This window comes from Mesoplodon mirus (genome assembly GCF_964341445.2).
Source record: "Mesoplodon mirus genome assembly, chromosome: 2".
NCBI classification, from domain to species: Eukaryota; Metazoa; Chordata; class Mammalia; order Artiodactyla; family Ziphiidae; genus Mesoplodon; species Mesoplodon mirus.
In genome coordinates this window covers 47,011,462-47,083,550 of record NC_138977.1, presented here as the reverse complement: position 1 = coordinate 47,083,550, position 72,089 = coordinate 47,011,462, and the positions used below count along the sequence as shown (strand labels likewise).

At 39.1% G+C, this 72,089-nt stretch overlaps 3 protein-coding genes across 7 annotated transcripts; 2 read left to right on the top strand and 1 right to left on the bottom strand.

Annotated features, from left to right (window-relative positions):
• Positions 1–13,883: 13,883 nt before the first annotated feature.
• RCHY1 (ring finger and CHY zinc finger domain containing 1) lies at positions 13,884–29,707 on the bottom strand. 3 transcript variants are annotated; one of them, XM_082611436.1, is made up of 9 exons: positions 29,500–29,707; positions 24,706–24,825; positions 24,336–24,451; positions 19,256–19,334; positions 17,769–17,813; positions 17,600–17,658; positions 17,485–17,511; positions 16,400–16,520; positions 13,958–14,585 (listed from the first exon to the last, which is right to left on the bottom strand). In XM_082611436.1, exons 1-9 carry the CDS (start codon positions 29,587–29,589, stop codon positions 14,457–14,459), a joined length of 786 nt encoding a protein of 261 aa, XP_082467562.1. In that variant the 5' UTR covers positions 29,590–29,707; the 3' UTR covers positions 13,958–14,456. The 3 variants fall into 3 exon arrangements, with proteins under 3 accessions (XP_082467564.1, XP_082467562.1, XP_082467563.1); XM_082611437.1 differs by lacking the exon at positions 17,485–17,511 and having other exon boundaries at positions 13,959–14,585; XM_082611438.1 differs by lacking the exons at positions 24,336–24,451; positions 24,706–24,825; positions 29,500–29,707 and adding an exon at positions 20,828–21,406 and having other exon boundaries at positions 13,884–14,585.
• Positions 29,708–29,826: 119 nt separating this feature from the next.
• THAP6 (THAP domain containing 6) lies at positions 29,827–51,290 on the top strand. Of its 3 annotated transcripts, XM_082611440.1 has the most exons (6): positions 29,827–30,055; positions 30,746–30,848; positions 32,078–32,285; positions 35,669–35,794; positions 50,106–50,169; positions 51,112–51,290. In XM_082611440.1, exons 2-6 carry the CDS (start codon positions 30,769–30,771, stop codon positions 51,273–51,275), a joined length of 642 nt encoding a protein of 213 aa, XP_082467566.1. In that variant the 5' UTR covers positions 29,827–30,055; positions 30,746–30,768; the 3' UTR covers positions 51,276–51,290. The 3 variants fall into 3 exon arrangements, with proteins under 3 accessions (XP_082467566.1, XP_082467567.1, XP_082467565.1); XM_082611439.1 differs by lacking the exons at positions 50,106–50,169; positions 51,112–51,290 and adding an exon at positions 47,644–49,254 and having other exon boundaries at positions 29,848–30,055; XM_082611441.1 differs by lacking the exons at positions 35,669–35,794; positions 50,106–50,169; positions 51,112–51,290 and adding an exon at positions 47,644–49,254 and having other exon boundaries at positions 29,841–30,055.
• Positions 51,291–62,216: 10,926 nt separating this feature from the next.
• On the top strand, positions 62,217–70,385 carry ODAPH (odontogenesis associated phosphoprotein). The gene is made up of 2 exons (XM_082611444.1): positions 62,217–62,344; positions 68,387–70,385. The coding sequence occupies exons 1-2, from the start codon at positions 62,278–62,280 to the stop codon at positions 68,770–68,772; spliced, it is 453 nt and encodes a 150-aa protein (XP_082467570.1). The 5' UTR covers positions 62,217–62,277; the 3' UTR covers positions 68,773–70,385.
• The last annotated feature ends 1,704 nt before the right edge of the window (positions 70,386–72,089 follow it).

Sequence of the window (72,089 nt, the reverse complement as noted above, 5' to 3'; positions counted from 1 at the left end):
TTGGCAGTCAATGCTGGCTGCTGGTTGGGATGTCAGCTGAGGCTGTCAGCCAGAACACCTACCGGTGGGCTCTCCATGTGACCTGGGCTTCCACATAGCATGGTGGTGAGGTACCAAGAGATAGCATCCCAGTAATATCCCAGGTAGCAAATCTATCACCTTTATAACCTAGTTTAGGAAACATCACTTCAACCACAGTCACTACCCACACACATTCAATGGGAGAAAAGTAGGTCCCACGTCTTGATGAGAGGAGTGTCAATGTCACATTGAAAGATGAGCATGTGGAATGAAGATTTTGTTGCAGCCATCTTAGAATACTCAATCTGTCATACTTTGGGTCCCCCTTGGCATGCACATTAGTTTCTCTGGCTCTGACCAGTTCCCAATTATCAGCAAACCAAACAGCACTTTTCCGCTTAGAGCTATCATCCATCTGGCCCCTCTCAGCTTGCAGATTCTCCTTGGCACCAAATTTACATTCCAGCACTGGTGCTGCAGGCTACCCAGACTTCTACCTCCACCCCTGACTGCTCACCATTCCTCCTCCCTCCTCTCTTGCCCATTCCAAAATGTATAAGGACATAGCAGCAGATTACACTGGCCATATACTCTTGAAAATACTCTACCTTTACAAACCTGGCCCAAGGAATACAAATAGGCAGATATGAAATACTGTGGTAACAGACATGCTTAATTAAATTTTACAACTGTTCAAAGACTGTGCATTCTTGATGTTGGCTTGTGTCATTATTATACAATAGACAATAAAAGTTCTCAATGTCAGTATCCTGGGAAAGTTCTTACTTTTGTAAGTACCAGGTAGAAAAAAAAAAAAAATCATTCTGTACAGAACATTCATGTCACCAGAAATGTTGTGGCACCCTCTGCTGTCAGGAAACAAAGTTTAAGGTACTCTGGGTTCATTTTCCCTGCAGGATTCTAGAGCATCCTCATACCATATGCTGCCAATCATCTTATCCAGATGCAAAAGCATAAATCAGAAAGGGGAGGAAAATCATGGGGCTTAATTTGGGCAAGGTAGTAAAGGTAAAGAATGAAAATCCAATCAGCGTATGTAGCTGAATGGTAATAAGTAGGAAAGGGAAAAGGGATCCAGGTAGAAAATCTCAAGAGGTAGCAGATATCAAAGACATCATAATATAGCAATCTGTCTAAACTCTTTACGTAAGTAAGGTTAATCTCCACAAATAACCCATGAAACACAGAAAGGTTAAACAAGTTGCCCAGGGTCACAAAGCAAGTAAACGGCAGAGCCAGGATACAAATCCCAGCCATCTGTCTCCAGAGTCTGTGTCCTTAACCACTCTGCTCTACTGCCTAAGAAATAAATATGACTACTGGAGGTAGGGGGTACGGGGAGAGTTACTCCTTTAAATGTAACAACAATTATTATTAGATATTATTGCTCTTATCTAAAAGAAAACTGATTGTCAGGAAAATTACTTGCCCCAAGCTAAGCAGAGAAATTAGGAAGTAATCCAAGTCCCCTATCCACAATAAAACCATTCTGAAGTTTAGAAGATTCTTTCCCTCCTAAATTTAGCAACAATTTTGTTCTTTTGAGAAATCAAAATGTATTACAATGACCCCAAAAGTAATGTCTCTCATCACAACCTCACTAAAATCCATCAGCTGCTTTTACAAAGAGAATGGATTCCCCCTATGACAAGTTCAAGGTCTACACAACCAAACTGATTCATCCACCAACCAACCAATCAGCTGAGCAGAGTCACTCGGAGAGTTCCAAATCCAAAGACTGGTTCACTTGCCAAGGGAGAGAAGAAAAATACCTTTCCTCATAAAGGACAAGGCAACCAGTTCCTGTCCTCCTCAGTGGAAAAATGAGTCTAACGGGTCTGGGGCAGAGTCAGAGGGATGTCCAAGGGCTTAGAGAGCTCTGGGCTGCAGGCTGAATGGAAAGGAGCACATTCCTGGTGCTAGAAGAACCTCATGGCTGTGAGGCCCTCTAGGCAGAGCAAGGAGCAAGGCCCAACCCACTTGAGGCCATTTGTCCCTGGGCAGACTCCCAAGCCCTCCACAGCCAGAACTCAGGTGATAATGGTAGGGCCCAGACTCAGTTCCAGTCACTGGAGACTTGGGGATACTGCTACAGTTCCCTGGGAGCACATGCTAGAGATCACCTCAATACTGCAAACAAGAAGGATATGAGCCTTGATGTCTACTGAGGGCCCAGTACACACGGGCACTATTTTTAGTGCTTTAGACTTTATCTTATTTAAACCTCACCACACAAGCCCTATGAGGCTGTCACTACCACCCTTATTTCACAGAGAGTAATATGTCTGGGAAGTTAAGAACTGACCAAAGTCACCTGCCAGTATGTGTTAGATTAGATTGACAGAATTTGAACTTCTGTCTCTCTGCTTTCAAAGTCATTTCTATTATATCAGGCTGCTCACAACAACATACAATTCATGACATTGGGCAACTCAGAGTTGTTTCTGGCCCTTCCCCCAAAATTTTAGACTAGCCTAAGAGCCCAAATGTTTGGATATACAAATACACCTAGATTGCAATGCTCGCTATGACATTGGGAAGTACAGCTTAGAAGATACTTCTTCTATCTACTCCTCCATGTTTCCCATCTTTCTCCCATATTCCTCATGTCTCCCTTCTCCCAACCCAGATCATCTCTCTTGGTCTATATGTCTTGGGTTGGTGTTTATCAAAGGGGACAACACTATTTATTCCGGCCTCCAATGCATGTGCATTATACAGAGCCTCAGAGGAGATAATGGTGCAGAAAATAACAAGAAACTTTCCCTTTGCAGGGCTTCATAGAAAGCTGGGCAAGTAAATTGAAGTTTGCTGGGCTTCAGTTTGATCAAGCAAAACCAGAGTGGGCTGCACTATATGGTTTTCCAAGTCTAAAGTCTATGATTCCATTTTTTTTTTAATCTGTTAATCTTCACAATGAAATAGCCCCAAAGAAATACATCAACTCACAAAGAAAAACGTCAAAAGGAGATAGATTAATTCTAACAAATACTGCTCTTTGCCTAGAATATCAACATGATTTAATTTTTCAAAAAAGTGCCCAGACTTACTCCAGCCAGCACTGCTTCACCCTCAAGGTAACAGACTGGAAGGTAGGCTTTGCCTGGTGTCACAGCCCACGATCCCTGGAGGTCAGGCCAAATTTAGAGTCTATAACAGGAAGAGGTTATTTATCTTATCCTCTATAAGTTCCATTTGGCCCACAGGGTCTGACCAGATTCAGATAACCTTCCATCCAATGGATGCCAGGACAACAGGGCTTCTCCATATTCTTTCCTCAGGTAATCAATCCTGCCCCCTTTGGAAGTATTAAGAAAGCCTCCATACTTCTCCCCATGGCTTCCCCATTCACCCTACCCCATCAGAGGGAGTTACTTGATAGTGGTGAGATTTGGGAGTCACTGCACATGCATGGTGAGATTTGGGAAAAAGCCACTGCACATGGGTGGTCTAAGCCCTTTCTTGGCTCTAACCTTGCCCCCAGCAGCTGCAGTGTTTAGGACTCACTGGTCCCCTCCTCAGGGCAGAGACCCCCCCTGTAGAGTAAAGCCTGCCATCAGTGACTGTGTGGGTAAATTCAACTTAGAATAAGGAAGAGAAAACTCAATTTGGCCTTGGTTCCAAGCCTCAATCTCCTTTCCAGCTTTAGCAGCAATATCTCACTCCCATATTTACTTCCCAATTGATTCAGAACTTGATTCAGAACTCTGGAGGAATGTAACTCTCTAATACTTTAAGGGAATACTTTAAGAGAAGGCACAGATCATATTAAGTTCAATATCAGGCAATGTACAATTTGCTCTAAAGGAAATTAGAATTCAACAAGGAGATTAAAGTGTAAATAATCTAAGCAATGCAGACTGGAACAAATGCCAACCAGAGATTTCAAGTAAATGCTGTTCTGATGCCCAGTGGGAGGCGGTGAGAAGGAGGCAGGGGACAACAGTCCAGGGCAATTGTGGATGGGTCTCCAAAAGAAATCTTTTTGATATTATGACCAGAGCAGGGGAGAATGTCCAGAACTGTCTTTTCAAGGTTCTCCAGGCTCAGGCAGGCTCAGTTCCTCGGGGTCCCCAGCACGTAAGAGGATGAGAAGCAATGGCTGAAATTACAGCAGCCCCTAAAGAGGCTAAAGGAATGTTTATCCTACTTAGCTCATTCTGAATTCTGACTCTAGAAAAGTAGAATATGCAACATGGTAGTAAGGACAGAGTGAAAACTGGACAGAATAGTTGAAAGCAGGTGGGTGATTAAGGCAAGTTTTGACTCCAATTTGAGCATCACATTGTTTGCCTCTGCGGGGGGCGGGGAGTGCCACCAGCATGATGCTTTGATCCTGTTCAGAGGTTTACAAGAGTAGATGTTTGGCATGCCTAAGCAACAAAATCTGGACAAGGACAATCCTTAATGAACTGGGGAATGGCAAGCATTACACCAGGGACCCTGTGTGTCACCTATCACAGAGTGGGCCTGTTAGTTTCCATCCCTATGAATTTAAGCTTAACTGCTTATTCTAAAATAGAGAACACATAAGTCACAGGCTTACAAACCTCCCAAAGACTATAATTTTGTGGTCCCTGTGTGGCAGAACCAAGCCAAAAAACTGTCCTCAAGAGGCTATTTCTAAAGGGCTCACAACTTACCGAGCCACTTGAGTCTGTTAGAAATCAGCAAAAGCACTCCTGTAACACTACCAGCCACATACCCACCTCTCCTAGGCCAGAAACAACTTGAGGCCATTTACTGTGTTACTCATTTTTTTTTTTAATAATCCAGCTCTACATATTGTGCCTGGCACACACTTGATGCAAAGTAAATGCGTAGTACATGTGATAAATGAGTAGATGAACCTATCAATCAGATTCCAGCATGACTGGATTCCGGTCTTCTAGTTTGAGAAAGATATGATACCATCATACTTCAATCAATATATCCTAGTACTAACCACTTTTGTCTTCTCAAAGAATTTTTGCCCATACATGTACACACACAAACTTGTATCAAATTCTTATATGCAGTAACACTTGGAAACAGTTTTTTTTTAAATGTCAATAGAAATTCAACAAATTCTTATGAACAAGGTGTTTGAATAGATAAAAAGCTCCGTCACTATCCTCAGAAACCAATACAGGCTTTTCTCACCCCCAAGCCCACGGGGTTAGTGTCTGCCACAGCCCACCTTCCTTACCTCCACCTCGCTTGCCCTCTGCAATGCAGCTGGGCTTTCAGTAGCTTTAGCTGTACCGCTACCCCAGCTTTGTCCTTGAGAAGCTTTAATATCCATACCTTCTCATATACAACACTGAAATGAGAAGGGGAAAGACAAAAATTGAACGATAATAAAGGAAATGCTAAGTCCTTTTAAGGCTCATACAGTGTGCTATAGTTTAGAAAAAGGAGAAGTTAAAAAAAGAGTTTTGGGGGCTTCCCTGGTGGCGCAGTGGTTGAGAGTCAACCTGCCGATGCAGGGGACACGGGTTCGTGCCCGGTCCAGGAGGATCCCACATGCCGCGGAGCAGCTGGGCCCGTGAGCCATGGCCACTGAGCCTGTGCGTCTGGAGCCTGTGCTCCGCAACGGGAGAGGCCACAACAGTCAGAGGCCCGCGTACTGCAAAGAAAAAAAAAAAGAGCTTTGGATGCTAATCAGCAGTCATGGAGAAGGCAAACTTTGAGCTGGACTAGCAAGAGGCAGGCCTTTGACAACTACATTTTTCTGAGAATGATCATTCCTGAAGGAACCATGTGTGCAAAGGCAGACAGCAAAAATGCAAAGGTTTCTTTAAGAAATATATGTAAATGAAAATGAACAATAAAACTGAAAAGATAAAACTAGAAAAATAGAGAGGGCAGACAGCAGAAGCAAGAACTACAATCCTGCAGCCTGTGAAACAAAAACCACACAGAAAGATAGACAAGATGAAAAGGCAGAGGGCTATGTACCAGATGAAGGAACAAGATAAAACCCCAGAAAAACAAACACATGAAGGGGAGATAGGCAACATTCCAGAAAAAGAATTCAGAATGATAATGAAAAACAGAATAAAGAAAAAAGAATGAAAAGAAATGAAGACAGCCTAAGAGACCTCTGCTAAAACAATAAACGCAACAACATTCACATAATAGATGTCCCAGAAGAAGAGAGAAAGAAGGGCCAGAGAAAATATTTGAAGAGATTATAGACGAAAACTTCCCTAAAATGGGAAAGGAAATAGCCACAGGAAGCACATCGAGTCCCATACAGGATAAAACCAAGGAGAAACATGCCGAGCCACATAGTAATCAAATTGGCAAAAATTAAAGACAAAGAAAAATTATTGAAAGCAGCAAGGGAAAAAGGAAAAATAATATACAAGGGAGCTCCCATAAGGTTAACAGCTGATTTCTCAGCAGAAACTCTACAAGCCAGAAGGGAGTGGCATGATATACTTAAAGTGATGAAAAGGAAGAAACTACACCCAAGATTACTCTACCCGGCAAGGATCTCATTCAAATTCGATGGAGAAATCAAAAGCTTTACAGACAAGCAAAAGCTAAGAGAATTCAGCACCACCAAACCAGCTCTACAACAAATGCTAAAGGAACTTCTCTAAATGGGAAACGCAAGAGAAGAAAAGGACCTACAAAAACAAACCCAAAACAATTAAGAAAAGGGTCATAGGAACATACATATCGATAATTACCTTAGACGTAAATGGATTAAATGCTCCAACCAAAAGGCACAGGCTTGCTGAATGGATACAAAAACAACACCCATACATATGCTGTCTACAAGAGACCCACTTCAGACCTAGGGACACATACAGACTGAAAGTGCGGGGATGGAAAAAGATATTCCATGCAAATGGAAATCAAAAGAAAGCTGGAGTAGCAATAATCATATCAGATACAACACACTCTAAAATAAAGAATGTTACAAGAGACAAGAAACGACACTACATAATGATCAAGGGATCAATCCAAGAAGAAGATACAACAATTATAAATATATATGCACCCAACATAGGAGCACCTCAACACATAAGGCAAATGCTAACAGCTCTAAAAGAGGAAATTGACAGTAACACAATAATAGTGGGGGACTTTAACACCTCACTTACACCAATGGACAGATCATTCAAAAAGAAAATTAATAAGGAAACAGAAGCTTTAAATGACACAATAGACCAGATAGATTTAATTGATATTTAGAGGACATTCCATCCAAAAAACAGCAGAACAGCAGATTACACTTTCTTCTCAAGTGCGCACAGAACATTCTCCAGGATAGATCACATCTTGGGTCACAAATCGAGCCTCAGTAAATTTAAGAAAACTGAAATCATATCAAGCATCTTTTCTGACCACAACGCTAGGAGATTAGAAATGAATTACACAGAAAAAAACATAAAAAACACAAATACATGGAGGCTAAACAATACGTTACTAAATAACCAAGAGATCACTAAAGAAATAAAAGAGGAAATCAAAAAATACCTAGAGACAAATGACAATGCAAACATGACGATCCAAAATCTATGGGATGCAGCAAAACCAGTTCTAAGAGGGAAGTTTATAGTACATAAGCCTACCTCAAGAAACAAGAAAAATCTCAATTATACAATGTAACCTTATATCTAAAGGAACTAGAGAAAGAAGAACAAACAAAACCCAAAGTTAGCAGAAGGAAAGAAATTATAAAGATCAGAGAAGAAATAAGTGAAATAGAGACAAAGAAAACAATAGCAAAGATGAATAAAACTAAAAGCTGGTTCTTTGAGAAGATAAACAAAATTGATAAACCATTAGCCAGATCATCAAGAAAAAGAGGGAGAGGACTCAAATCAGTAATATTAGAAATGAAAAGGGAGAAATTAAAATAGACACTCAAGAAATACAAAGCATCCTATGAGACTACTACAAGCAACTCTATGACAATAAAATAGACAACCTGGAAGAAATGGACAAATTCTTAGAAAGGTATAACTTTCCAAGACTGAACCAGGAAGCAATAAAAAATATGAACAGACCAATCACAAGTAAAGAAATTGAAACTGTGATTTAAAATCTTCCAACAGGGTTTCCCTTGTGGCCCAGTGGTTGAGAGTCCACCTGCCGATGCAGGGGACACAGGCTGGTGCCCTGGTCTGGGAAGATCCCACATTCCGCGGAGCAGCTGGGCCTGTGAGCCATGACCACTGAGCCTGCGCATCCGGAGCCTGTGCTCTGCAATGGGAGAGGCCACAACACTGAGAGGCCCACGTACCGCAAAAAAAAAAAAAAGAAATCTTCCAACAAACCAAAGTCCAGGACCAGATGGCTTCACAGGTGAATTCTATCAAACATTTACAAAAGAGCAAACACCTGTCCTTCTCAAACTCTTCCAAAAAACTGTGGAGGAAGGAACACTGCCAAACTCATTCTATGAGGCCACCATCACCCTGATACCAAAACCAGACAAAGATACTACAAAAAAAGATAATTACAGACCAATATCACTGATGAATATAGATGCAGAAACCCTCAACAAAGTACTAGCAAAGAGAATCCAACAACACATTAAAAGGATCACACACCACGATCAAGTGGGACTTATCCCAGGGATGCAAGGATTCTTCAGTATACGTAAATCAATCAATGTGATACACCATATTAACAAACTGAAGAATAAAAACCATATGATCATCTCAATAGATGCAGGAAAAGCTTTTGACAAAATTCAACACCCATTTATGATAAAAACTCTCCAGAAAGTGGGCATAGAGGGAACCTACCTCAACATAATAAAGGGCATATATGGCAAACTCTCAGCAAACATCATTCTCAATGGTGAAAAACTGAAAGCATGTCCTCTAAGATCAGGAACAAGACAAGGATGTCCACTCTCACCACTATTATTCAACACAGTTTTGGAAGTCCTAGCCACGGCAATCAGAGAGGAAAAAGAAATAAAAGGAATACAAATTGGAAAAGAAGATGTAAAACCGTCACTGTTGCAGATGACATGATACTATACATAGAGAATCCTAAAGATGCCACCAGAAAACTACTAGAGCTACTCAATGAATCTGGTAAAGCTGCAGGACACAAAATTAATGCACAGAAATCTCTTGCATTCTTATACAATAATGATGAAAAATCTGAAAGAGAAATTAAGGAAACACTCCCATTTACCACTGCAACAAAAAGAATAAAATACCTAGGAATAAACCTGCCTAAGGACGCAAAAGACTTGTACTCAGAAAACTATAAAACACTGATGAAAGAAATAAAAGATGACATAAACAGATAGAGTAACAGTTCTTGAAATGGAAGAATCAATATTGTGAAAATGACTATACTGCCCAAAGCAATCTACAGATTCAATGCAATCCCTATCAAATTAGCCATGACATTTTTTACGGAACTAGCACAAAAAATCTTAAAATTTGTATGGAGACACAAAAGACCCCGAATAGCCAAAGCAGTCTTGAGGGAAAAAAACGGAGCTGGAGGAATCAGACTCCCTGACTTCAGACTATACTACAAAGCTACAGTAATCAAGACAATATGGTACTGGCACCAACATAGAAACACAGATCAATGGAACAAGATAGAAAGTCCAGAGATAAACCCACGCACCTATGGTCAACTAATCTATGACAAAGGAGGCAAGGTTATACAATGGAGAAAAGAAAGTCTCTTCAATAAGTGGTGCTGGGAAAACTGGACAGCTACATGTAAAAGACTGTAATTAGAACACTCCGTAACACCATACACAAAAATAAACTCAAAATGGATTTGAGACCTAAATGTAAGACCAGACACTATAAAAGTCTTAGAGGAAAACTTAGGAAGAACACTCTTGGACATAAATCACAGCAAGATCTTTTTTGATCCACCTCCTAGAGTAATGGAAATAAAAACAAAAATAAACAAACGGGACCTAATGAAACTTCAAAGCTTTTGCACAGCAAAGGAAACCATAAACAAGACGAAAAGACAACCCTCAGAATGGGAGAAAATATTTGCTAACGAATCAACAAAGGATTAATCTCCAAAATATATAAACAGCTCATGCAGCTCAATATTAAAAAAACAAACAACCCAATCCAAAAATGGGCAGGACCTAAATAGACATTTCTCCAAAGAAGACAGATGGCCAAGAAGCACATGAAAAGCTACTCAACAGCACTATTAGAAAAATGCAAATCAAATCTACAATGAGGTATCACCTCACACCAGTCAGAATGGGCATCATCCTAAAATCTACAAACAACAAATGCTCGAGAGGGGGTGGAGAAAAGGGGACCCTCTTGCACTGTTGGTGGGCATGTAAATTGATACAGCCACTACAGAGAACAGTATGGAGGTTCCTTAAAAAACTAAAAATAGAACTACCATACGACCCAGCAATCCCACTACTGGGCATATATCCAGAGAAAACCATAATTGAAGAGGACACATGCACCCCAATGATCATTGCAACACTATTTACAATGGCCAGGTCATGGAAGCAACCTAAATGCCCACTGACAGACGAATGGATAAAGATGTGGTACATATATACAATGGAATATTACTCAGCCATAAAAGCGAACGAAACTGGGTCATTTGTTGAGACGTGGATGGATCTAGAGACTGTCATACAGAGTGAGGTAAGTCAGAAAGAGGAAAACAAATATCATATTAACGCATATATGTGGAACCTAGAAAATGGTAGAGATGAACCAGTTTGCAGGGCAGAAATTGAGACACAGACATAGAGAACAAATGTATGGACACCGAGGCGGGGAAGCCACGGGGGGTGGGGATGGTGGTGTGAGGAATTGGGCGATTGGGATTGACATGTGTACACTGATGTGTATAAAATTGATTACTAATAAGAACCTGCTGTATAAAAAAATAAATAAAATAAATGAAAAAAATGCTAACTGAATTAATAAAGATTATCAAAAAAAAAACTGGAACAATACTATAAAGACATCAATGTGTGGAATCTGGGCTTAATCAAATATACGGTAGGGAACCTGTACATCATTTTGACTAAAATTATAACAAGTAAGTTTAGGAAAAGTAATCTGGCAAGATTAAGTAATCTGGACATGAGGGAGACAGAAAGTGAAATCAGATGGAAGACAACCAAGTAGGTATGAAACTATTATGGGAATGAAAACAGATGTGTAAGAACAAATTACAAAAGCAGACCTGCCTAAAGGTGGCATGTAATACAAAGGATTAACTGGACAAGCACAAGGGAAAAAAATCGACATGAAAATGACAAGAAATAAGTCCACTTAGTAAGAAATAAATTCAGTGAAATAATACAAATGGCAAAAACTGTAAGAGAACTTAGAGATGATTAAAGAAATGACACAGACTTTTGAGCATCCATTTCAAGTTAATTAATTCACTTCAAATTAATGTATTCACTACTGAACACCTATTAGGTGTCAAGCACGTATAAGATAGGATGTTGGCTCCTTACTACTCACATTTGTTGTGATTCATGACCAAAATGTTTTTAATTAAAAGAAAATTAAATATGGGTACAATATGAAAATAGGTTTTAATGGAAAAAAAACAAAAATGAGTTTAAAAATCTATGACACCATAAACATACTACTACTTCAAACATGAGCTAAAGTCAGTATCATACACAACTCCACAAACTGGTTAAGAAGACTCTAGAAACTACAAGAGGTAAAAAGTGAACTTGATATACACACTTCATTAATGATAAAAGGGACCAACAGGCTTCCATGCATCAAGAAATTCATAAACATACTGAGTTACTGGTTTTTACAGTAAGTATACTGTACATACAAATTCTATGGCAAGGCAATCTGACTTATTTTAGGGACAGACAATTCTGCTCTACCTTATTTCAGGGACAGACAATTCTACCATACCACCATACTAAAGATCAGACTAAGCATTTAACATTCCTAAGCTTTTTTTAAAGTCTCTATGAACAAGAAAAGAACGAAGTTATCCATTAAAAAATATTAACAGTAGTCATCTCTGAAAGGTAAGTTTTTTTTAACCTTCTTTTCCTATCTCTTTCCTACAATAAAGATATTTTTGAATTAGGACAAGCCAAAAAATTTTTTAAGATTTTCCATTTTAAGTATTATGTATTGAATGCTAAGGAACTTCTGACTGTGAATGAGAACTGTTAAAGGATTTTAAGCATTGAATTGACATGCCATGGACAAACCCTTGAAGGAACCCTTGGTACATAAACTTCAAGGGCATTTGAAAACTGCTTCAAGCACATGACTGGATATCATAAACAAGCTTTTACATTACCAAATCTGCATTATTTTGGACAGATTTGCATCCTGAGTTGAAGACATAACTAATCAGATTTAGAGTTAAAAGAAGACAACTAAAAATGGAAGGTCTATCAAATCACAAGCTCCTCCATGACAGATGATTTAGCTATCAAGGGTAGTTTAGCAAAGTGAAAGTTTGAGTTAAAGGCAGCATGGAATAGCGGGTTTGGGGTCATAGACCTGGATCTGATTCCCAGCTCCAATACTGAGTGTCTGTCACTAACTCAAGCATGTCATTTAACCTCTGAACTTCAGCCTTCTCATCTATGAAATGATAGCACCTACCCTACATAATTATGGTAGTGATTAATGCTAATCACTAAGCCTGGCAAACAGCAGATGCTCAAATCAGAACTTTGTTACTATTACAATACTCACTCCTACTCAAAGAGCCAATGATTCTATGATTAAAGCAACAGTATGATTTAGATCAGTTTAGCAGGATTAGATAACAGAAATAAAAAGTAATACAACTGGAAAACTAGTCTTCCTTATCTGTATACTGACTGGTGATACCTACCAAACTATCCCATACCTTCCCCAAATCAAGATCAGCACAGAGTGCTCCGCCCAGGCGGTGGAAACGGACAAAGGGAGAGAACACAAGAGCAGAACATGGAAGACAGCAAGACAGGATACAATAAAGAAGATCTGGGCCCCAAACCGGAAATCAATACTGCTGCCCTGACTTCCTTGCCAGCCCAGTGGTCAAGATTCTGTGCTTCCACTGCAGGGCATGCAGGTTCGATCCCTAGTCGGGAAACTAAGATTCCCGCAGGCCACACGGAGTGGCCAAAACAAACAAACAGACAAACAAATACTGCTACCTTTGTCCAGGTAGAGATTTCAACAAAGAAATAAATGTACCAGAAATGTTAGGATTTTTAGTTAAAAGGCTATCTTCCTTACTCACAGGAGATTCAACTAGCTCAAAGCTGGAAACATAATTGGTGTTTAATAAATACCTGTCGACTGATATGTACACATTTTACTTCCTAACCTAAAGCTTTTTATAAACAGACTAAGTTGGATACTGGGACACTGCTGTAAAAAAGTTCAGGTCATCAAACATTTTTGTGTACCATGTTCCTGAATTAAGAGGTATATTTAATTCCATCACGAGTCCCTGAAAAAGTTACATTTCATGTCCCTTCTACTCATCCATACCTACTTTCAAGCATTTAGAGAAGAAAGAATCCACCCCATTCACAACAAAGACAACCACTGCATACATAAAGAAAAACAAGGAAAAAGCTAGTCAAGTGTGAAGAACACTAGAATGTAACACCATGTAGGCAGGGACTTTGGTCTGTATTGTTCACTGTTATCTCTATAGCATCTAGAACCATAGCCAGCACATAGCAGTTGCTCACTAAATAACTGCTGACCGAATAAATTATTCTTTGAAAAAATAATTTCGGACAACCAAAACGATTATTTTCAATGTTGATGGCTTTCTAAAGGCTTAGAGTAGTTCTATTATTTTACCTTTTTCCCAATTACTCTTTTAGAAGAATACTTCAAGATAAAGAAAAGAGGATTGCTCTGAGCCAAAAATAGATAGCCTTGGGAAAAAAACTTTCTATAAAATACTGTTTCAATATAGTTTTATTAGCAGTTATTTCATCAAAATTCACATTTACAGGATCCAAAGGACCATCTCAGAAAATTCTAAAGTATATGTAATTAGATTTTAACAGTAAGATAGAACATATTCTCATAGCACACCCCTTAAAAAGTCAAGAATAATACTGAGAAGTAAGTACAGTTCTATCAAGAACTAGAAATGAATTCTGTGTGCATAGTGTCACTTAAAACAAAGTTCCATGTAAGTATAATACACCTATGGATGTGAATTTCAGTGGCAAACATTAACTTCCAAACAACTGACACCAAAGGAATTTCCAATTAAAACACAAGCATGGTGGCTTTCACTCAATGTAGAGCTGTGATAATTCTATAAAGAAACCCTGAATCCTTAAGTCCTGTAATAAGATTTTACCCTGTGACACTAATACAAAACACATCAACTCTAATGCACAGATTCTGACGCATCATGATAAAAAGATAACCTTTTTCTATACTAGAAAATGCTGAGTTGTCCAGTGCAGTATAGGCTGGTCATTGCTGATCTACTGAAATTCTACGGCCTCCAGACTGAGCAGTATTGTAGGACTCACAAATATTACATTTCATGCCTAATATATGGAACTGGACTGTAGATTTTCCATTGCAATCATTGCAGAGAATCTGAAAAGAGATGAATTAAAATTAAGTATACTAAACCTTATAGATAGAAAGTGGCACTGTCTGCTCAAAACAATTCCTCGAAAATCATACTGAAGATATGAAAACATACATATGTTAAGTCTAAAGTTTCCATAAATAGAAATACCTTTTATTTGTTCACTAAAAACTCTTAATAAGAGAGTAGCTTTGAATTTAGAAAATGAAAATGTTGATTTGGGCTAAGAAGTCTTATTTTAAAATAGTTCCCAAATAGTATAAATAGTAGTAGCACAAAAATTAACATAGGCATCATAATCAGATCAACACCTATACTAATTCAAAACAACACACAATTTCATTATTTTTTGTTGACACTTAGAATATTATCTTAGTTAACAAAACAAATTTTTACATACTTATAATATTTTTGCTTATTCTTTAATATACTAAGTTCCTAGCCTTCCATGCCTCAAAAATGAATTAAAGTCCAAAAGAATACTTTCTGAAGTTGAACAAATAAAAAGCTTTTGGCTCGTCCCTAAAATGACAACAAGATGCCACTTAGGAATTAATCTCTTCTAGTACTGAGATCCTGACAAATAAAAAAGGTGTTAACCTGAGAAAAGATCAATAAATTACTATGTGAGAAAATCATTAGCTTTAGAAGAGCCACACCATAATAAGTAGAAAACATCCAAATTTTCTCTAAATTGTAATTTGGAAAGTAATTCTTTTAAGAATATGATCTAAATGTAGAAAGTAGATTACTCATTGCCTAGAGCTAGAGGATTAAGGAATGACTGCTAATGGCTATGGGGTTTTCCTTTTGGGGTGATGAAAATATTCTAAAATTGATGGTGGGTATGTTTGCACAACTCCAAGAATACACTAAAAAGCACTGAACTGGATATTTTAAATGGATGAGTTGTATGATATGTGAATTATATCTCAATAAGGCTGTTATTTTAAAAAATGATCTAAATAGGACATAGCACACTACAGCCTCTATTAAAACATGACACAACTATCAGTATTACAAAAGTGATCTTTCATTGATGTTACTAACAATTCAATTATCCACATGAATTATGAAATGCACCAGTGTGAATAAAACCGAAAATAATTTTTATCTGGCTTTGTTAAGTGGTTTTTATCTTCTTGTGTAGAAGTATTTGAAATGAAGATGTTTTGAAAATTCATATGTCAAAAAATTATTAAAGCACCAGAAAGCTATCTACTTTCCAATTCTAACCTGTAACTGAATGTACTATGCTGAGACTAGATAGCAGCACATCTCAATTAATGGAGAAAAGATGATCATTCTCCACAAGGCAAAAGGCACAGAAATACCTCTTACATTTTAGATTACAGGCTAAGACCAAATAAAGTCTTAGACTAAAAAGGGTAATAAACATTAAAAACCAAGAAGTAATCTTTTAAAAAAAAATCAGTAAACATGTTTGCCTGAAATAAAATTTAAAATAATTAAAATTAAAACATAACTAAAATAAAACATCAAACCAGTAATCCACCTCTACTCAGTTACATTACCAACTGACTCTCTTAAGTAATATGTAAATTATTCAGAATAAAGTTTTTGCCTGCCATCTAGTGTTGGGAAGAATTTCACAAAGATATTCTTGGATTTTTTTTTCCTGGTCTTTTGAGTTCAGAGTAACTAAAATTTAAAGATTATTCTGTCCTTCCCATTAATCATCACATTGGCATCTACGCCCAAACAGTATTTTTTAGACAGATCTGAGCAAAAGGGCAAAAATAAACAAGAACATCAACAAGGAACCTGAAAAGTTTTTTTAAGCATTGATTCTACTCACATCCACAGTCATGTTCTGATATTCTGATGGCATAGGAGTCTGTGCTACCTCATCATCCAGCTGTCTCCAGTACCTAGTCATATCTAAAGCAGAGTGCATACATAATGGACATCTGTAGCCTCTAGGAGAGATAAAAGTTATTTCCCAAACATTAAATGGGGAGTATATCAACTCAGGTATACAAGAAGATGCATGCTAACTGGTACATAAACCATCCAAGATAGGTATTATTTTATATTTCAAGATCATCTTACAAATCTGGAAACTTTCATAATATAAAAGTTTTCAATTAAATCCTGTGTCATAGGGTATTTTTTAAACCTACTTCTTTTTCCTCAGTTCTCTAAAATGAAGAGGAATTACTCAATATTCTCTGTAGAATATACTCAATATATTTTAAAAACCAATTAAACTGCTTTTTAGCTAAACAGCCTCAATTTCTTAATCTATTCAAGCAAAGGAGATTGTATTCCTTAAAACTTATTCAGATCATATTATTTCCTTTCTAAAAATTCTGAAAAAGTTCCCTTCTATCTGGCTCTTAAAGTTTCTACTCATTAGTTTGCAAGACCAAAATACATTTACACAGTCTCCTCTTTCCTAACTATTTGCATCCCACTTTAGCATCCTTTCCCCACAACAAAATCAGCATTAGATAAATCTTGTTATCAGCTTTAGCTTTTTTTACTGAGCCAATAAAACAACTAAGAATTTTGAGCAACATGCCTCAGCATTTTTATTTTTTCCAACGCTATGACTGCCTCTGGCAGAGACTGAGCTCCCCAATAAGTATAGCCAGAAAATGAGAGTTATCTGTCTCAAGTTGCGGGATGAGATAAGGCATAGCAGAAACATGAGGACAAAGGTATAGTCCTATGCCCCCACCATGCTTTTTGCTCAATTTAACACTACCCATCTACCCAACCCATCTCGAGAGAAATATCTACCATGTCCAATATGGTGCAAGTAACTGCAAGGTTTGCCCATTTCCCCCTCCCCTCAAAAAAACAAAAAAAAAAGGAAAGAAAAGAAAAGAAAACAGAGGTCTTACAATTACAGTTTTTTAAATCCCATGAAACACTCACTCTTTCAACATTTCTTCATAACACGTTCTGAAAAATATAACATTATTTTAATAAAGCAAAAAGTACCTCCACTATTTCCAAACATTTTTTAGGAAAAAAAACAAAGTTACTTTACCTGTGTAAAAGGTGTCCACATGGCAAGACATGAGCAACAATACGGGATGTGTGAATGTCCTGTAAAAGAAAATAAATGTTAGTGCTTAATTACATGAAGACAGTATAAATACCCAGTATTTTAAATTCAAGAGGGGATATCTCCAAAACAAAAAATATTTTAAGCTTACCTCCAAACATATTGGACAATTCTGCCGGGAAACATTTTCAATACACTGTTTAAAAGCAAAACTAAAATTATCAAAGCTTAACTAGATGGAAATGATATAACTATAGTATTAATAATAAAAACTAAGGAAACAATACCAACTTATTAAAGATAATAATGAACATTAATACACATTTCTTATATGTCAGACAAAAATTGAAGTTAACTCTCACAACTATGGCTTTGCACGTTACCTGAAACAATGAAATTGCTTAATATGTCTTAATTATTCAAATTATCTTCATTTTTTAAATAAATAATAACAGTTCATATTATAGAGATTGTACTACATGCCATATGCCAAGTTCATTACCTGTATTACCTCAATTAATTCCCACAACACTAAATGAAACAGGTACAATTATTACCCCATTTTACAGATGATGTATTTGAGGCCTAGAGAAGCTAAAGAACTCCCAAAATTATACGGTAGCAAGAGGTGGAAATATATTTGAGCTCCAACACGGTGCCCACAAGGCCTGAGTTCTTAACTGGACAAGACAGTGTCTAATTAGGTGTGAGGAGGTAAGAGAAAAAGCACCAAGCCATGGATGATGCCCAGGTTTTTTAACTAAGCACCTGAGTAGATGATACGACCATTTACTAATATAAACAATAAAAAATAACTGAGAAACAAAATAAAAATACCACAAGAGAAAATGAGTATACAGTTTTCTAAAGACAACACAGCAAGCATATCTTGCTATCACCCTAAACTCAAGACGGTAAAACCAAACCCAATATTTCATCTCCTACAAATTCACAATCTATTAATCAAGTACTTTAAGCCAGCACTAAAAACCTTGGGTGTCATCTTTATTCAGCCCCATTGTTTCTCCCTTATACTCATCACAATATCCCCTATGTTCATTATTCATCTCACCACCTCAGTATTTTAGACCAGTTATTATCTAGTATCTATTTTTAAAACACCCTCGTTAGTCTCTCCATTCTCTAAATTCCTGGATAGAAACAGTACTATAAATGATAGTTTATTAGATTTTCTCCTAAGTAATGAAAAATAATTTTTAACAGGCCTAGGATCATGACATAAAATTTCTACATCCAAATGAAAAATATTTGTCTAATTATGAAAGGAATACTGAATTTTCTTGGAATGCTGTGTTAACAAAAGGTTACACTGCTCTGTATTTCTCCTGTACCACACTTTTTAAAAGCTATTCTTAAAACCAATATCAATGATAAGAATCCATAAGCCAATTTAGAAGTTGTCTACATTATACTAATAACTGATGGAAGTATTCTTATAGATCAGATATTCTAAGGTGTATACTTTAGAATATCTACTTAATACTGCTGAAAGATAAAAAGCGACATGACTGTACTCGGTAATATCTGAAAATGAGCATGCTTTTAAACAAATTAGGATTTGAGCTGTTTTCAAAAACACTGTAATACTTTTTAAATCATGCAAACTGAATTATATACCTTGTGCTTTCCTTGGAGATTTATTGTGAGGCATAAGTTACATTTCAGACAGTGGAAAAAATCTTCCTTTGGACCAATCCTAAAAAAAGTATGAAAAACAAACACATTTTTTACTACAGTGATAATCTGTTCATCATATATGAGTTTAGTTTCACTGCAAAGAAAGTTCAAACCACACTGAATAAATGAGGTAAACCCCTACCTCCCCAACAGCGTTCCCCAAATGTAAAAGCACTATAAGCAGAATGGTACCTACCCTTCCATGTCTTTTTTTCCTATAAAATTGCCCATATATATATACAGACACACACACTTTGGGTTTTGTTTTTTACATAGATGGATTCTTTCTATATATCCTGTTCTGCAACTTTCTGAAGAAAACAATTATTTCCTGAAGAGTATTCTATGTATGAATACATAGAACCACTTTATTCCTCTCCACAGTTTCATAATATTACATGGTATGGATAGATCATAATTTTTTAAATATTCTTCTATTGATATAATTTACTATCTTTAGTTAATACCATGATACAGTAAATATCTGTATACAGACATCACTCAACCTACATGTTGATGACTTTTTGTAAGATTCCTAAAAGTGAAACTATGGGGTCAGAGGGCATTGCATCATCAGTTCTGATGCTGCCAAACTGACCTCCAAAGACAGTACAGTTCATACTCCCACCAACAATGTGTGACAGCACCCATGTTCCCCACAACCTAGCCAACGCTGGTTACCTATATGACAGACGAATTTGAAAAGTCTTTTTAATTTGCATTTCTCAAATGATGAGACAGGGAGCATATTTTAATGTTTATGAACCATTTGGATTTCTCCCATGGATTGCCTGTTCATGTGCTTGGTTCATTTTTCTACTAGGGTATTTGTCTTTCATCAATTTAAAAGAGGTCTTTTTGGGACTCCCATGGTGGTCCAGTGGTTAAGGCTCCATGCTCCCAATGCAGGGGGACCAGGTTCAATCCCTGGTCAGGGAACTAGATCCCGCATGACACAACAAAGATCCCACACGCGGCAACAAAGATCCTGTGTGCCGCAACTAAGGCCCAGCACAGCAAATACATAAATATTTTTTTAAAAGCTCCTTTTTTAAACTGAAGTATATACTTGATTTACAATATTATATTACTTTCAAATATACAGCATAGTGATTCAATATTTTCATAGAGGACTCCCCTGGTGGCACAGTGGTTGAGAATCTGCCAGCCAACGCAGGGGACACGGGTTCGATCCCTGGTCCGGGAAGATCCCACATGCTGTGGAGCAACTAAGCACGTGCGCCACAACTACTGAGCCTGAGCTCTAGAGCTTGCAAGCCACAACTACTGAGTCCGCATGCTGCAAGTACTGAAGCCTGCACACCTAGAGCCCATGCTCCGCAATAAGAGAAGCCACCGCAATGAGAAGCCCGTGCACCGCAGCGAAGAGTAGCCCCCGCTCACTGCAACTAGAGAAAGCCCGTGTGCAGCAACGAAGACCCAAAGCAGCCAAAAATAAATTAAAATTAAAAAAAAACATTTCATAGATTATACTCCATTTAAAGTTATTACAGGGCTTCCCCGGTGGCGCAGTGGTTGAGAGTCTGCCTGCCAATGCAGGGGACACAGGTTCGTGCCCCAGTCCAGGAAGATCCCACATGCCGCGGAGTGGGCCCGTGAGCCATGGCCACTGAGCCTACACGTCCGGAGCCTGTGCTCCACAACGGGAGAGGCCACAACAGTGAGAGGCCCGCATACCGCAAAAAGAAAAAAAAAAAAGTTATTACAAAATAATGGCTATTATTTCCCTGTGCTGTACAATATATCCTTCTTCCTTATCTATTTTATACATAGTAGTTTGCACCTCTTAATCCCTTACCCCTGTATCTTGCCCCTCCCTCCCCTCTCTCTTCCCACTGGTATCCACTAGTTTGTTTTCTATATCTGTGAGTCTGTTTCTGTCTTGTTATATACATTGTTTTTTTTTTTTAGATTCTACATATAAGTGATAACATACAGCATTTGTCTTTGTCTGGCTTTTCACTAAGCATAATACTCTTTAGGTCCACCCATGGCATTGCAAATGGCAGAATTTCATTCTTTTTCTGTGGCTGAGTAATATTCGTGTGTGTGTGTGTGTGTGTGTGTGTGTGTGTGTGTGTGTGTGTGTGTGTGTGTGTGTGTGTGTGTGTGTGTGTGTGTGTGTGTTACTGTTATGAACAGTACCACTTGGGGTGCATGTACCTTTTCAAATTAGTGTTTTCATTTTTTTTGAATATGTACCTAAGAGTGGAATTGCATATAGTATCATATGGTAGTTCTACTTTTAGTTTTTTTGAGGAACATTATTTAAAGGAGCTCTTCACATATCTTGGGTATTAATCGTTTTCACTTGCATGTCACCATTATTTTTCTGGTATGTCATCTTTTGTCATACAGTCATTTTAATTCTTATGTAATAAAAAGACATATTTCCCTTTATGCCTTATGCTTCTGCCTCTGGTCTTGAAAAGACTTTTGAAACCCATAAGTCATGAACATATTCCTCTATATACTTCTGATACTATGGCTTATAATTTTTATATTTTTCTTTCATCCATTTGAAATGTATTAGGTATGGCAAAGGTGAGATTGCTAGTTGTCCCCAAATTTCTCTCATACCTCTTCTTGCACAACAACAGAACATTTAGCTAGGCACAGGGCTGTCCAGAATAAAAACTATTTTCTAACTTCTCTGAAGGTATGAACAATAGAGACAAATGAAAATTCTGTCTCATGCCCTTAGGAGAAAAGGGTATACCTTCCCTTCACCTATTTCCCCCTTTCCACTGACCAGAATATGGACTTTTCTAAACTATGTAGGCAAGAAAATACCTTATGGATGGCAAAAAAATAAGAGGAACCTGGACTTCTGTTTAATTAACTACATGGTTCAGACTTTTCCATAAGAAACATAAATGTCTACCTTTTTTGAAGCACTTGTTATTCAGAGTTTCTGTCACAACATGCTAAAACCATATTCTAATGAATGCAGTTTTAGTAATCAATTTTTTGTTCCCAAATGGATAATCAATTTTCCTAATGCCCTTTCCCCTGATCTGAAATGCCACTTTTGTTATAAATTCATATGTATAAATATGTGAATGTACACACACACACTCACAAACACACTGTTCTTCCCTTTATCTATTTGTCTATTCCTGTACAAAGAACACACCATTTGAATTACTCTAACTTTATCATGTTTTGATTATGTGGAAAGGCACCCCCTCCTTGTTATTCTTCCTTTTCAAAATCTGCTTAGCTATGTGCATTTTCTCTGCCAGGTGAAATTTAGAATCAGCCTGTCAAATTCCACAGGTAAAACCCTGCAGGGAGGCTTCCACTACTGCCCAAGACAGAATAAGAGAGACTGGATCTACCCTCCTGCCTAAAACAACCACCACAAAACCCAAACAAAATATATGAAACAAGTTTCACTGAACATCAGGCAATGAAGGACAGTGATCTGTGAGATACAGGAAGCAAATTAAGTGAGCCCTACAATTGCCCCAGTTTACTGCTTAGAGCACCTCCAGGCCAAACAAGTTGAAGGAAGTAAGGCAGAGTCAAAAAGACTTCCTGACTGAGAAGATGGCTGGAGTTCACAGGACAGAGTACCAGAGAGGACAGAGCTGCACAGGGGAGCCCCTCAGGTATTTAGCAGGATACACATCAGTGCGTGCATGTGAGGAAACTACCCAAGGCCAGAGAGAGAACCATCCAAGAGAACTAGAAGGAACAGTGCTCAGCATTCAGACATGGCCAGGATCAGTGCTTACTCCCATCAGCCAGATTGGAAAACCTTAGAACTCATGGGATACTGGGCAGAGTACTCAGGAAGGTACTGAGTAATACCTCAGTAGTGAGGAATAATTATTCCTAGAATAAGCACACCTCCAGATCCATCTAACAAATTATAAAAGCAAGTCCCAGAAGTACCAAACTGTTTCCAAGTAACTTAACTGCATCTCAAAATAAAGCTCACGAAGATTTGTAGGAATATGAAAATATCCCAACAAGGTAAAAATCACAATGTCTGGTATCCAACAACGATCAGTGACACAAAGCAGCAGGAAAACCCAACCAAAAAAGAATAATCCATCAATCAGAATCAATCCAGAACTGACACAGATGTTAGAATTAGCAGAGAACATTAAACCAATTATTATTACTATATTCCATACGTTCAAATACTATAGACATGAAAGATATAAAAAAGACCCAAATCAAACTTCTTGAGTTAAAAACTAGAAAAGGTTGTTTGCTTATGATTGGTACATCTTTTGGTATGTTTGTTATCCTTCCTTAAAAACAACTACATAAAAGAAAAGAAAGCGATTTAAAATTCTCCAGTGGGATCAAGGAGAAAGGATTAACAGAGAATACTTAAGAGCTCCAGCAGTATTGGTAACGTTCTATTTCTTAAAATGAGTGGCTTGTTGTATTAGTATACTTTAAAACGTACACATGTTACATATATGCTTATGTATACATCTAACACTTCAGGATTTTTAGAAAGAAAAAAAGTCCTATATACCAACATGTCAATAGTACCTTGTCAGTGCGTGATTGGATTTCAGGCTGTTTTATCAATACTTTCATTCTTTCTACTTTTCTGTATTTTCCAATTTTTAAGTCTGTAGTGATTTTATCAAAACTTTTGACAACTTTTTTTAAATTAATCTTCAAAAAGGAAAAATATCTACCCTAATTTTTTACCTTCGTTGCCTACAAAACACTTCATATAAAAGCGTATTTTCTACCCCAAAGTTAAAATTTAAATAGGCACACAATTGTTGATGGCCTAGTTAAATGATGAAGGCATGAAGAAACTTTTTAGAATAATGGAAATTTTTTTTATCTTGATTTGTGTTGGTAGTAACACAGTATATATATTTGTCAAAAGTTACTGAACTGGATACTTAAAATGAATGTATTTTATAAGATGTATCAATAATTATATTCCAACTAAGTTTATTTTAAAAACTACTATTCCTCAGATATATCAAAAGCAATTAGAAAAGAATGCATACAGTACCTACAAATTCCACAGTTTTCACAATGATACTGTTTCTTGTCTTTGTCAAACAGATGGCACAAACTGCAATAATATTCTCCAAACAATGTGCTACATTCTTCACAAGTCTGTTGTGCCTAAAAAAACACACATGTAACTAAAAAATTAGAGTTTACCAAAACATTCTGAATTACTATTTAAATATCCAGAATTTTTATTAATGTACATGCAGTTTTATCTTGACAAGTTTTTATATACTGAAATCCAAGATAACGCTTACTTTAAGAGCTAAAGAAGCCATACTGGCAATACTCTTGATTAAAATTTTAAAACCACCTTAGGATAATTTTTTTAAAAAGAAAGAAAGTAGAAATTTGTGATAAAATCTTACACGTTGGATTTTTTCACAGTTTATGCACTGCACTTCCTTTACTTTAAAGCGATCTAGCAGATGATCTTCATTGTTATCATGACACAACCGGCAAGAATAAAGCTTGTCACAGCATGGTGCCTAATCCCCAAGGGAGAAAAACAGTTATAAGAAGCAAGAATAGACAAGTTTGCAATGCAAAAAGAAATTTCCTTCCTCCTCCTCCTTGGAACAAAGTCAAAAGATTACAACCAATAGATCATTTGGTAAACTGACACTGAACATGACATTTCACTGTTTTTCCTTCAACATCTAAATTTCTGTATCAAGCTGAACACAACCTTGTAGTTAAAGACAGAAGAACCGTGAAGGATGCAATTCCCTAGATTGCAAAACTAATCCCACAACACCCTAAACTCATTCTCAGCCTAAATGGCAGGCAGGCAACTTCTACCTAAACATTCCAGATAAATTCATTTACCAACTTCAAACCCGAAGCATTAAATACTATAAAGATTATATTTTAGTCCTCTTAAGTTTACTAACCATCAACTATGTATCTGATACTTTAGAAGATGCAATAAACGTAAAAAACAGTCCTTGTTTTCAAGAGCAGCAAAGACTGCCAGTTGTCCAACAAAATCTACTGTCTCCTTCTTCCCGGGCACATGACTGCCCAGCTACACTACAGTTTCCTTGCTGTTACCTGTGACCAAATGACTAAGTTCTTACAAACAGAATACACACGGAAGAAATCAGTGCCACTCCTGGGCCTGCGTATTAAGACACAGGGCATGCCTCTTCCTCCATGGCAAAATAATACAATGGAAAAAACTTGTCCCTAGGATGATCATGTGAAACAGAGCCTCATTACCAAACTGCATCATTCACCTTGAATTGTTAGGTGAGAAGAAATAAACTCTTTATTCTTTAACTCACATTACTACTGGGTCTTTTTGCAGACCTTACCCTAAACCAGTACATGGAGAAGTCTGCAGGCCAGTAAGCTAACCTGATACTTTGCAGTACACTGTGACCTTTCAGATCCTCTCATTTCTGAAGACTTCCTATGCCATAACTTCCCATAACATAGCTCATTCCTTTCTTATTTTAACACTCAACTGGCTCCTCTTCTTTCCAATATTACTCTTGTCCTAAATCTTAACTGCACATCCAACAGTGATAATCCCTCCAATACCCTGAACTCTCAGCTCCCTTTCTCACTTCCAATGGCCTTGTCCTCCAACCCTCCTCAGCCACATATTCTCAGTCATGCCGCAAAACAGTGGTTCTCAAATATTTTGGTCTCAACCCCTTTACATATAGTCTTAAAAATTATGAAGGATCCCAAAGAGCTTTTGTTTCTGTGAAATTATTATCTATTGACACCTACCATATTATAAATTAAAACTTACAGGTTTTTAAAATATTACTTATTTTTAAAATAATAGCAACAAATGAATTACATGTTAACATAAATAACATATTTTAATGAAAAACAGCTATATTTCCCCCCCAAATAGGTAGATTCTCATATGTGCTTCTGTATCCACTCAGTTTTGGCTGAAGTATATGAAGAAATTTTGGGCTCACACAAATATGTAGTTGGAAAAGGGAGGGGTATTTTAATAACCTTCTTAGAAAATTATGGATATTCTTCTGATACTACACCAAAACTCAACAAATCTTAAGAACAGGTAGTTGCAACATGAAATCTGAAACTAGTCAGTGAACTTTTCTCCCTTCCATTGATCTATCTTGCATTGTGAATGGACCTTTTCCATCCACTGGTCATTTGGAAAATATCAGTTCACTGAATTATGTAGCTCTTCCCAATGTTTCCACATTTGACATGCAATATCAAAAAATCACATTTGCTAACATCACTAACCATCTTATCAGAAAACTAAGTATTGTGAAGCTTTCAAGCTCACAGAAGCTAACACAGGTTTTCCAAAACTCTAATTTTTACATGAAAGCTTGAATTTTATCACTGCTGATTGTTTTCCTTGCAATGACAGTCTCACTTCCCTCCTAGTCGAGAAAATGTCCAGCAAATACTCAAGTCTGATAATCATAGTTCAAGTAAAAAAATGTCCCATTAAAAAAGAAACTCATTCAGTTCATAATCCAATTGCACAGAGCTTTTCCTCATAACAAGCACCTAATATAAGTCTGCAAAAGTGCCTGATGAAAACATCCCATTTCAAACATACAAAAAAGACATGTATTCAATGGTTGGTATTTTATACAATTAATAATTTTACTGCTTTAATTCTATCAATAACATTATTAAGTGAAACTGGCTTTTTTTTTTTTTTTTAAACTATAGGTTTAGTACAGTTCAGTGCCACTGCGTTGATCCATGTTAAGGTGCTAGCAGTTTTAGTCATTAGTTTCACACATGCTAAAAAAGACAATAATGTCTTAGCAGTACAAAGTAGTCTTCTAATGGGCCTCAGGAATTCCCAGGGGTCCAATCACCGACACTTTAAGAACAACTGCTTAGAACAAGAACTGAATCCTGTTTGTATCTTAATTTCAAGCATTAAATTCTCTAACCACTACCTCCTCCTTTTCCAACTAATTCCGCTTCTTCCCTTGCACACACCCTAGTTCCTTCCTTCTCTATTTACATACTCACCTACCCAGAACCCCAACTCTGGTTAAATCCAATTCTCTCCAAGCAAAAGCACCACCACAGTGGCTGTTCTCACGTTTAAGTCATAACCCCTAATAAAAAGTGGGCTCTTACTACCATGTTTCCCTAGTCAATTCCTTTATTCTTCCACCGTCTAGGACTGAACACCTAGATGATTATTTCATATCTTCTCCTCTCTCTTCAAACCTCAAAAACCTCTTCTTCCCCTATGAAAACAGAAATAATCAAAAGAGAACATTCTCCCACAAACTCTGTCAACCTACTTGCAAATGTACCTCACACTGTCCTTCTGTTACAGCCTACAGCCCATGTTTTTATCTAAGGCCAACTCCTCTCCTTGTACACTGGATCCCATCTTCAGTTTGGCTACTCAAAGACAGGGCTCCTACAGTTTTCCCCCTCCCTCCTGCATGATAAATGTTCTCATTTTGGGGGGTCACTTCAAAGAATATACATACATGCTGCAACACCTCCCATCCTTCCCTCCCATGGGAAAAAATAAAATCCCATGATCCCACATCTCCCAACAACCACAGCCTCAATTTTTTTTCTCTCTTTTACAGCACAACTCCAACAATTGTCTATAAAGGCTATGTCCATTTCCACTAATCCCATTCTCTCTTGAATCCACTCCAATCACACTGTCCCAACCTCTCCACAGAAACTTTTCTCGTGAAGATCACCAGTGACCTCCTCCTTGCCAAATTTAAAGGCAAACAGCAGCTTTTAATTTAGCTGATTACTTCCTCCTTAAAACTCTTCACTTGGTCTCTGGTATTTAAGGGAAGGGAGGCGGGGGGCAAAAAAGCATTTGATACTCAGGGTCAACTACCTGAGTGCTATGAAACACAGAGGTATTTGTGTGATTTCTTGGGGAGAGAGGAGAGGAGGACGAGGATGTTGAATTCAGTTTTAGACCTGAAGTTTGAAACTCTAACACATCTCGATGGAAATGGAATCATACGGATAGCACTCACTCTCCTTAAACAACACCTGGTGAATGACCACCTTTGAAACAGCTTTATCCAGTGCAGTGGAGGAATGGTCACCAAACCACCGCCTACAAAAAAGGCTTTAGGTTATCCTTACAGGCCTCATACTTTTTTATGAAACAGGAACTTCTATCACCCATATTTTATATGTGGGGCATTAACCAGTAGTTTTCTCAAAAGTACTGAGTTATCGGGCTTCCCTGGTGGCGCAGTGGTTGAGAGTCCGCCTGCCGAGGCAGAGGACACGGGTTCGTGCCCCGGTTCAGGAAGATCCCACATGCCGCGGAGCGGCTGGGCCCGTGAGCCATGGCCGCTGAGCCTGCGCGTCCGGAGCCTGTGCTCCGCAACGGGAGAGGCCACAACAGTGAGAGGCCCGTGTACCGCAAAAAAAAAAAAAAAAAAAAAGTACTGAGTTAGCAAAGAGCAGAGCTAAAATTTGGGGGGTAGGGTTGTGGGACTCCAAAGCTCAAGCTTTCTAAGCAAAATCTTTAAACCGCTTCTTGCAAGAAAAATTAATGAACTTTAATTGGATGGATGCGAATTTTTAAAATTCGACTAGGAATTTTTCTCAAACAGCTAAAGTAACAGTATATGCATACTAGCCACTCTCCTACACATAATTCCCTAATTAGTGGCAATTACATGACTGTCTTCCTATTACACATACGTTTCCTCCTTGGCAGGCTTAGGCATACTCACTGACTCTAAAACGAAGCTGGCAAGCTGTAAAACTTACTTACGACAGGAGATGAAATCGTATTGATTCTACACCTGCTTACCCCTCTTCGCTTATTTCATCCCACACCTGAAAGTGATCCTGGAGAAAAGCCGGCACAAGCCTGAGGCTGCCTCAGTCTACTTCTAGCAGCGAAAGACTAAATAAATGAACCTACTGATAAACTAACCAATGTGCAAGGCCAGGCTCTTCCCAAGCAAGACGAGCTTTGCTCGCAAGGCACAACACAAGAGAATAAGTGGGGCCTGTGGTCGCCTTGCCAAAAACGTTCTCTACAGCAGGAACCCAGTGAGAGGGGAAGGTATCCTGACAACAGCTTAACCTCAAACTTGAGCCCAAAAGCCTAAAACCGCCCTGCCTGCCCACCCCGCCCTCAGCCCAGCCCGGCGGAAGCTCGTAGGGGAAGAGCCCACTGAAATCCTCACCTTCAGGAGACATCCTCTGTCATAGTGTTCGCAGCCCCGCCGCACTTGCGCTTGCCCGCGGGCGCCGTCTTCCCGCGCCGAGGCCGCCATCTCCTCCACCTCCCCTCAAATTCCACGGACCCTTCTCCCCGGACGAAAGCTACGCCCTGAGGAGCATAGCAGCTCTACCCTACCCGCTCCCGAGTACAGCTCCCACCGGAGCCAAGATGGCGGCTAGGCACGTGACCCGGGGCAGTCGGACTTCCGGTTCCCGAGCTGACGAGACGGAAGCGAGGGAAAGCGCAATCTCTGTTGTCTGCATTAGTCTCTGTTCGCCTCTAAAGGCAATGACTCTTAGGTTGCCTCCCCTTTTCCCCCCTTAGCTACCCGCCCACACCCTGGGCGTGGTTCGGGGCGAGGAGGAAGGCCCCAGAGGAAGGGCCGCTCTCCGGCCGCATCCGCACCTGTGACAGGGCGGCCCCTCCCTCTCCCGGAGGCGGCCGGAGCCTCGAGAAAGGGGCGGAGCTCGGCCCGGCCTCCTGGCTCTGAGCTGGTCCGGAGCGTGCACAGCCGGCAGGTAGGCACCCAGGCGCTTCTCAGCGTCTAGAGCTCCTTTCTTACGTCCTCTTCTCCTTTACTTCCTCTTCATTCCTTCAGTATATATCCTAACATTTACTTTGTGCCAGTCAGCAGCTACGCCGTGGGGACAAAAGTGAGAAAAAACGCACTCCCCACCGTGCCCTCAGGGAGCTCACAGACTGGTGTCGAGAAAGACGTTCATCGGGGACTGAAATAAATGGAGGATTACAGTTTTGAGAAGTGCTAGGAAGGAGACGTGTGTGTTCCCCGAGAGCTAATCCTAGAAGGGATCTGACTTAATCTGGCTGTCAGGGAAGGTTTCCCTGGGGAAGCAACGCTTGGGCTGGGAGCTCAGCCTAGGTTAGGGTACCAGGAGGAGTCAGTGTGCCAAGGTGTGGTGGCGAGGGAACATGGTGCCTGTACGAAGCGGTGGAAGGGACACGTACCGGCCTCCTAAATGGAAATCGGGCGCCTCAGTGCATCGCTAAATATGACTTGCCTTATTAAAGAGCCAAACCCCTAGAAAATTGTATGAGCAGAGCTGCAGGTTTTGGAAGAAAATATTTCCCTTTGGCTTTCTAACATGATTTCATGTTACCTAAAACATACTGTAAGGTACCGGGAAAGGTAACTATGTTACCCTTAGCTTTGGAGTTAACTAACGCTTACCCTTTTAATTTTCTTTCAGTTCTGGTATGAGTTGCTAAAACCATGGTGAAATGTTGCTCGGCCATTGGATGTGCTTCTCGCTGTTTACCAAATTCCAAGCTAAAAGGACTGACATTTCACGTGTAAGATTCTGCTGTAGTTAAGCCAAGTACTTCTGACTGTTAGAAAAAGCAAAAGATAGTTCTACTTAAATCATCAGTTTTGCAGCCAAATGCTCTACCCCTGAGCTATACGCCCTAGACGTTCAATTTTGAACTTTAGTGCTCAGGTTCTTTTTAAATAGCCTTTTGAGTTGAATTTGAAATGACAGTGATACTTTTACACTTTTATCATTTCGTTTAGAAGCTTAAGATACCTGCAAAGGTATCACAGGCTGATTAACAAAAATATCATCAACCTCATTTTTGCTAATATTATTACTTTGTATTTTAACATAGCTTCTAAGAAGTTCAGTGTTGTTTACGTATAGTTTACAATCTGAAGGATCTTTGCTTAAATATATTCTGTCCTTTAGAAATAGATCAAGCCTATGTTGTAGAGAAAAAATATAAATTACAAGTTCAGGATGGTCCTGAACCAAATTACAACCAAGATGGTCCTAATTTAAAATTTTAGTCATTCTTCTGACAGAATAGGAAAGAAGGAGCAATAAGATTTAATAATTATGCATTTGCTAAAGGTTTATTTTGCTGCTTTTGGGCCAGGCACTGTGCTGTGTGCCAGAGAAAGACCTGCTAACTACTTTGCTAGGTATAAGGAAATCAAAAATGAGTATGTGTACCCTACTGTATTCCAAAAAGGATTTGAACCAGCTGGAAAAATTGGAAAAGATATGGTTATTGGCTTCCAGATCTCAAAATAATTCTGATCTCCAAAATTCCAAACTCTGCAGGTGTTCTCTGCATTCATTCACTAAACATTTATACCCCTGTTTTGCATTAAATGCTGTACTAAGCAACTTTTTTGATGCCTACAGAAGAATGAAAGTACAAGTATCTCTGTTCATCTGTGATAAATTCCTCAGATAGGAAAAGGCCCAAGTGATATTCTTTATCATCTACAGATGAAGAAAAACCCTCAATTGTGGATCTTACTAAAAGGTGTTAAATGTCGTTTGAAACTTTCCTTCTTTATAATATGAGAAAGATGTAAATGAGGGCCATATGCCTGCAGCATGTTTGGTAGAAAAATCTGACTATGAAAACTGAAAGTTAAGAAAGCATGAGTCATGATGGTTTCCTCAATATTCCAGTTCCCAAGAGTAATACCAAGAATCAATTTAGGCACAGCCTTAATTCAAGTATATATCTGTAGTGTTTAATTTTAAAATACTTCTTGTATGTTTTTCTAGATTCCCCACAGATGAAAACGTCAAAAGAAAATGGGTATTAGCAATGAAAAGACTTGATGTGAATACTGTAGACATTTGGGAGCCTAAAAAAGGAGATGTGTTGTGTTCAAGGCACTTTAAGAAGACAGATTTTGACAGAAGTGCTCCAAATATTAAACTGAAACCTGGAGTCATACCTTCTATCTTTGATTCCCCATCTCACTCACAGGTTTGTTTATGAGATACTGCTTACCATCATTACCCACTTTTTTTTTTTTTTTTGCGGTACGCGGGCCTCTCACTGCCATGGCCTCTCCCGTGTGGAGCACAGGCTCCGGACGCGCAGGCTCAGTGGCCGTAGCTCACGGGCCCAGCCGCTCCGCGGCATGTGGGATCTTCCCGGACCGGGGCACGAACCCGTGTCCCCTGCATCGGCAGGCGGACTCTCAACCACTGCGCCACCAGGGAAGCCCCATTACCCACTTTTTATGGTACTATTTAAGAAACTTCACCACACTTGCTACCATTTTTATTGTTTGCTTATTAATTTGAAGCCCATTCTTGAAGTTTTTAGGTTTGTAAACTGCTGCTTAAGCTCTTGTAATGAGTAGTAGGAGAATTTTGCCAGTATCCACTCAGAAATATCTGTATATTACTAGGGTTTGGTGAAGCGGCCTACCTTAGGAGTTGGTATAGCTCAAGATTCGTGTCTGAAAACTGGAGGAACATGAGAGGGTTGAACTGAAGTTCCAAGCTGGCAGTGCTCCTCACACTGCAGCAGAAGTCAAGAGCAGAGCCTCTGACAGCCCCAAAGTATACTTTTAGAGCCTGATACATTCAAGCTTAAAGCCTAGGTAGGACTAGAAGGTAGCAAACCAAAACAGGATTAGGAAAGGAGAAGAGAGGTCAGAAAAAGACAATTAAAGGATTGTTGAAGTAAACTCTGGTTGAATTCTGTGTTTTTTCCTCAGTGATATTAGTGCCGTGGGTGGGCTGCTTCACCCTCAGTATCTCACTGGACTTCGTATACCTGGAAGTGTATTCGCATCCAGGAACTATAGAGACTGACTGATTCCAATGTGGAGAATTCAGGGAGAGCCTGTGGGTTCCCACAACAATAGTCGTGAACCTCCATTGAAAGGTGTCTCCTTCCTGACAGCTGGAAACGAGGGAAGTAGTCCAGAAGAGTGCCTGCTCCCAGGTGGTCTGGGTCACGTTCGCGGGTGTTCATATTGCAGTACCTGAGCTATCCAGTGGAGGCTGCCTCACTTTCTTCCATATTAATAAGTGTACAATATCTTGTGCAACTTGCTCTCAAGGGTTTGTTTCCTATAGCAGGGAGTCATCTGTAATGTTAGGAAGACCTTAAGAAATATGGACATACTAAATCAAATAAACGATAAATTACTAACTTTCAAAAACTATTTCCTAATAACAAGTAAATTTTTTATTATAGGAAATTAGATGATACAATCAAAAAGAAAATTAAAATTAACAATAATCACGTAATCCAGAAATAATACTGTTAACACTCTGATGTGTATCTTTCCAGTCATTTGTATGTGTATGTTTCTATATAAATTCTATATAAATTCATCTATATGTATTCTTACAAAATAGAATTATACTGTATATCCTTTTTATTTTTTGCTTCACTCTTTCGTTCTTTCAACATTCATATAGTGCTGGCTGTGTGCCAGGCACTATTCTAAGCACTTTGCATATATATTAACTCTTTTAGTCCTCAAAACAGCCATAAGAGTTAAATACTATTATTATTCTCATTTAACCACTTGAGAAAACTTAGGCTCAGAAAGCTGGAATACATTCCCCAAGTCGCACTGCTGTTAAATGGTAGAGGCTGGATTTGAACCCAGCCATTTTGGCTTCAAAGTTCACTCTTAACTACTGTTTTCCATGATGTTAAATATTTTTCCACAAGGAGACTTCCCTGGTGGTCCACTGGTTAAGACTCCACGCTTCCACTGCAGGGGGCAGTGGTTCGATCCCTGATCAGATCCTGCAAGCCATGTGGCATGGCCAAAAGAAAAAAAAAAAGACACAAGGACAGTGTGACAAATGTCCTCTTAAAAATATTTTTTTTTCCACAACAATGGCTTTCAAACTTTAGTCTACATAAGTATTATCCAGGGAGCTTGCTTAAAATGCAGAATCCTGTGCCCCTCTCCCAAAGAATTTGATTCAGCAAGTTTGGTTTGGAGTCTAGGAATCTGCACTTTTTAACAAGCACCATGCATGATTGTGTTGCAGCTCAAGGGATCACGTTTTTAAGAGAAACCTATATGGAACATCAATTTTTTAACTAAACTTTATAGTGAAGTCAACATATATAAAGGCCCACCATAAAACTTATACCAATCTGCTTACCTACTACCTACTAGTTATGCATAAAAGTGTCTGTTCCCCCCTAATCCTCAGTGTAAGTTGTGATTTTAACCTTTGGTAAAATTGATAGGCAAAAATGGCATCTTATTGTTTTAATTTATCTCTGAATATTAGAAAATATTAGAATATGAATATTTCTAATATGAATATTAGAAAATGTGTTTCTGCATTTTTTCATATGTTTATTAGACGTTTTTATTTCTTATGTGAATTACTTATTCAGGTCCTCTTCTATTTTTGTCTTTTTCTAAGCTGTTTTGGAACAACACTAGATATTGAAGCTATGGATCATTCAACTGCCATCTATGTTGCAGTTACTTTTTGTTATTTGTCTTTAGCTCACATTATAGGGTTGTGTTGTTTTGTTTTGTTTTGTTTGAAATTCAGACTTTTTTTTGAGTAGTCCTATATTTTCTCTTGTGCTATCTGACTTTAGCCTTCCCCTTTAAGATTATGTAAATATTTCCCATGTATTTTTCTACTTCCTCATTGTTTTCATTCTTACATAAATTTTCAGTATATAGAATTTCATTTTGACTTATTATACATAAAGGATATAACTTTTCATAATTAGTTCATTTTTTCATGATTTATAGCCTTTCTCCACTTATTTAGAATGACACTTTTTATCCTAAAGGCTCTTATCTACATGATCTATTCAGATTTTTCTAAGAGAGTAGTACACTTTTTAAACTATTGTTACTGAGTAGGGTATTTTTAATACTTTGTAGCGTATATCTTCCCTCATTATCACTCTTTTTTTTTTTTTTCCAGAAAAATTCATGTTTCCAGATCAACTTTAGAGTTACTTTGGGGAAGTTCCTTTAAAGTACTCTCAGTAAATTTAAATTTTACTGACTTTTTTTTTTTTTTTTTTTTGGCGGTACACGGGCCTCTCACTGTTGTGGCCTCTCCCGTTGCGGAGCACAGGCTCCGGACGCGCAGGCTCAGCGGCCATGGCTCATGGGCCCAGCCGCTCCGCGGCATGTGGGATCTTCCCGGACCGGGGCTCGAACCCGTGTCCCCTGCATCGGCAGGTGGACTCCCAACCACTGCACCACCAGGGAAGCCCCTAAATTTTACTGACTTTTAAAAGCAATTTCCATAAAAAGAAATATATTAATTTTACTACATACAGTTAAGAAGGTTAAAATTTTTCAAAAGGACAGAAAATCTTCAATGATTGTTATTAACTATTCTTAACAGGGGAAAAGAGAAAAGCTTCATTGTAGGAAAAACTTCACCCTCAAACCCCTTCCAGTCACAAACCACAATCACCAGCTTGTTGGTGCTTCCTCGTGTATCGAAGAAGTCCAGTCCCAGTTCATTTTTGTAAGTAAAATTACCTACTGGGCTAATGTTAATATTATTAAGATGACCATGTCCTCTCTATTAGGATTAAGTTTTCAAAATCTTATTGAAAAACTAGGAGTTTAGGTGTTCGAGATTTTTTTTCAATATGTAATATCCAGAAATACTTCTTCCCAGGGGCATTATAATTTATATATTTGCAATAATGATCCACAGGTAGTTAATCTTTTGTTACATGGTTCAAAGAGTGCTTTCACTAGGATATTTCAACCAATAAAATACAATAATTAATTCTTCCCTATGGGTATTATAGTTTCTATATGGAAATATCTAATTTAAAAAATAGTTATGTCTTTAGGTTTTCTTAAAGGACAGTCGTACACACACATTATTGAAGCTTTATTCATCTCATTGCCTGTTGATGTTAGAACCAGGCCTGGAATCCGGATCTGTTTTACTGTCTTGATTACTATAGCTTTATAATAATTCTTGAAATCAGACAGTGTTAATCTTCCAACTTTGTTCTTTTTCAAAGTTGTTTTGGATATTCTGGGTCCTTTGCATGTTCATATGAATTTTAGAATTACTTTATAAATTTCTACAAAAATCCTGCTGGAGTTTTGACTGGGATTATGTTGAACCTACAGATCTATTTGGGAAGAATTGACATCTTAATAAGACTATTTTATGTCTTCCAACCCATGAATTCATTGTATCACATCATTTATTTAGACCTTTAAATTCTCTCAGCAGTGTTTTGTAGTTTTCAGTGTACAGGTCTTTCACTCCTCTTATCAGATTTATCCCTAAATATTTTATATATTTGGATGCTATTATAGACAGTGTTGTTTTATTTACTGTTAATGTGGGGAAATAAATTGACTTTTTTTTTTTTACTTTTTTTTATACAGCAGGTTCTTATTAGTCATCAATTTTATACACATCAGTGTATACATGTCAATCCCAAACTCCCAATTCATCACACCACCACCCCCCCCACACTTTCCCCCCTTGGTGTCCATACGTTTCTTCTCTACATCTGTGTCTCAATTTCTGCCCTGCAAACCGGTTCATCTGTACCATTTTTCTAGGTTCCACATATTTGCATTAATATACGATATTTGTTTTTCTCTTTCTGACTTCCTTCACTCTGTATGACAGTCTCTAGAACCATCCACATCTCAACAAATGACCAAATTTCGTTCCTTTTTTTGGCTGAGTAATGTTCCATTCTATATACGTACCACATCTTCTTTATCCATTCGTCTTTCGATGGGCATTTAGATTGCTTCCATGACCTGGCCATTGTAAATAGTGGTTCAGTGAACATTGGGGTGCATGTGTCTTCTTGAATTATGGTCTCCTCTGGGTATATGCCTAGTGGGATTGCTGTTTCATATAGTAATTCTATTTTTAGTTTTTTAAGGACCCCCATACTGTTCTCCATAGTGGCTGTATCAATTTACATTCCCAACAACAGTGCAAGAGGGTTCCCTTTTCTCCACACCCTCTCCAGCATTTGTTGTTTGTAGATTTTCTGATGATGCCTATTCTGACTGGTGTGAGGTGATACTTAATTGTAGTTTTGATTTGCATTTCTCTAATAATTAGTGATGTTGAGCAGCTTTTCATGTGCTTCTTGCCCATCTGTATATCTTCTTTGGAAAAATGTCTATTTAGGTCTTCTGCCCATTTTTGGATTGGGTTGTTCGTTTCTAATATTGAGCTGCATGAGCTGTTTATATATTTTGGAGATTACTCTTGTGTCCGTTGATTCGTTTGCAAATATTTTCTGCCATTCTGAGGGTTGTCTTTTCGTCTTGTTTATAGTTTCCTGTACTGTGCAAAACCTTTGAAGTTTCATTAGGTCCCATTTGTTTATTTTTGTTTTTATTTCCATTACGCTAGGAGGTGGATCAAAAATGATCTTGCTGTGATTTATGTCAAAGAGTGTTCTTCCTATGTTTTCCTCTAAGTGTTTTATAGTGTCTGGTCTTACATTTAGGTCTCAAATCCATTTTGAGTTTATTTTTGTGTATGGTGTTACGGAGTGTTCTAATTACAGTCTTTTACGTGTAGCTGTCCAGTTTTCCCAGCACCACTTATTGAAGAGACTTTCTTTTCTCCATTGTATATCCTTGCCTCCTTTGTCATAGATTAGTTGACCATAGGTGCGTGGGTTTATCTCTGGGCTTTCTATCTTGTTCCATTGATTTATGTTTCTATGTTGGTGCCAGTACCATATTGTCTTGATTACTGTAGCCTTTGTAGTATAGTCTGAAGTCAGGGAGTCTGATTCCTCCAGCTCCGTTTTTTTCCCTCAAGACTGCTTTGGCTATTCGGGGTCTTTTGTGTCTCCATACAGATTTTAAGATTTTTTGTTCTAGTTCCATAAAAAATGCCATTGGTAGTTTGATAGGGATTGCATTGAATCTGTAGATGGCTTTCGGTAGTATAGTCATTTTCACCATATTGATTCTTGCAATCCAAGAACGTGTTATATCTCTCCATCTGTTGGTATCATCTTTAATTTCTTTCATCATTGTTTTATACTTTTCTGCATACAGGTCTTTTGTCTCCTTAGGTAGGTTTATTCCTAGGTATTTTATTCTTTTTCGTGCAGTGGTAAATGGGAGTGTTTCCTTAATTTCTCTTACAGATTTTTCATCATTAGTGTGTAGGAATGCAAGAGATTTCTGTGCATTAATTTTGTGTCCTGCAACTTTACCAAATTCATTGATTAGCTCTAGTAGTTTTCTGGTGGCATCTTTAGGATTCTCAATGTATACTATCATGTCATCTGCAAACAGTGACGGTTTTACTTCTTCTTTTCTTATTTGTATTCCTTTTATTTCTTTTTCCTCTCTGATTGCTATGGCTAGGACTACCAAAACTGTGTTGAATAATAGTGGTGAAAGTGGACATCCTTGTCTTGTTCCTGATCTTAGAGGAAATGCTTCACTTTTTCACCATTGAGAATGATGTTTGCTGTGGGTTTGTCATATATGGCCTGTATTATGTTGAGGTAGGTTCCCTCTCTGCCCACTTTCTGGAGAGTTTTTATCATAAATGGGTGTTGAATTTTGTCAAAAGCTTTTTCTGCATCTATTGAGATGATCATATGGTTTTTATTCTTCAATTTGTTAATATGGTGTATCACGTTGATTGATTTGCATATATTGAAGAATCCTTGCATCCCTGGGATAAATCCCACTTGATCATGGTGTATGATCCTTTTAATGTGCTGTTGGATTCTGTTTGCTAGTATTTTGTTGAGGATTTCTGCATCTATATTCATCAGTGATATTGGTCTGTAATTATCTTTTTTTGTAGTATCTTTGTCTGGTTTTGGTATCAGGGTGATGGTGGCCTCATAGAATGAGTTTGGGAGTGTTCCTTCCTCTGCAATTTTTTGGAAGAGTTTGAGAAGGATGGGTGTTAGCTCTTCTCTAAATGTTTGAAAGAATTCACCTGTGAAGCCATCTGGTCTTGGACTTTTGTTTGTTGGAAGATTTTTTATCACAGTTTCAATTTCATTACTTGTGAGTGGTCTGTTCATATTCTCTATTTCCTCCTGGTTCAGTCTTGGAAGGTTATACCTTTCTAAGAATTTGTCCATTTCTTCCAGGTTGTCCATTTTATTGGCATAGAGTTGCTTGTAGTAGTCTCTTAGTCTCTTCTCCTTTTTCATTTCTAATTTTATTGAGTCCTCATCCTCCTTTTCTTGATGAGTCTGGCTAATGGTTTATCAATTTTGTTTATCTTCTCACAGAACCAGCTTTTAGTGTTATTGATCTTTGCTATTGTTTTCTTTGTTTCTATTTCATTTTTTTCTGCTCTGATCTTTATGATTCCTTTCCTTCTGCTAACTTTGGGTTTTGTTTTTTCTTCTTTCTCTAGTTCCTTTAGGTGTAAGGTTAGATTGTTTGAGATATTTCTTGTTTCTTGAGGTAGGCTTGTATAGCTATAAACTTCCCTCTTAGAACTGCTTTTGCTGCATCCCATAGGTTTTGGATCGTCGTGTTTGCATTGTCATTTGTCTCTAGGTAATTTTTGGTTTCCTCTTTTATTTCTTTAGTGATCTCTTGGTTATTTAGTAACGTATTGTTTAGCCTCCATGTGTTTGTGTTTTTTATGTTTTTTCTGTGTAATTCATTTCTAATCTCCTAGCGTTGTGGTCAGAAAAGATGCTTGATATGATTTCAGTTTTCTTAAATTTGCTGAGGCTCGATTTGTGACCCAAGATGTGATCTATCCTGGAGAATGTTCTGTGCACACTTGAGAAGAAAGTGTAATCTGCTGTTTTTGGATGGAATGTCCTCTAAATATCAATTAAATCTATCTGGTCTATTGTGTCATTTTAAAGCTTCTGTTTCCTTATTAATTTTCTGTTTGGATGATCTGTCCATTGATGTAAGTGAGGTGTTGAAGTCCCCCACTATTACTGTGTTACTGTCGATTTCCTCTTTTTTTTTTTTTTTGCGATATGCAGGCCTCTCACGGTTGTGGCCTCTCCCATTGCGGAGCACAGGCTCCGGACGCGCAGGCTCAGCGGCCATGGCTCACGGGCCCAGCCGCTCCGCGGCATGTGGGATCTTCCCAGATCGGGGCACGAACCTGTGTCTCCTGCATCGGCAGGCGGACTCTCAACCACTGCACCACCAGGGAAGCCCCGATTTCCTCTTTTAGAGCTGTTAGTAGTTGCCTTATGTATTTAGGTGCTTCTATGTTAGGTGCATATATATTAATAATTGTTATATCTTCTTCTTAGATTGATCCCTTGATCATTATGTAGTGTCCTTCCTTGTCTCTTGTAACATTCTTTATTTTAGAGTCTATTTTATCTGATATGAGTATTGCTACTCCAGCTTTCTTTGATTTCCATTTGCATGGAATATCTTTTTCCATCCCCTCACTTTCAGTCTGTATGTGTTCCTAGGTCTGAAGTGGGTCTCCTGTAGACAGCATATATATGGGTTTTGTTTTTGTATCCATTCAGCAAGCCTGTGTCTTTTGGTTGGGGCACTTAATCCATTCACATTTAAGGTAATTATCGATATGTATGTTCCTATGACCATTTTCTTAATTGTTTTGAGTTTGTTTTTGTAGGTCCTTTTCTTCTCTTGTGTCTCCCACTTAAAGAAGTTCCTTTAGCATTTGTTGTAGAGCTGGTTTGGTGGTGCTTAATTCTCTTAGCTTTTGCTTGTCTGTAAAGCTTTTGATTTCTCCATAGAATCTGAATTAGGTCCTTGCCAGGTAGAGTAATCTTGGTTGTAGGTTCTTCCCTTTCATCACTTTAAGTATATTATGCCACTCCCTTCTGACTTGTAGAGTTTCTGCTGAGAAATCAGCTGTTAACCTTATGAGAGTTCCCTTGTACATTATTTTTCCTTTTTCCCTTGCTGCTTTCAGTAACTTTTCTTTGTCTTTAATTTTTGTTTTTTTTTTTTTTTTTTTGCGGTACGCGGGCCTCTCACTGCTGTGGCCTCTCCCGTTGCGGAGCACAGGCTCCGGACGCGCAGGCTCAGCGGCCATGGCTCACGGGCCTAGCCGCTCCGCGGCATGTGGGATCTTCCCGAACCGGGGCACAAACCTGTGTCCCCTGCATCGGCAGGCGGACTCCCAACCACTGCGCCACCAGGGATACCCTGTCTTTAATTTTTGCCAGTTGATTACTGTGTGTCTCAGTGTGTTTCTCCTTGGGTTTTTCCTGTATGGGACTCTCTGTGTTTCCTGGACTTGGGTGGCTCTTTCCTTTCCCATGTTAGGGAAGTTTTCTACCATAATCTCTTCAAATATTTTCTCGGGTCCTTTCTCTCTCGCTTCTCCTTCTGGGACCCCTATAATGTGAATGTTGTTGCATTTAATGTTGTCCCAGAGGTCTCTAAGGCTGTCTTCATTTCTTTTCATTCTTTTTTCTTTATTCTGTTCCATGGCGGTGAATTCCACCATTTTGTCTTCCAAGTAACTTATCTGTTCTTCTGCCTCAGTTATTCTGCTATTGATTCCTTCTAGTGTATTTTTGATTTCAGTTATTGTATTGTCCATCTCTGTTTGTTTGTTTTTTAATTCTTCTAGGTGTTTGTTCTTTAATTCTTCTAGGTCTTTGTTAAACATTTCTTGCATCTTCTTGGTCTTTGCCTTCATTCTTTTTCCACAGTCCTGGATCATCATCACCGTCATTATTCTGAATTCTTTTTCTGGAAGGTTGCCTATCTCCACTTCATTTTGTTGTTTCTATGGGGTTTTATCTTGTTCCTTCATCTGGTACATATCCCACTGCCTTTTCATCTTGTCTTATCTTTCTGTGAATGTGGTTTTTGTTCCACAGGCTGCAGGATTGTAGTTCTTCTTGCTTCTGCTGTCTGCTCTCTGTTAAATAAATTGACTTTTGTATATGAATCTTGTATCTGTCAAACTTGCTAAACTCACATATTAATTATCAAAGCTTTTTTAAAGAGGTTATCAGATTTTCTACATAGACAATCATGGTGTCTGTCATTAAAAACAGTTTTATGGTATCCCTGGCGGTCCAGTGGTTAGGACTCCATGCTTGCATTGCTGAGGGCACAGGTTCAGTTCCTGGTTGGGGAACTATGATCCCACAAGCCACGTGGCATGGACAAAAAACAAGAACAGTGTTAATTCTTCCTTTCCAATATGAGTGCCTTTCATTTCTTTTTCTTGCTTTATTGCACTACCTTGAACCTCCAAGGTTATGCTGAAGAGAAGTACTGAGAAATGATCTTTATGCTTTGCTCCTGATCTTAGGAGGAAGTTGTTCAGTCTTTCACTATTAAAGATATTCATATGATATTAAATATGATGTTAACTGTAGGTTTTTCATAACTGCCCTTTATCAGATTGAGGAAGTACCTTTCAATTTTTTTCTTTCAGTTTTACTGAGATATAATTGACATATAGCTCTGTATAAGTTTAAAGTGTACAGTAATGGTTTGATTTATACATATCAGGAAATGATTATCACAGTTGAGTTTAGTGAACATCCATCATCTCATCTCATATAAACAAAGTTAAAGAAATAGAAAAAAAAATTTTTTCCTGTGATGAGAAGTCTTAGGATATACTCTCTTAACAACTTTCATATATAACACAGCAGTGTTAATTATATTTGTCATGTTGTACATTATATCCCTAGTACTTATTTCTCTTGTAACTGGAAGTTCTTACCTTTTGACTGCCTTCATCCAATTCTCCCTCCTCCTAACCCCTGCTTCTGATAACCAGAAATCTGAACTCTTTTTCTGAGTTTGTTTGTCTGTTTTTGAAGTATAATTGACCTACAACATTATGTTATTTCCTGTTATGCAACATAGTGATTCCATATTTCTATACATTTCAAACTGATCACAATAAGTATAGTTACAATATGTCACCATACGAAGATATTACATAGTTATTGACTGTATTCCCAACACTTGTACATTTCATACCTTTGACTCATTTACTTTGTAACTGGAAGTTTGTTCCTCCTACTTCATCACCTGTTTCTTTCCTCCCCACCCCTTCTAGCAATCACCTGTTTATTCTCTGTATCTACAACTTTGTTTCTGCTTCATGTTTGTTCATTTGTTTTGTTTTTTAGATTCCACGTATAAGTGAAATCATACAGTATTTGTCCTTCTCTGTCTGACTTAAATTCACTTAGCATAATACCCTCTAGGTCCATCCATACTGTTACATAGGAAGTGCCTTTCTGTTCCTACTTTGCTGAGAATTTTTATCAGAAAGGAATGTTAGTTTTGTCAGATGCTTTTTCTGTGTCTGTTGAGAGATCATTTGGGTTTTATTTTTTAGTTTGTTAGTATGATTAATTACGTTGATTGATTTGTTTTTATTTTTTTTTTGGCCACACCACCTGGCTTGTGGGATCTTAGTTACCCCACCAGGAATTTGAACCTGGGCCCTTGGCAGTGAAAGCAGAGTCCCAACCACTGGACCTCCAGGGAATTCCCCAGTTAATTTCTTAATGTTAAACCAGCCTTGCATTCTGGAATAAACCCTACTTCTTCATGATGTTATCCCTTTTATATATTGTTGGATTAGATTTAAAATTTTGTTTAGAATCTTTCCTTGTATGTTCACAAAGAATATTGGCCTGTAGTTTCCTTTCCTTTGAATGTCTTTGTCTGGTTTCAGTATCAGAATAATGCTAACCTCAAAGAACGAGTTAGAAAATGTTGCCTTATTTTTCAATTTTCTAGAAAAGTTTGTATAGATTTGCAGTTATTTCTTCTACAAATATTTGGTAGAATTCCCCAGTAAAACTATCTGGGACTGTAATTTTCTTTGTGGGAAAGTTTTTTAAGGAGCATGTTATCTTCCAAGGGATTTTTCCATTTTATTTCAGTTGTCAAGTTTATTAGCTTAAAATTATTCAAAACATTTCCTTATTATCTTTTCAATATCTATAGAATCTGTAGTGATACCATCTGTCTCATTTCTGATATCAGTAATTTGTTTGTTTTCTTTTATTGCTGATCCGTCTGCCTAGAGATTTGTCAGTTTTGTTGATCTTGTCAAGAACTAGCTTTCACTGATTTTTCTCATTTTTCTTTTTTGTTGTTTTTATTTTCTACTTCACTGATTTCCACTCATCTTTATTATTTCCTTTTACTTATTTCAGTAAAATGTGCTCATCTTTCTAGTTTCTTTTTTCTTTTTTTTTTTTTTTTTTTGCGGTACGTGGGCCTCTCACTGCCGTGGCCTCTCCTGTTGCAGAGCGCAGGCTCCGGATGCACAGGCTCAGCGGCCATGGCTCATGGGCCCAGACGCTCCACGGCATGTGGGATCCTCCTGGACCAGGGCACGAACCCGTGTCCCCTGCATCAGCAGGCAGACTCTCAACCACTGCGCTACCAGGGAAGCCCTCATCTTTCTAGTTTCTTAAGATGGAAGCTGAGGTCATAGATTTGAGGCTTCTTCCTTTCTAACGTTGGCATTTAGTGATATTAATTTCTCCTTAAGTATTGCTTTAGCGGCATTCCACAAATTAAATGTGTTTTCATTTTCATTTAGTTCAAAATACTTCCAAATTCCATTTTGATTTGTTCTTTGATCCATGGGTTGTTTGGAAGTGTGCTATATAGTTTTCAAATATTGGGGAATTTCCCTGATATCTTTCTATTATTAATTTCTAACTTAATTCTGTTGTGGTCAGAGAATATACATTGTGTGACTTGAATGCTTTTAATTCTTTTTTTTGAGACTTATAGCCTACAGTATGGTCTGTCATGGTAAACGTTCTGCATGCGTTTGCAAAGAATGTATAGTTTGCTGATATTAGCCAGAATGTTCTATAAGTGTCAATTAGGTCAAATTGATAATGTTCAAACCTGCATTCTTAATTAATTTTTGTCTACTTGTTCTATCTTTTATTGAGAGAGAGCTGTTAATCTAGTATACCTGTGGATTTGTGTAATTCTCCTTAAATTGTCAGTTTTTGCGTGTTACATTTTGCAGCTGTTATTAGGTACTAAATATTTAGTATTCTTATGTCTTGATAAATTAACCCCTTTATTTTTAAGAAATGGCCTTCTTTATCCCTGGTAATATTCATTGCTCTGAAGTCTACTTTGATAGTAACATATCCACTCTAGTTCTTTGTTTATTAGTGTTGTTGTAGTATATCTTTTTCAACTCCTTTACTTTCAACCTGTTTGTGTCTTTTTATCTTTAAAGTGCTTTTTTTCTGGGCAGCATGTACTCTTGGGTCTTGATTTTTTTAATATAACCTGATCGTTTCTGCCTTTTAATTGGATTATTTAAACTCTATACTTAATGTGATTATTATTACATTACTTTAAATTTTTTTATATCACATTACTTAATGTGATATGGTTTGGTTTAAATCTGTCATCTTACTTATTTCCTGTTCCATTTGTTCTTTGTTCTCATTTTCTTCTTTTTTTGCCTTCTTTTGGATTAACTGAATTTTTTTTACAATTCCATTTTATCTCCTTTTTTTCACTCATCAGCCATAACTCTTTGATAGTTGCTTTTGAGTTTATAGCATCCATCTTTAATTTACCACAGGCTACATGATAAGTGATATTATTCCACTTAGCATATAGTATATGAATCTTATCATAATATACTTTATTTCTCCTCTCCAACCTTTTTTGCTACTGCTATCATACATTTCACTTTACATATGCTATGAACCCCACACTATATTTTATTATTTTTGTTTAAACAATAAATTATCTCTTAAAGATATTTAAATAATATAATATTTAAATATATATTATTTATTATGATAATAAATCTATTAACTTTATTATAAATAAATTTAAATTGTAAGTTTTATGTCCGGGTATCCTATTTGATTCTTTTTTAATATCTTTCTTGTCCCTGCTTAACTTTTAAACATATATAATACAGTTTTAATAACTTTGTTAATTCCCTTGTCTGCTAATTCTAACATTTGTGAGTTCTGGGTTGGTTTCTATTGATTGGTTTATCTCTTATTATGGCTTGTATTTTCCTGCTGCTTTGTGTGCCTGGTAGATTTTGAGTGCCGGATTTTACTTTGCTGGATGTTGGATAGTTTTCTGTCCTGTTTTCTTGAGCTTGGTTATGGAGTTTGGTTATTTGAAAACAATTTGATCCTTTCAGGTTTTGCTTTATTAGGCAGGACTAGAACAGTGCTCAGTCTCAGGCTATTTGTTCTCCACCACTGAGGCAAGACTTTTGTATACTCTGCTCAGTGCCCCATGAATCTGGTCTGCCTGGTGGGAGTAGTGTCTATGCCCTGTGAGCTCAGGGCACTCCTGATCTTTTCTGGTCACTCTTTCCTCAACCTCGAGCAGTTTCCTACAAGGAAATACTGGAGCGGGAGCCTCTGAAGATCTCCAAGTTTCTCTCTGTGTGTAGCTCTTTCCTCTCTAATACTTTGCCCTATGAACTGTAGCCACCTTGGTCTCCCTGGATACTTTGCACTATCTCCTCAACTCTATCTACCAAACTCTACCTGGGTTTCCTCCCCTTGCACTGAGGCCTAGAACTCTCTCAAGGCAGTAAGCTGGGCAATCATAGGACTCACCTCTTTGTTTCCCAGCTCTCTGCAGTATCTGTCTTCGTTGCCTGATGCCTGTTTATCTTCAAACAGTTTTACATCTTTTGGCCGTGTGTTGGGGTTTTTTTAGATAGGAGTCAATCCAGTCTGTTATCTCATCTTGGCTGAGAGCAAAGTCCTCTTCACTAATTTTAATATTAAGTAACAGCTTTTCAAAATTATTTTATGTTACATTTATAAGATATGCCAGTGTTGTTTTTGGATGAAGAAAAGTCTATCCAGCAGACATAAACGTAACCACAATAAATACTGAGAACTTAAATTATCTCTTTAAAACCCCAAGACCAGAGTCCTCTCTAAATCCATAACACCCAGCCTGAGGACCTGCTTCAGTGCTCCTTTCCTGTCATACCTTATAAAGTGAAATATTCATCAAAATAAAGCAATTCAGTTAAAAGTTAAAAAATTTAAGTTTTTGTGATAGGTAAAACTTAAACTTAGCAGCTGCACACTTAGGGACCAAAAGCTGTATAGTCATTGTGAATGTCATGCTGTTCATAAGCAGATACCTACCTCCAGGTGAGAAGTACTTCCCATCCACAGGATTCTGTACTCCTCGTGTATGCCTGGCCTTAGACAAAGAGGGAGGCCCTAGGCGCCTGAAATACTGTTCTACCCCCATCCTCTTCCTGTGTTCTTTAAACCTCTTAGTATCACCAACTTAAAGATCTTCTCTAAGTATAGTAAGTGGAGAAATAGCTGAGGCCTAGTTATAGTTTTTTATCTCACTGCTTGTCTGTCTGGTTTAATAACTTGGTGTTTATGTTTTTAGGAACATAGCTACAGTGTGATGGACAGTCCAAAGAAACTTAAGCATAAATTAGATCAAGTGATCAGCGAGCTAGAGGATACCAAGAAAAGTCTGCGGAATGTATTAGGCCGAGAAAGACGTTTACAAAAATCATTGAGAAAGACAATCAGGGAATTAAAGGATGAATGTCTCATCAGCCAAGAAACAGCAAATAGACTGGAAGCTTTCTGTTGGGAGTGGTGTCAGGAGAGCATAGAACAAGACTATATTTCCTGAAATAATTTCATGTTATGTTCTACCTGAAATTGTTATTGGTACAGCTTTTCAGAAAATGATTACCATCATTAAATAATATCCATCATTTAGAGTGCTTCTTTGGATCCTCCGCAGCGTTACGCATTAGTGTTATTACCCAAAGGCTTTTTTTTTTTTTTAAGATGTGCAGAAATTTGTGCTGGTTGTCATGTTTTTGGGTGACTTGGGACAATTATGTTTTTATAGACCTAAACTAGTGCCAGGTCACTATTGTCAGATGTTAAAAATCAAGAAGATTCTGTAGGACTAAGGAAATGATTTCAAATCAGCCACATTAAGCTGTAATAGTAGAAACTGGACACTTTAGCAGCATCAGATTTTTGGCTTCAAAGGAGTACCTTTGCTTATGTAGGCTTTATGGTAAGTACGTTGAATTGTACTTTAACTGTATTTTACCACAAAGCAGAATTCATTTATAACACATGTCCATTGTGGATCCAATCCAAGGTGCTTTTGTTATCAGTAATACCAAAAGATCTTTTTACAGGGCATCCCATGGTACTGACCTTGAGAACAACATATGGTGCAGATCTTTTGGCTTTTAAAGTTGTTCAGAGCCAAGTTAAGAAGACCCCTGATGAGGTCTTGTTTTTTCGGTACAGTACATCATTTCTCCTCACTAGGAGTACTTTGATGTAAACCAGCATAGCTTTAACAAATTTTTAAAGAGGGTCATAAATCTGATTTTCAAATGGTTACTCTGACAGTTCTGAACAGTTTGTTTCATGACTGTTATTTCATCATAAAGGTATATCTTCAAAATCTGAATGCCAGTAGTAACTGGATACTGTTTTGTATTTTACAGAAGGTAGTGTTACTAACGTTTTTTAAAATATGAAATGCAGAAGAAACCATTAAAAATAATGATGTGGCTCTTCTAGTTAAAATAGGAATTGGAGAGAGTTATAATATTTTCCTTTAATTAGGAGAGTAGATTACTATCCAAGAGCTTTTATTTAGAGAAATAGATAAGTAAACAGCAATTTTAGAATAACTTCTTACTGAAGTTACAAAGGAATAACTCTTAGTTATTTTCTGATTAATCCAAGGGTCAGAAATTTAGGTTCATCTCCTAATTTCTTAGTAAAAACAACTGAAATGAAGAGTCATAAACACTGTGGATCAGAACAAAATTACTAGCCCAAAGCCAAATTCTACTTTGAAACGTGTACATTCATGAACTTCATTCACACGTCCATGCTATAATAGTTACAATTTGAATATCAGTTATTTCAATGTGTTAACTAGAAATGAGCTGCATTTTTTGCTAATGTTCATTGTAATTTTATTTGTGTTATATTAATATCATTAAGGATATGGTCACTTGAATTTTTTTATATTTAAGAATTTTCTGTTTTAACACGTTACATTTTCATATAGGATTCCAAACCTTCCCTCTAAATGAGATTTTACCCACATTTGAAAGATTAGCATTATGCTAAGAAGAAATCATGGGGGCCCTATCTTTTTACTACCTTAAAAAAAACTCATTACCTACCCATATTTATTTGAGTTATTTAATTTTGAATTCATAGTGGACACTCTAATGGGAAGTTTGGGTATGATCTTAAGTTTTATGGAGATTCTGTGAGAGAGATGGAGACTCTTTCCCTCAACCTGTTTTTGAATTTAAAAAAAATTAAAGTCAGTCAACAGTGGAGAAAACTAAGAGGATAGATCCAAGCACAGTATGTCCAAATCCTAGATCTCTACTGGCTGCTTAGAATAAATCAAGCCCAGAAGACCTTTCCAAGAATCTGTTCCCAGTTTCTGCCACTATCGTCACAGTTGCCGCAGTCACTTCTACTACTAGTGTTCACAGTGAACTCAGCTTTTGTGTTCTTTTTCATTGGTCTTAGTATCATCAAGAGAGAGAGAACTGTGGGCAAAGTATTGGTATCATCAAGAACCCAGAGCTGCCCACTTGCCATTTATTTTTATGGAGAAATGATTACCAATAGATAGAAATCTGACATAAGAGATAGGGTCCTCCCTACCTGCCACCCAAACAGATGCCTGAACACGGTACATACCTCAGTCCACTGTCCCCAGAGATTCCAGCTTAGCCTGAGAAGGAACTGTCCTGTGCAGAGCAGAGCCAGTCATCCCCCATCCAGAGGTTCCTTAAGCAGCCAAGGCCAACCTAAGGATATCACTTTGCTTTCAAGCTTGGAATAGCCTCTGGATCCTGGAACAAACCAATACACCGGTTCAACCTCAGCACCAAATCAGGTACAAAGGACTTGATATGGCATTTTTCTCCATATCAAGTTTAAATTTCTTGAAATGGATTTTGGTTGCTAAAGATAATCACAATTATACCATAGTCATTCATTTGAGAAAAGATGAAATGTATTAAAAATATATATTTAGTTTTAATAAAAAGATAAAATTATTATAGAAACAATTTGAGTGGTGAAGAATCCATTATATAGTTGAAGAATAAAATTTTTTTCCAGTAATGTTCTCTACGTGGTTTTTATACATTCAGTTATTCAATAAAATGAGCAGAGAAAAATTGAGAGTATGTATACAGTGGTTTTGCTTTAACTTCTGCTACATTTTTTCCTCCACCAATAACTGTAATATCTTAGAGTCTGCTAGGTTAGGTGACCCAAGTAGCAGGCCTGCTTCCACCACAATATGAATCTGCCATAGACCTCTTTCCTTTCAGCCTCGCTCGAAACTGGCAGCCTCATGTCACCAGTATATAACTGAGAGCAGTATTCTTAGATTTGTAATACACTGCCGCCAGAACCCAGAGAGGCTTATTAGGCATTGTGCTTCCTTATTCGTAGTAGGAGATGCAAGTTTTACTAATTTGTCTTTTACTTCAGAGGGCATGTCCTAGCCTGTCCCTGGTCACTGGACACTCCTCCCCCAAAATTTTACTCATGTGGTAAGTAGGCCCCTGAATTTCATGAGTTTTATCTCACCTTCTAGAGCATATGTACTTTATCAAGGCCTCAAATTTACTGGTCACATCTTGCTCATCCCATTTGATTAACATAATCCATCAATATAGTGAACTAAGTGATTTTCTGTAGAATATCTACCTGGATTAGGTCTCTTTCAATTATAACAGAAGCAGGAGAGTTATAACGTAGGCTGTTAACATCACTTTTTATTAATTCCATGTGAATGTGAACTGTTTCTGATCTTGTTTTTTAATAGGGATGGGAAAGCATGCACCCAACCGATCACTGATCGCATACCACGTACCCAGAGCCATGTTAATTGACTCTGGCAAGATGTCACATCTGGCACACAGCCGTAGTCAGGGCTACTACTTGGCTGAATTTGCTTTCGTCTGCTGTCATCGTGCAGCATCTATCTAAATATGCAGGAGCCAGAGTGGTGAGTTAAATGGAGATATGATGGGGGCCACTGCTCCGACATCCTATAAGATCTGTAAAGGTGGCACACCCCACACACAAATCTGAAGCTGAGGGGTCTGAAAAAAAGGAATCAGCATAGCAGGCCTGAGACTGCTGTCCATAGAAAGACCTGATTGCAAGGTTGGCTCTTGGCTGGCATCTGGGAATTTGGATTTCAGAAGGGTTTCCACCATTCCCTAGCTGATAAGAGGGGCTCTCTGTGCCTCAACAGTTTGTAGAAACAATGTGGTTTATGCCGAGCACATTTGATAATGTGCTGATATTGGGGAATATCTTAGGCAAAGAGTACCTACGTGAGCAGCCCCAGGGAAATTTGGACATGAGCTTCCCTGGTAGGCAGCGTTTCCTATGTGTTGTCACAATTCCATGCTACAGGCATTAAGTACTGCACTGAGAGAGGACTCTTGGAAGCTTACACCTGATTACCTTCAGACTTTGATTCCTCAGACTGCATTTCACCATACTTCTAAGAACTGTCACATCTCCCGTTTGGAGATTTGCTCAGGAGAAACCATGGTGCCCATGCTCCCACATCCCTCACCTTCCTCCCAGCTGTACTTCTGCTCATAGAATTGTGCCTGATGCAAAGCAGGAGCTGGAAGAGATGGAGTAGGGAGAAGAAAATGTCGGACCAGTACAAGGAAACCTCAGAAGCAGAAGCCAGATACAATCTGTCATCTAAGAACCGCGTGGGGGTCCATAGTGAGCACCAGTAACAGCAGTTTAAGAGGAAATGCTGAGAACTTAGCACATTCAACAATTTCACAAGTATTTTTCAAGTTTTAGGAACTGTATGCCAGAAAATGTAGGCACTAGAGAACCTATAAAGAAAAGACCAGTTCCTACCCTCAAGGAAGCTAGAGACTAGTAAGACGTTCCAAAAGTCATAATCCAGGGACACCAAGGAGTGCGTTTCAGGAGGATGGGCTGCCTGATGCCTTTCTCCTCACTGTGCCCTGCTTTATTAGTAGACACACATGTGCAATAGAATTCATACCGCAACATCTTAAAGTATAAGCGCTTCAGTCTCAGTCTCATTCATTTAATATTTATCTTAGGCATATAAAGAAGTTTATAGACTAACATATTTAATATCATAACCCATCGAGTGTGCCACTTTCAAAGCCCCATACACTGTTGCGAGGGATACAAAGATGATTAGATGAAGGAATTCACAGCCTACAGGGACGCACGTGTATGTAACACAAACACAGAGAAGTGGGCAACGTGGTAGGACCGTGGCAATTAAAGTAGGTGACTGAAATTAATGGAGCCTCCAAGTTCCAAAATGGAACTTAAGTGTGTCAGTGTGGGCACCTTAAAAGGTTCTGTCCAGGGCCTGGATTCTGTTAGCACCCTCCTCAGATGTGAGAGTAGGAGACCCAACCACCTGGGGAGAACCAAACAAACCTGGGTTCAATTCTCAAGCCAGTCAGTTTATTACATATGGGACCTGGGCCAAGTTACTGAGCTTCTCTGAGTATTTACAAAGTGGACAGTAATACCTTCCTCACCCTGTTGTAGTGAGAATTATATTTAACTGGTTGTAAAACAGAGACCATACAATGAGCTTTCCATACATTATTTTTCTCTCTTTAAATTCCATGGCAGGAGCATGGGAAAAGGAGATAAGAACAGTAAGAAGGGCAAAACACAAGAAGGGAAAATAAACTTGATAGGGAGATAGGGAATAATAGTAGTACAGGCAACAGTGGCCAGTTGAGCTATTTGTGCCTTAAATAAACTTTCCCTCTCTGTGGCAGCTCAAAAGCAGGCAAGGAACATTGTCCCACTGAAAGGGAAAATTTTATTTAATCATATCCTCCCACATCAACCCTGAAAAGTCATTTAATCTATCTTAGATATGTCTCATTCATTCATTTATTCATTCGATTTCATAAAGCACTTTAAACAGTGCTACTCATCATGTGGTTCAGAAACCAGTGTCCAAGTGAAGGAGCTGGTACCAGAAAGCAAATCAGCTACATCACCAAGCCCACTATTTAGTCAACATTTTTTTCACAGCAAGATTTTCTCCCTGAATGAAACAACATGTTGATTTACATTGTAGAACGACGAGCACCTTATCTCATTCTGGACTAGCTACTTCGAGTAGCACTGTCTCAGAGTACCCAGTCACTTACTAAATAGACAGTCTTTGAACTAACCTTAGCTGAGGAGTCCCCGACAGATTTGTGTCAGATGATAAATTTCCCAAATCCTTGTGGTAGAGCTTGTGCAGTTAAAAAAATAACATCACATATGACTCAGCAAATCTGGCCTCATGCTTTTAAAAAGAGAAGTGTTTTATCAAACAAAGGTAATGAAGCATACAGGCTGTGCAGAATGCTAACCACAAATACTAGAGGTGAGCACCTTGTGGAGATGGGCGTCAGTGGCAGTCTTGCCAGCAAAGTGTACTCAACATAGAATTTAATTAGAAATGAAGGGACTGGTGCTTATAAAAGAGGTAGACTTTATAATGGTACAAAGTGCTGCCAGGCTTTACAGCTGAAGGGAATGACCTCTGAAATCCTGAGGATTTAAAAAAATGTTTTGGGGCTTCCCTGGTGGCGCAGTGGTTGGGAGTCCGCCTGCCGATGCAGGGGACATGGGTTCGTGCTCCCGGTCCGGGAGGATCCCATATGCCGCCATGGAGCGGCTGGGCCTGTGAGCGGAGCTTGCGCGTCCGGAGCCGGTGCTCCGCAACGGGAGAGGCCAGGGAGAGGCCACAACAGTGAGAGGCCCGCGTACCGCAAAAAAATAAAAAATAAAAAAAAAAAAAAGAATTTATTAAAAAAATGTTTTGGCTGCCACTCTATGAGTGACTATGACTTGTGGGTGGGTCTTAAAAGTAGGGAATGCCTTATTGAGATGTACATTTCACCTTTCTATGGCTGTCACCATTACCTGGACATATTTTGTTGAAAAGATAGGAAATGGTTTTAGCCAGCAATGAAATGTGGCTATCCAAAGGATCAAACTCACCAAGGCCCATAGGGACTGGAAAATTTTAGAGTGAAATGAAAACATATTCTATAATTTAAATCTAAAAACAGTTTCAGCAAGTTATTTTTAAATGTACCTTATAGCAAAGGCACTCTGCATGTGCCCAGAGAGGGCTATGGGAGGATTGTTTGTAAGAGCAGAAAATGGAAAGCAACCCAAATTCCACCAAGTGGTGAATCAATAAATCAAACTATGGTGCACCCATACAAGGCAATAACAAGCAACAATTCGAAAGAAAGAGATCAATCTATATGGATTGGCATGGAAAGAAAAGACATTTTAAGTGAAAAAGAAATTTAGAAGGCAACACAAAATATCCCATTTATATAAAAATTTTTTAAAGCCACCTACAGAACCGTTTCTGAGTGTGCGTGTATGTAAATATATAGAAAAAGGAATGGAAGGATATATGGCAAACTGTTAAAAGTGCTTAGTTCTAGAGAAGGGAGCATATACTTCCTGTGGGGGCAGGGGGTGGTGTGAGAGAGAGAGAGAAAGGAGAGGAAGGAAAAAGGCAGGCGGGGGTGGGGGAGAGAAAATAAAATGTTAACAGCATTCTACAAATTTAAATCAAAACTATGCCATTTCTGACAAACTAGTAGTTGCTTGTTACCATTACCCTCATCATCTCCTGGAGACATTGGCTAAAGTTGGATCCAAGTCTTAAATTACTACCATTTCCTGTAACTCCTGGATATTTCAAAGAACTCTCTCAACCCCCTGCCAGCTTTACTATTGCTAGTTACAGAAACCACTGTCTGGGAAGGTATGATGACAAGATTTTAGTTAGCTTGCCTGTGACTGATCACCTAGCAGAAGCCCAAAGAAAACCCCCTTCATTTCCTGTTGAGAAATTTCCCATTCAGCTTGCCAACTGACTCAATACCTCAAAAAACTAAAAAACTGGACTTCAAAGTACTGCTACCTGAGAAGTATTGCACACTCTCATAGAACTTTTCACAATTTTCATAAATCCTAACATTCTGCCTTTTCTTTGTTTTGTTTCAGATATCCAGGTTCTAGAGATGTTTGTCCAAGACAGAAAGTTATTATTTTTCAGTAGTAATGATAGCTAACATTTACATGGCACCAGTCTCCACTGAAAGTGCTTAAATGGTATTAACTCATTTAATCTCCCAGCAAACCTATGAGGTATGTAGTCTTATTATTCTCATTTTATAGATGAGGAAATTAGACAGAAAAGTCAGATAACTTGCTCATGGTCTCACAGCTGGTATAATGACATATTTTCTTGCTATTATACAGAGACACGTTGTCGACCCTGATCTACAACGCCAGACCCAGAGATTTCGATTCACTGAATGCTGAATTACTATTGAATATTCAAAACACCTGAAGGCCAGACTTAAATCATTCCATTCAGGAGCTCCTACTGGGGCAGTTAGAGGCTAAAGGATAAAATGTGAACTCACCCTATGTCTGAAGCTGGGGAAAGCCCATAGTGACTCATCACCACAATCTGGATCTGTCTGATGCTACCGCCAAGCATAAACAGGGTGGCTGAGCACGCAGGGTGAAGTCACCTCACCGCATATATAGCCAAGACATTCAGGTATCCACAGCTTCCACCTGCTTGAGAGTCTGTCTAGTCACCGGGTTTCTCTCAGCTCTCAGGAAGAATGCATGGAATGAGAAAAAGATTGGTCTTGATCTCTGCAAATGCCTTACCCAGCCACTGGAACTGACATAATTTTCTACTCCCTGTCTACTTCTATAGTTGTTAATCAAATACAAGAATATAAAAGTTAATAGCTCTTCTTTCCATTTAGCAAGCAGCAGTAGACTTAGAATCTTTATTCTCTATGTGATTTGTTTCTATAAGTCTATGTTGGGAATACTTTAAAATCCATTTTAGCATACCACATGCCGTGCACTGTGTATGGCTTCAGGTATAGCTGGATTCAGAGGTTCAAATGATGTTGTCAGAATCGGATATCTCTGCACTCTGTTTTATTGAGCAGACTCTCTCTTCATGTCCCTTCCCAACTTCAAGTCCAAAGGCAAAATGTGTGCCTCTTTTCCAGTCACTTATACAAAAGACCTAGGACTAGTTTTTTTTTCCTTTTTTTTTTTTTTCTTTTCTGCCATACACGGGCCTCTCACTGTTGTGGCCTCTCCTGTTGGGGAGCACAGGCTCCGGACGTGCAGGCTCAGCAGCCATGGCTCATGGGCCCAGCCGCTCCGCGGCATGTGGGATCTTCCCGGACCGGGGCATGAACCCGTGTCCCCTGCATCGGCAGGCGGGCTCTCAACCACTGCACCACCAGGGAAGCCCCCCAGGACTAGTTTTGACTGGGCCTGATTGACTTGGCTTGAGTCAAACACCCATCCCTAACCCAGTCGCTGTGACCATAGGAAAGCTACTTTGTGACTGGCAAATGTACGTTACAGACAATCCTGAAGCCAGGGAAAGTAGGGAAATGATGGTTCCCCAGAAGGAACTCAGGGTAATCAGGAGAACTGGGAAGTATCCTGGGCTGGCTGGGCAAGCAAAAACAGTGGCAATGGAGCTCAGAGCAGTGTTGTCTCTGAGAGGTGTGGTGGTGGGGACATAGCTTCAGAGTGAAGGTTTCTGTGTCAGTAAATCTCTTCATGTACATTTGTCCACCAGGATAAGGTATAGGAGTATTTTGGTCCTTGGTATGATGGTGATAGATAAAGATGCCTTTAAATGCACAATTTGGTTAACTGAGAAACATACAGAATCATTCATCATTATATTTGGCCCAGAAATTAGATTCTATTTCCTGATCTTGTGACAGAATATTTCTCCAACTCATTGTGAATAGGATTCATTCCCATTCATTCACCCATATGCTCATGCATTCACATAGTCCATAAAGAATCCACTAAGAGTCTGCCATGTGGGAAGCACTGGGGGTCACCCTCAAATCAATGACCCCCTGGAAGGCAAGCCTCTGAAACAGTGTCCCACCCCCTGTCTCCCTATGGGCTGTCATTCTTCCCACCAGCCCTGAGAAGTAGGTCCATGGGGCTTTGACATTTCTGAGAGAATAAAACAAAAACTTATACACAGTGATTTTTTTTAACTTTTTATAATGGAAAGTTCCAAACAAAAGTAGAGAGTGTAATAAGCTCACATGCACCCATCACCCAGCTTAAACAATTATTAAACATGGACAATCTTGTTTTATCTAATGCCCTCACTCACTCCCCATCCTCTGATTATTTTGAACTAAATCCCAGACAACTTATAATCTGTCAATATTTCAGCATCCATCTCTGAAAGGTAAGGACTCTACTTTTTTTTTTTGACAGTCATCTATCATTATCACACTTACAATAATCACTTAATATCATCAAATATCCAGTAGGTGTTTACATTTCCCCAATTGTATTTTCTTTAATGATTTGTTTATTTGAAGCAGGATCCAAATAAGGTCCAGGGCTTCCCTGGTGGCGCAGTGGTTGGGAGTCCACCTGCCGATGCAGGGGACACGGGTTCATGCCCTGGTCCGGGAAGATCCCACATGCCACGGAGCGGCTGGGCCCGTGAGCCGTGGCCGCTGAGCCTGCGTGTCCGGAGCCTGTGCTCCGCAACGGGAGAGGCCACAACAGTGAGAGGCCCGCGTATGGCAGAAAAGAAAAAAAAAAAAAATACAAATAAGGTCCAAACGTTGTAATTGTTTGCTATGTCTCTTAAATCTCTTTTAATCTGTAAATTGTCCCTCTACCTTTTTTTCTTTATTTATTTTGCCTTGGAAAAAACATTGTTTTAACAAACCAAGTCTTTTGCCCTACAGTACATTGGTGAATTTTCAGGATAGTTTCACAGAGCTTTTACAGCAGCAAGTTGATGCCCAGGGGATCAGAGCCCACCTAGCACAGTGATTAGAGCAAGAATTCTAGAGCCGTATTGCCTGTGTCCATATCACGGCTCTGCCACGTACCAGCCACGTGACTTAACCTCTCTGTGCCTCAATTTTCTCATCTGTAAGTGGGGATGACAATAGTACCTACCCCATTGGGTTATTTTGAGAATTAAATGGCTTAATGTATGTACAATAATTAGAACAGTGATGCTTAGAATACAGCAAATGATATATTATACAGATGAGGAAATTGAGGGTCAGTGAGGCCGACTGGTCCAAGGTCTCACAGTTAATGGGTGGCAAGACAGAGACTAGAACACTGATTTATCCCACTGTTTTAATACTGTTTCAAACCATTGATAAATGAGGGCTCTCATGTCTTGGGCATCACTCTGATCCTGAGCAGGATGTTATTGCCTTTCTGTTGTTAATCACTAGGATGATGTTAGGAACCTTCTCCAGGCCTCAGTCTCTGATCTGCAAAATGGTGGAGTTGGAAATATGTCTCAAGTGCCTGAAATCCCTTTTAGGAGAAATCCCAGCAGAAGACGCCCTAGCAAGCCTAGCAGGAGAGTCATACAGGCCATTCCAGAAGCGGCACCTTCAAATCGGCGCGAACCACAGAACTTATAGATTCCCTGAAGGAGTATGTGCCCCATTCCTTCTGACAGAGAACGCCACCCCCAGGCCACCGGGAAATAAGCCTCGCAGCGCCAGCCGCTACTCTCTCAGCCTGACTCAGGGTGCAGGCCCGATACCAATCACTCCCCATTCTACCTGTAATCCTGATTCGTGGGAGTCCTGATGGCAGCTTCCCAGATTATTCACACGGCCATGTAAGGGGAACGCCTCCTCCAGACAGCTTCAGCGGTTTCTGCAGCAGGAGACCAGCCTCACTGGACATAACTGTAGCTTGCCTTTGGTTCTCTAAGGCTTGGAAGCAAAATGGGGACTTCATCCCAATAGGACTGCAGAGATGAGCGAGGCAAGGTGCAGCTGATCATCCCTCAAGCAGATAACCTGGGGGTCCCTGAGCATGTGAGAGGCAGTTCTGCAGAGCGGCCCTCAAAGCTGCAGATGGACAGAGCAGTCCAGCCTTTCTCAACATCACTGGGCTAAACTGCAATATACAAATAAATAAGACTGTCAAGACTTACTCTATACACCAACAGTAAATACATAAGTTAGAATTTTCTGTCAAATAAGAATTCGATGAGGGACTTCCCTGGCGGTCCAGTGGTGAAACTCTGCGCTTCCATTGCAGGGGGCACAGGTTCAATCCCTGGTTGGGGAAATAAGATCCCGCATGCCACACAGCCAAAAAAAAAAAAAAAAATCAGGAAAAAAAAAAAGAATTCGATGAAACTTTAAAAAATTTCGTTCCCTTTGAAGTTTTATTCCTTTATAAATTTCAGGACAATAGATGCGAACAGAAAAAATATATATACAATTTTGCTTTTCTTATTTATTTTCATCAGCATTTCAAGTGAAAGGTCATCAGAAATCCAATACAGAAAAGAAAGAGGATCAGAAGAAATAATACAAATGTCCATCAACAAAATGTTTGGTTAAATAATTTGCAATAAATCCATAAAACAGAACACTGGGTAGTAAAGAGAGTATGTGGATCTAATTTTATTGGCATGGCAATGTAAGGATGCAAACACTCACCAACTAGGAAATGGTAAATTCCACAGGCTTGATGATAATCCTAGGCAAAATTCTAGAAACAGATGATTAAATGGACGATTGGTCAGCAGTTTGGAAAGGAAGTAGGGAACAAGCTCAGTTCCTTAGATTCAGTGGCTCTGTTGACGTCGTGTCCTGTGCCACATCTAGCTCTGGTGTAGGTGCTGGGGCTAAAGATAGGGTTCCTGCTGTCATGGAGCTTTCAGTCTGGCAAGGACATTAAATATTAACTAAGGAATAACAGGAAAGGGTTTGAGTGTTACAATAAAGGAAGTACTGGGGGCTACGAAGCAGAGAAACATAATTAACTTTATGTCAGTTGGGGTGTATTACATATACTACTTTGCCCTCTGCATTGGAATCACATTGCCATGCCACGTTGAGCAGAATATTTTCCTGGCTGTTGCAGAAGGAACAAAAGAGAACGCAGGTCCTGGCTTTGAAGGGCTGCTCGATGTAAAGGCCTTTGAGTGATCGAATGAGTTGGCAAGTATAACCTCCTAAGAGAACAAAGAATTGGAGTCACTGTGATTTAACTGCCACAACTGCCACAACAACTCCCTTTCATGTGCCAGGCACTGTGGTTGGAGCTTTATGTCAATTACCTCTTTTATTCATCACAACACTCCTCTGAGGGAAATACTACAAGCCACATTTTACAGATGAGGCACCTGAGGCTTCAAGTCACCCAGCTAGTAAGAAAAGGAACCAAGGTTGGAACCAGTTTGTCCTAATTCCAAGGTCCATGCTCTTTTTTCTTTTTAAATTTATTTTATTGAGGTATAGTTGACTTACAATGTTGCATTAATTTCTACTGTACAGCAAAGTGATTCAGTTATATATACATTCTTTTTCATATTCTTTTTTTTTAAATTATTTATTTATTTTTGGCTATATTGGGTCTTCGTTGCTGCTTGCGGTCTTCTTCTAGTTGCAGAGAGTGGGGGCTACTCTTCGTTGTGGTACGCAGGCTTCTCATTGCGGTGGCTTCTCTTGTTGCAGAGCGTGGGCTCTAGTAGTTGTGGCCCACGGGCTTAGTTGCTCTGTGACATGTGAGATCTTCCCGGACCAGGGATCGAACCCGTGTCCCCTGCATTCGCAGGCGGATTCTTAACCACTGTGCCACCAGGGAAGCCCCATATTCTTTTCCATTATGGTTTATCACAGGATACTGAATATAGTTCCCTGTGCTATACAGTAGGACTTTGTTGTTTATCCATTCTATATATAAGTTTGCATCTGCTAATCTCAAACTCCCAATTCATCCCTCCCCCAATCCCCCTCCCCTCTGGCAGTCACAAATCTGTTCTCTGTGTCTTTGAGTCTGTTTCTGTTTCATAGATAAGTTCAGTTGTGTCGTATTTTAGATTCCACATATAAGTGATGTCATATGGTGTTTGTCTTTCTCTTTTTTTTTTTTTTTTTGCGGTACGCGGGCCTCTCACTGCTGTGGCCTCTCCCGTTGCGGAGCACAGGCTCTGGACGCGCAAGCTCAGCGGCCATGGCTCACGGGCCCAGCCGCTCCGCAGCATGTGGGATCCTCCCAGACCGGGGCACGAACCTGTGTCCCCTGCATTGGCAGGCGGACTCCCAACCACTGTGCCACCAGGGAAGCCCGTGTCTTTCTCTTTCTGATCTACTTCACTTAGTATGATCATCTCTAACTCCAACGTCCGTGCTTTTAAGCACTTGTGACCGCCCACTCCCATTCCTCCAGCAGCTGACAGGAAACAAACCAGGCATCTTAGGGCAATTTGATGAATCAGAGGGGGACTTGGAAGGACAAATCACTAAGTTAATCTCCCAAAATTTTCATGTTTATTTAGACAGTGACCATGATGGTTACTAGAGAAGATCGTTTTCTGACTCTGCTGCTCTTGGCTCCTTGACAAAAGCAGAGAAGAAGCCTTAATCCCTGATCCGAGATCTGTGAACAGCCTCTTCAAACTGCCGGGGTCACAAGGCCTTTAGATAATGTCCTCCCTGTCCTGTTTGGTTTTGTTAAGTAAGTAAGCTACACAGAGGGAAGCAGTGCTGAATATTTCCTGGACAGATTCTTTCTCTTGCTGAGGGAGACCTATATACACAAGTAATGAGAAGGCACTAAGAGGGAAAGATTTGAAGGAATTAAAAGGATAGTGAGGGCGTGGTTGTCCACAATCCAACTCCAACCAAGGACAGATGAATGATGTTTGGCTGTCATTACAAGAAGCTCTGGTTGACAAATACTGTCTGGTATTTCCTTGCTGATTTCTTACCCTCACACCGCAGGCCCTAATCCCTGTGGTCCACTATGCAAATGAAAACTCCCTGAATCAGGCGGCCGGTGACTCACCAACCCCTTTTAAGCCACGTTGGGTTCAAGGCAGCGACTGCTTGGGGTAGAAGCCATGGCTCACAGACTCTGCTTCTCCTACTGGCTGCTGGTCTGCTGTTTGGTGGTAACTGTGGCAGAAGGTAAGGGTTTTGTTTTTATTCTACTGTGGGTCCAGTAATTAATAAGTTGTGTGAAAAGACAAAATTTGGCTCCATGATTATACATATCATGAATTGGAAATATTTATGTCAGCTTTCATCAGCCTGTGTGGTTAAAGAGAAAGAGGCTGAATTTTATCATCGGAAGACCATCGGAAGGTCCTAGTCTCAGCCCTAGCTATGTGACTTTAGACACACTTAACTGCTCTGATATCCATTTCCTCAAGTGTGAAGTGACAGCATTAATGATGTCCATTATGGGGTCGTGGGGACCAAATGAGCTATCATGCAAGAAAAGCTCTTCATCCTTCAAGCACTATATGAATACTAGTTATTATTGATATAGAGCTAACAATTTCCACCCTGAATTACAGCAGTGTCCACCTCTTATATGCTCAACAGCACGGTATTTTGCCCATGGTGGGTGTTCCGTCTCTGTTTATTAACTGCTTTAGTTAATCACACCTTGTCAGTTGTGTCTTGGTGCTGCGGAGGTTAGCCTAGACTTCTTTCTTTAAGATTCTATTAGATTCAATTTCTCCCCTACTCCTTTCTCTTTCCTTTTCCCCCACTACAAAATTTCCAGATGGCCTGAGCCAGAGCATTGGTTTGCAAACCCTGGGGACAGGAAAGAAAAGGGGGAGAGCCCCAGCAGTCAAACTGAGTCCTCCACCACTTTCACGTGGCCTGGGGCTTTGCAGGGGCTCAGTCAGACCCTAGTCATCCCCTAGCAAGTTCCCTGCGCCCATCCACCAAAGCTCACAACAGAACAGAAAGGGGCAGGGACATCAGAGGTGGTGGTGAGGCCACCAGAGATCACCTTGTCCAATCTCTGCATGAACTCAGGAGATCAGAGGGCAAGGAGACAGACTGCAAAGAACACCTGCCCGATTCCCAAGACAAGACCTGCAAACATCACCCACTAAAAGTGACATCTGAAAGTGGCACCATAAAACAAAACCTGACACCGGACACCTTTCCAGAAAGTCAACCACTCTTCAGGAAACCTTGTAAATACGTAGCTAAATAAGTTATAATGAGATTAGAGGTTTATTCACATTTTAAAAAAAAAAAACACCATTAAAATGTGATTTCTGATTTAGGCTCACTCTTCCCCACTATCCCTCAGACTAGCCTCAAAGATCTTCAAATGCAGCTTCACTCTCTCCAGGCAGCCCTGGCTCCAGGCCATCACCCACTTACACATGCCCTGGCTCTGCCAGACGGGGTCATGTGTGGGTCTCCAAACCCACCCTGTTCTCTCTCTCCTCCACAGCAGCAGCTATGGCTGCCCCCCCTCCTGATTTCACCTCTGTTTATTGAAATTCTGCTTCACATGGTGACGTTTAATGTCACTATAGTATTACCTTCACATAAGGCTTTCTTAAGACACATAGCTTTAAAATTGCAGTCTTCCTCCTCTGACATCTTTGAGTTCTTATAGCAATTTGTATATCACCCATGGTCCATACTGCATTCTTCTCTGCATTATAGATCCATGTATTTGTAGCGTCTCCCCACCTCTCAAGGGCAGGCCCCATGTCTTTATCATCTCTGCATTTGTCACAGCACGAAACAAAGTAACCTGCACACTGTTGAAACTACTAGACTTATAGCATAGGATTGAAAGAGGCCTGTGTAAACTTGTATGAACTGGACTCCAACGTCTTTACCTGTAAAATTAGAGAGTTGGCTAAAATAGCCAGTTATTCTGTGAGTCTACAAAATGAATTAAGTCGCAGTTACTGTGAGCAAATTAATCACAGGACATATTTCTTTTTGGTTCGACTCTAAAGGCACCTGAGAATTTCTGTGATACTCCAAGTGTAAAAGAAGAACTGCATACTTATACATCAAGTATAAAACTTACTTCTCTTAGAAATCAGGGTAGTTCACTACAAACCAGCTATTGTCTGCCCAAATAACCATAGACTACAGATAATTATATTTTTTAAAAAAAGGTCATCTCACCCTTACTTTTTTTTTTTAAAGTACTAGTTGTTAGCATACGATGAATTTCATGTCTAGACTATAGTAAACCCACTTAAAATTGATGTCCAAACTCCAAGCAATATTTTGGGTCTTGATTATTTTATTATCCTTTAATTTATTTTATTTATTTTATTTATTTTATTTTTGGCTGCATTGGGTCTTCGTTGCTGAGTGAGGGCTTTCTCTAGTTGCAGCAAGCGGGGGCTACTCTTCGTTGCGGTGCGTAGGCTTCTCTTTGCAGTGGCTTCTCTTGTTGGGGAGCACAGGCTCTAGGTGCACGGGCTTCAGTAATTGTGGCTCGCGGGCTCTAGAGCACAGGCTCAGGAGTTGTGGCACACGGGCTTAGTTGTTCCGGGGCATGTGGGATCTTCCCTGATCAGGGCTGGAACCCGTGTCCCCTGAATTAGCAGGTGGATTCTTAACCACTGCGCCACCAGGGAAGCCCTATCCTCTAATTCTGAATGTAAGTTATTGCAATTTTCCTGGGACTGGAAGGACTTCCCTAGTGGTCCAGTGGGTAAGACTCTGCACTTCCACTTCAGGGGGCACAGGTTCGCCCCCTGGTGGGGGAACTAAGATCCTGCATGCTAGGCAGCGAGGCCAAAAAAAATTTTTTTTTAATTTTTTTCTGGTACTGGAATGAAATACTGAGCTTCACAAAAATCTGCAGAGAGAAACTCAGCATCTACACTCAACATCTGCCTCATTCAATTAATCAGCTATGTACTGGGCACGAAGCTAAGCCAGGGACTGTTCTGGGTACTAGGGACATAGCAATGACCAACAGAGTCAACAGGCCTTGTCTTGATGGAGGCCCAATAACAGCAGCTAAGACCTACCAAATGCATATGTCAGGCGTGTTCTCAGCACTTTACATATCTTATTTTAGACACTACAACAAGCCAGTGAGATAGGTAGTATTATTTTCTCCATTTTACAAATAAGGAAAAGAAGACTGGGAGAAGTTAAGGAAGCTGTCAATGGTCACACAATTATTAAACAGCAGAGCTCAGGGATCCTATGCCGTTCTGCCTCTCAAAATGTTTCCAATCTGCACTTAAATATTTGACCTACTTTGGTCTAATTAGGGCTGCAAAAGAGCTCTTTGTGTTTGATATTCAGTATCTTCGGTGTCATGTCAGTATGTTACATAATGAGAAATATTTGCTTATTAATGATCACATTATCCCTGAGAGGTAGGAATGTGGTAACTTTTGAAAATTATGGAAACTGAGATTTCTCTCAGTCTGTTCAGGTCCACTGTAGGCACTGGGCTAGCAATGAGACCAGGTATAGAGAATGATCAGGCAGATACTTCCATGGAGGAGGAATATAACCGCTGAATAGTAATCACATGACTGATGAATATGATGAAAGTGGACTCACAGGGTGCGAGGGAAGCATATTGTCAGGGGCCTTAAGCCAGCCTCAAGGGAGGGAAGGCCTCCCTGAGGAAATGAGACATGATCTACCGTAAACTTCTTTGGATCTACTTCTCTCACTTCAAAGAGAACTCTACACACTTCTGAGTCTTTTTTTCCCCACCTATTTAATCCACTGGAGTCTGACTCGGTTTCCTCCATTCCACAAAAACTACTTCAAAAAAGTCATTCATGGCCCTGGGCTTTTAAAAAGCTGGTTCCAGATGCCTAGAGCACCATTGTCAGGAGGATTTGGAGAGTAGCCTCAGTTTTAAGAAATGGAAAAAGCACAAGGGGTGGGTGTTTTTAAAAACCGGAGCCCAGCTTACTGAATGGCAGAGCCCAAGACCTAGCTAAGCCTGATCTGATAGCAAAATGTCAAGATGGAGCTTAAGAATAAGGCTAGCTTCAGATTTCCCTGGTGGCACAGTGGTTAAGAATCTGCCTGCCAGTGCAGGGGATACGGGTTTGAGCCCTGGTACAGGAAGATCTCACATTCCGCAGAGCAACTAACCCCATGCGCCACAACTACTGAGCCTGCGCTCTAGAGCCCGCGAGCCACAACTACTGAGGCCTGCATGCCTAGAGCCCATGCTCTGCAACAAAAGAAGCCACCGCGATGAGAAGCCCACACACCACAACGAAGAGTAGCCCCTGCTCGCTGCAACTAGAGAAAGCCTGTGCACAGCAACGAAGACCCAACGCAGTTAATAATATATAAAAAAATTTTTTTAATTTAAGAATAAGGCTAGCTTCTCCCCTAGTGACTGGATTCTCAGCAGAAAGTTTTCATGTTATAAAGGTTCAGAATTGATCTGATTGTGTAGAAGAAAGAATGAGTAATATGGGATTTAATCATCTTCTGTAGTGTGAAATGTCTTAATCCAGTTTCAGCCATAAGATTTTAATACTCAGTAGCCTGGGTGGGTATGGGAGAAAGAGTCAGTATTTAATTCAATAAACAGACACCCATTCAAGCTGGCTTAGAAGAAAAAGAATAGAGCTGGAGGTGGGGTGATTATTATAAAGATATTTCCAAGGACCTTAAGTACAGCCAGCCCTCAAAAAGACCAGCCCTGAGAAAGTCAAGAGCCAAGGTTACTCTCATCATCACTCTGTTACCACATAGGCACTTGCCTCTTTTTCTCTTTGAGAGGCTTTCCCCATTTTACAGCTATGGAAATATTGGTTTCTCTGTTTATTCAACATTCAACTGGCTAATATCTGACACTCCAGCCCCCGCCCTACCACTTCCACTAACATTTTCCACTAGCTGTGTCTCTTTGTTGAAATTCTTGAGTGAGAAGCTGATTGGTCACTGGCCAGCCAATGAATGAGTTGAGTGTCTAACAACAGTCCCATCAGCCATAGCCAAAGGAGTGTAGTACTGACCTTTCCAGGTATTATGGGTGAAACAGAATCTCTAGAAGGGGCTATGAATAAGCATACCCAGTACAACCAAGAAACCTGAATTCAACTGTTTTAAAGGTGAGGGGAATCTAGCTCTTAACTTACTGTGAGGAATTCATTTTTCCATCATTCACACTCAGCAACCCTTTCCAGGCCTGTTTTGGTAAGTCTCTAAGGGAGTGAAGAAATAATTTCCTAAAGGAAAGCTTGCTTTTTCGTAGCCAGTTTGATTGTATGATACAGCTAGAGGGAAGACCTTGACACTGGAGGTTGATCCAAATTTCTTCTCAGAAATTAATGTCATCCTGGTCCTCAGTGCTCATTCCCCTGGAGCAAGTAGATGTTCCCTCCCTTCCTCTTCAGGGAATGATTTCACTGCTGGGGAAGTGAAGCAGGCCTTTTCTTTACATTACTTTTTTTCCATCAAATTTTCTTTATTTATTTGTAATTTATACACAATAAAATGCACAAATCTTAAAGGTATATATTGATCACATTTTAGATATGTGTGTGTGTATACATATGTGTGTACATTTGTATTTTTGTGTATATATGTATGTATGTGCAAATGTAAATGTGTGTGTATATCTATCTCCATATTCATGTAACAACCACCCAGATCGAGATCTAAAGAATTCACTAGTTACTTTTTCCACTAAATAACACCTACGCTAACCCTAAGCTATTTTTGACTTTTTTTTTTTTACCATAGATTAGTTTTGCTTGTTCTTGAACTTCATAAAAATGGAATCTCACAGTATGTACTCTTTTGCGTCTAACTTCTTTGCTCAACATAACATCATAGGATACATCCATGTTGTTGTATTAGTAATTCTTCCTTTCCATGCTGAGTATTCTTTCATTGTATGAATACACAGTTTGTTTATCCATTCTCCTATTGATGGACACTGGCATTGTTTGCAGGTTTGGGTTAATATGAATAAGACTGTTGTGAACGTTATTGAACTAGTCTTTTGTAGATATAAGCACTCATTTCTCTTGGGTAAATTCCCCCGAGTGGAATTCCTGGGTCATAAGGAGTGTCCGTGTCTCATTTTACTGGCCTGGGCAGTTCTCTCAAACATGTTTTGAGACTCTAGAATTCTCTCTTCCCCTCTTTCTCCCCTGCCTCCACCTGAAGACTCTCCCCTCTGCTCCTGTCATCAGGCCTGTTTCCTGACTTGCGCTTTTCTCCCCACAGGACAGGAAGAGGTATTCACCCCTCCTGGAGACTCACAAAATAATGCAGAGCCTACAGACTGCCAGATCTTTACACTTACCCCTCCTCCCACCACAAGGAACCCAGTGACGAGGATCCAGCCCATCACCAGGACACCTAGGTGTCCCTTCCATTTTTTCCCGCCACAAAGGCCCAGAGTCCACATTAGGTTCCCATACAGACCTTTCCTCCCTCCGATGTGCTACCACCCTTTTCAGTTCCATCCACTTTTTCGGCCGCACAGTCGCCTTCCTCCTTATTATTATTTCCCCAGAAGAAGACTCTGGAGAGGAAGCTCCTCTGAGGAAAGCAGAGAAAAGAGAGAAGCCCCAAACGTGCTGAAAAAGATTTCTGTTTTCAGTTACTAACCTAAACCTATTGGACTGGAAAATAAAGCATCTTAAACTCCACCGACTAGAAATTGTTCTCCTTGTCGGCAGTGAACATATTGGTTTATAGGTTATTCATGTTTGCAAAATAGAAGCAATAACTACATTATTCTTACCTCTTAGTTTTTATGATCACAGGATACTTACGCAAGAAAAGTTCTAAAACAGGTGGTTCCAATAATACCTATCATCCTGCAATACCAGAAGAATCAGCTCCATCTTCTAAATTACAACGAAGAGCATTTAAATAAATTGAGATTGTTATAAACCAAATGGAGACATTAATGACACCCTTTTATACTCACTGGAAAACTTACAAAGCAAGGCGTATTTACAAAGTGAGCTTTGAAAGAAATTATAAAAAACTGAAAGCTTTATTTTATTCTCTGGCAATGGTTATTTGTTCATTTTTAATGGAGATATAATTGACATACTATATTAGTTTCAGGTCATATAACATAATGACTCGATATTTGTATATATTTCAAAATGATCACCACAGTAAGTTCAGTTAACATCCATCACCACACATAGTTACCAGACCTTTTTTCTTTTTTTTTTTTTCTTCTTTTTTTTTTTTTGCGGTACGCGGGCCTCTCACTGCTGTGGCCTCTCCCATTGCGGAGCACAGGCTCCGGACGCGCAGGCTTAGCAGCCATGGCTCACGGGCCCAGCCGCTCCACGGCATGTGGGATCTTCCCGGACCGGGGCACGAACCCGTGTCCCCTGCATCGGCAGGCAGACTCTGAACCACTGCGCCACCAGGGAAGCCCCAAAACTGTTTTCTTTTGATGAGAACTTTCAAAATCCACTCAGCTTTCTAACAACAACAACAACAAAAGAAATTATAAAGATTAAAACAAAACAAAGTTATGGGGAGTCTGACTATAAGTAATACTTTAAAGGTATTATAAGCTAAATTACCTATAACCAAAAAACTATTTTTTAACTGTAATATGTACTTCAATGTTAACTGTTTCAGCAACCGATGAAAATTAGTTTGATAAGTATCTCACTGTTTCTCCCAGTATCATCATATAGATACTAGTTTAAATGATGTACTTCCCCTAAAACTTTCAACATGATTCCAGGCTCAAAATTCCAATTAAAAGTTTACAGGGATGTTCCTATAACTCTAGAACTCCACAGACACTCAGTTCACTCAGCTATAGGAACCTTGTATTCTGAGGATGCAATATAAGTAAAAAATCCCACAGGCTGCATTCACTGGTTATTTCTTTAGCCATTCTGTACAATACTGCCTCCTGTTCGTGCTACTCACCTTGCCTGTAACATAGGAACTTTGGTTTCTCATATGCAATCAGTGGCTTACACCTGTTGCTCTCAAAATCTGTGTGCAAAGTTGCTGCTGCTGCTTCTACAAAGGAAAAAAAAAGGGAGGGAGGGGACATAAAGACATGAAGACACTGGGAATGTTACCTGGGAAATGGAGAGAGAGAAAACCGTCATGCTCTGTTTCTTCACTATATTAAAAGATAAAAAGAAAAACAATATTTCCTTTACTCACTTCATAGCAAATTTTCATTCTAAGAACAGCCAGGCTTAAATAAAACCTGTATTTGAAATCCTCACTAAGTATAAAATTCTATATTTTGTAATAAACTTGCTTTCTCTTTTGCTTTCTTTTTGGTTCGTGGGGCATAATCAGAAAAGGGCCAACCTTGGGCAAACTTGAAGACAGCTCAGTGCTGTGTTTGAACCTCACCTCCCTCCCTGGACCCCTCCTTCATTACAACACGCTCACCTCTCACAGCTGTTCAGTGAGTTCATGGCTCTCCACTGCCCCAAACCAGCCCGGCTCTGATTGGGCTTTCTCTCCCCAAACATTTGAACTTTTGCAACCCAAAATTTAACTGCTCTGCAGTCCAGTCCCTAAAGACCTTGCTAGGTGATATATAAACCTCAGGAAAACCAAGACAAACCAAAGAGGGAGTAACAGCTTCGGTGCAACTATTATAGAAAGTGGGCTACTCCTGGCGTGTTTCCTAGTGAGGGCCTTTTTCAAAATAACTCCAGGTAAAATTACATCATTCCCGCCCTTGAACATGCAGAGAGTTTCCTGCATGAAAAGCACCCCACAACTGCAATGAAAAGCATATGCCTTTGTGACTTTGGGTTAGTAAATTTTTCTTTTAAAATACAGTGGTACCTAGAAGGTTTATTGACTTGGGGGGATAGTTTTCAAGCACTAATATGTCAAAGTGAACTAGTTTATCACATGTGTTCCTCTTAGCATATAGGTGGGATTGTCTGCTTTTGAAGCAATGGCAGCCTGTTGAGAGTGTGTGATTTTTTTATGCATCTTTTATGATCTTTTATACACGCTTAAATGCATCTTTTGCTTTGTGGCAGAAATAGCGTATGTAAGTCTAAAGTTCTAATTATGCTAAAAAGGCATAACCTGAATAGAATCATCCAGCAAACCCAAATTGAAAACATTTATAAAACAACTGCCCTGTAATCTCCAAACAATGTAGATTTCATGGTAGACAAAGTTTTAAAGGCGATTAAAGAGACGTGACAACTAAATGTAACATGGTCCTGGAGGTAAGGAGGAAAGGGACAACTAGCAAATTGGGACAACTAGCAAATTTTTTATGTGAACCATGTTTTAGGTAATAGTCTTATATCAGTGTTAAATTTTTTGATAATTATGTAAGAGAAGATCCTTATATAAAAATCTGTAGTATTTGGAGGTAAAGGAATATGATTTCTGCAACTGTCTTAAATTATTCAGGAAAAAAAACCTGTGTGTGTGTGTGTGTGAGAGAGAGAGAGAGAGAGAGAGAGGGAAAGTAAAGAAAGTGGCAAGATATTTTTACAATTGATGTATTTGGGTGAAAGGCATATGGCCTTTCTTTGTACCATTCTTGCAACTCTTCTGTAGTTTGAAATTATTTCAAAATGAAAGTAAAAAGACATTATTAAAAACAATATAGGATTTAGCCACAGGGGTTTAGTTGTGGAGGAGGAAGTGGCCAGTTCAGGACCTCAGGGGACAGATGGGGAGGTGACAGAGTTAGAAGAGACTTGGGGGGGGGGGGCAAAGAGAAGGAAGGTTAAAAAGAAGACTAGATCTTGGAGGAAATATCCTGGGAAAAGCTGCGTTGAAAGTGCTTCTTTCAACGTAATTACTAATCATTTTCTTCCCTTTGACAGAATAAATAAACGTTTGAGTTCTAAACCACCCCCAGAATAAAACACAAAAAATTAATCTTGAATTTATCCATGTCTTAAAGATAAGTTAAAAATAAAATTCTACGGGACTTCCCTGG

Coding starts and splice junctions, on each gene's coding strand:
- THAP6 (XM_082611439.1), top strand. CDS start 30,769: ATGGTGAAATGTTGCTCGGCCATTGGATGTGCTTCTCGCTGTTTACCA. Junction 30,849..32,077: donor AAAGGACTGACATTTCACGT/GTAAGATTCTGC, acceptor ATGTTTTTCTAG/ATTCCCCACAGATGAAAACG. Junction 32,286..35,668: donor ATTCCCCATCTCACTCACAG/GTTTGTTTATGA, acceptor TATTCTTAACAG/GGGAAAAGAGAAAAGCTTCA.
- RCHY1 (XM_082611436.1), bottom strand. CDS start 29,589: ATGGCGGCCTCGGCGCGGGAAGACGGCGCCCGCGGGCAAGCGCAAGTG. Junction 16,521..17,484: donor TATGAAGAAATGTTGAAAGA/GTGAGTGTTTCA, acceptor TATCTCTCCTAG/AGGCTACAGATGTCCATTAT. Junction 14,586..16,399: donor ATCAGAACATGACTGTGGAT/GTGAGTAGAATC, acceptor ATCTCTTTTCAG/ATTCTCTGCAATGATTGCAA.
- ODAPH (XM_082611444.1), top strand. CDS start 62,278: ATGGCTCACAGACTCTGCTTCTCCTACTGGCTGCTGGTCTGCTGTTTG. Junction 62,345..68,386: donor GGTGGTAACTGTGGCAGAAG/GTAAGGGTTTTG, acceptor TTCTCCCCACAG/GACAGGAAGAGGTATTCACC.